Raw genomic sequence first — 72089 nt, forward strand, 5'->3', positions numbered from 1 at the left:
GCTAACTGTCTCCCCCACCCCCACTCCCAAGGATCAGATTCCTATCTGTAGCACTGCACCTGTAATAAAGATCTAAACAAACCACAATGAGCTCAAATGTTGTTCCCAGCTTTTCTGAAAACAGATCAGTTCCAACTTGAATATAAATTGCCCAATTTAGAAAAAAAAAATTGAAAAAGAACTCCTTTGTGAATTTGTAGTTATAGGATAGGAGTGAAGCTGCCCAATCCGTGGTTCGGAGTTGCTGGGAGCTATCACATGATGCCAGTAAAACTTTTCAACCAATACGAGAACTAACATAAGAATATTCACTTCCGTCATGGGGGGAAAACACGATTACTCTTCATTATCTTTTTTAAAAGTTTAGTCAGTGGGTGTTGGGAAGACCTGAGCCAGGAGTTTGTCTCCAGTGGAACATGCCATGGATACGATATGGCAGTACCAGTTTCGGATTATTTTGTTAGGTGATTCGACGGTGGGAAAATCATCTCTTCTGAAGCGTTTTACCGATGGCTCCTTCAGTGAGGTCCAGGATCCCACAGTGGGAGTGGATTTTTATGCTCGCGTGTTAGAAGTTGAGCCGGGCTGCAGGATCAAACTCCAGCTATGGGACACCGCTGGTCAGGAACGGTTCAGGTCAGTGTGATCAGATTGCTCTCTCTAACAGACAGGCAGACACAACCAGCCCTTTAAACTCGCGAGTTACCAAACGTTCGTGGTTTCAGGAATAGTTTCCTGAAACGCTTTCGGTCAAGTTACTGACCAATGAATGGTTAGTGGCAACTTGGAAGTTTGGGAATAACTGTGACATTTGTGTTCCTTCGCTACAAGTTAGTCGCCAAGGAATCCATTTATTTCGTCAGGGTCTTTTAGCCAGGGAGTGGGGAGAATGTGGAACTCGCTCCAACAGGGAATGGTCGAGACGAATAGGGTGGAAGCATCTAAGGGAAGCACACGAGCGAGAGAGAGATGAGCTTATTTATACTGTTACAGAGTTACTTGAAGACAGACAGGAGGAGGTTTGGGTGAACTGTCGCATCGGAAAGGATTTGTTGGGCGAATGACCTGGTTCTGTGTTTTTAAATCATATGTAAATCTCCAACACAAACTTTTTTTATTTCCTGAATCATTTCTATAACGTGGATTCATTTTTTAAAAACAACATTGGACTAATTGAGTATCAAGCTAGTCTTTTCTCTGGGGTTAGAACAATATAACTTAAAAGTAACAATTCCAGACATGTTGCTCTCGCTGCATTCGGCACCTCGGTGTGTTGGTTCATGTAAGGTGGGGCATTGCAACAGGAGGCAATAGTTTCAGAGTAACACTGCACGTGGTCAAAGCAGGAAATCAATTCGGGAGTTTTCAATACTAAAGATTCAGTCAATATTAAAGATTCAGTCATACTTATCAATAATTCTTTCATATCTGCAAAAGCCAAGCAGTTGTAAAAGGAGGGAAGAGGGAAGAGCTACAATAATAAATGTGTTCTAAAGAAGGTCAAATAATACAGTACCAATGATAAATTGTTTATTAAATATAGTGTAGAACCAAACGGAAAATTCAAAATGGTCTGATTTAAAACTGATCTGAATATTGGGGATATACAGTATGAATTGTAGGTTGAACAAAGAACATACAGTGCAGAACGAGGCCAATCGAGTCTGAACCGACCCACTTAAGCGCTTACTTCCACCCTGTCCCCGTAACCCAATAACCCCTCCTAAACTTTTTGGACACTAAGGGTAATTTATCATGGCCAATCCGCCTAAACCTGCACATCTTTGGACTGTGGGAGGAAACCGGAGCACCCGGAGGAAACCCACGCAGACACAGGGAGAATGAGCAGACTCCACACAGACAGTGACCCAGCAGGAAATCGAAACTGAGACCCTGGCGCTGTGAAGCTACAGTGTTAGCCACTTGTGCTACTGTGCTGCCCTGGATAATTGATTGATGATGAATTTATCCTATAAGGAACTGAACCTGTATGTGCTTTGATCTCCCAGAGTTTTGTTTTCCCTGTACTCATGAAGTTAGCAAAGCCATTGTTCCATTCTCCATTTCCTGGTGTGTCGCCTGCAATCGTATGAATACCAGATGGAATGCATCTATACCAGATACTTGGTTCTTTGTGGGAAAACATCTTTTTAACCTTGAGCTTCACACTAAATAATAACAGATTTTATAATCTTGGAGAACAAAGAAACAAAAATGCGGAAGAGTTTTTTGTAAGAGGAACTGGAAAATATAGATGCAATCTGGTCACTTCTTTTGTATAGTGTCTTTCACAACCACTAGCCCTTCCAAGGCATTTCACAACCAATGAAGCATAAACAGAAAATGCTGGATAACCTCAGCAGATCAGATCTGTGGAGAGAGAACAGAGCTAACATTTCTAGTCTGGATGATTCTGGATGAAAGCTTTTGGGGGGGGGGGGGGGGGGGGGGGGGGGGGTGATTTTTGTTGGGGGGACATCAGGTGAACCTCCCTGCTCTTTGAATAACGAAGGCAGGTAGGCCTTAGGTTGACATGTGATCTGAAAGATGTCATCCCCAACCGTGCAGCGCGCTCTCAGTACTGCACTGACGTGTTCAAGATTCTGTGCTTGAGTCGATGGATGGAATGTTTGAATCTACAATCTTCTGCCCCTGAGGCAAGAATGCAATCAATGAGCCAAGATTGACACCTTGTCCTCTCACTCACACCTGAGTAATTATGTCCAAAACTGGAATGCCCAAGGTCAAACCAGAGGTTAGAAAAGTCCCTGTTCCTGCTTGTTATTTGCAGATTTGCATCAGTAGTTTGGCTGAAAGGCTCAAATTACTGTCTCCTTTTGAGAAAATGTGGATCAAATGTCAATTTCTGTTAAGGTTATGGTAGAATCCACTAAAGCAGCACACATTGACCAGGCAGGTAGAAAATAAAGATTTATATTTAGTTACGATATTACACGCACCAAACCCCGAAGGGTCTCCTTCCTCGACCTACTCCCAGGTCGGGGTTTTTATTCTAGATTTTCCCCAGTTAAGGGGGAAACCCTGCCCCCTCACTACCCCAAAACTCGTATTCGGAGGCGATCACCTGGAATCTGATTGTACTGATATCGTGATCTCTTTGAGGGTTATAACAGTTGTCAAATTTTTATTTGGTTTTCTGTATATAGGCTCACAAAGTGGGGCATGCAAAATTGCCCCAAAGTGGTGCACAATGAATTGTATCTGTGCTGGTTCTTTGCAAGAGATTAATTTTCCTACTTAATGAAAGTATTGAAATCTGTCAATCTCCTGAATGAGATTAACAATTGAATTTGTCCAGCACCTTTCGTGCATTAAAACATCCCAAGGGACTACAACGGAGCATTTTAAAACAAAATATCACCGAAGGAGATATTTGGGTGGGTAAGAAATCAGCTTTAAAGGAGTTTCTTAAAGAAAGAGATTTGAGCTGTAGGGAAGGAATTCTGGAGTTTATGACCCAGGCAGTTAAAGACACAGTCACCAACTGGTGGAGAAAAAAATGAGGGTTGCTTAAGAGGCCAGAATTACTTGAGCTCGGATATCTTGTAGGGTTGAAGGAAATTACAGAGATAGGAGGAGTGTGGGGGGTGAAGCCAGAGAAAGATTTTTTTAAAAGGATGGGAATTTAAAAACCAAAATGTTTCTTGATCAGGAGCCAATGTAGGTCAGATAACACAGGAGTGAAAGGGTAAGGGCAGCACGGTGGCGCAGTGGGTTAGCCCTGCTGCCTCACGGCGCCGAGGTCCCAGGTTCGATCCCGGCTCTGGGTCATTGTCCGTGTGGAGTTTGCACATTCTCCCTGTGTTTGTGTGGGTTTCGCCCCCACAACCCAAAGATGTTCCGGATAGGTGGATTGGCCACGCTAAATTGCCCCTTTAATTGGAAAAAATGAATTGGGTACTCTTTTTAAAAAAAAAAAAATTTTTTTAAAGGAGTGATAGGGTAAAGGGACTCAACTGTGATTAAGACATGCGTTACTGAATTTTGGATGACTTTAACAGTGACTCGTCACTTCTCGAGCAGAAGACAATTGATGTACCTCATGCTAAGTAACAATTTATATTACTTGTATTAATGAGAAATTTAAATTATGGCAGCAAATCTCAAGTGTCAGTACCTTCCAGCTATTTACAGGGAATTGAATAAAATTTACAGTTACTGTTCCTTATTTCAAGAATGACAGTCCTTTTAGCAGGACACATGCAAGCCAGCCATTGAACAGATTCTGCTGTAGGTGGTCCACAAGGTCTTTAAGACTACTAATGCTACGGACTTGTGTAGCTTTTGCATGAAGGTAGCTGTGGCTGGCTTGACTCCCACAAACAAGTAGAACCAATAAAAATGATCAGATTTCCAATTCTCTGACTATCCACTAGTCCATGAATGGAAATGGCTGAACCAGAGGCTCTGGGTAAGAGAGATCTGTGATTATCCCCATACTAAAGTGTGGTCAGCCAAGGTCCGATCACTTTCCGATTCTCACACTCAATAGCTATTTGGTAGCATCATCAACAAGATCTGAATGTAATATTTTTAATACAGAAGGAATTGTAAAGTGTTTTACAGAGGGCCAATCAAAAATGAGCGCTGTGCCAAAGAAGTGGCTACTAGATTGGGGGGGGAATGGTAAATGAGAAAAAGTTTAATCGGTGATCGGTTTTAAGGAAGGTCTTAAGAGGAAAAGGAGGTGGAGAAATAATGGTTGAGGGAGAGAATTTAAGAATGTGGGATTTGTGGGAGCTGAGGACACCTGTCAGCGCTTTCAGAAGAAGAAGGAGGATGAAGAGGGGTAGGTGAAAGGGAGGACGGGGACAATTATTTGTTTGGCAACACTCTTCCTTATTGTTGGCATTAGAAATACTTGTCTCTCTGTCCCAGATAGGTACATATTTCCAAGTTATTAAATTAATGTTTGAAAGACATCAGAAACCCTCTTTACCTCTGATCTTGGTTAGGGCAGCACGGTGCTGTGGCGAGCACTGCTGCTTCACAGCGCCGAGGACCCGGGTTTGATCCCGGCCCCCGATCACTGTCTGTGTGGAGTTTGCACATTCTCCCCATGTCTGCGTGGGTCTCGCCCCCATAATCAAAAGATGTGCAAGGTAGGTGGATTGGCCACACTATATTACCCCTTAATTGGTAAAAAAAAAGAATTGGGTACTCTAAATTTTTTTTAAAAACCTCTGACCTTGGTTAGCACTGCTGCCTCACAATGCCAGAGACCCGGTTCAATTCCGGCCTTGGGTAACCGTCTGTGTGGAGCAGGGTTTTTCAGAGTCAGGGTCGCGACCCGCAGTTGGGTCGCGGGCGGGTGACAGCAGGGTTGTGGAACGATCGGGCGCGCCATTCCTGCAATGGTCCCGATCGCGGGAGGAGAGCCCATCTTACTTTGAGAATGACGGCGAAGTTGGAAAATCCGGCAGAGAGTCCAGTACAGCTAATGTGAATGCTAAAATATTTTTCCCTTAGCCAGAGATTAGACAATTATAGGACTCCCCATCTAGCCTGTAATTAGTTTACTCAGTACATTGTGGGATCTTTTTCAGTTCTGTATTGTTTAAACGACTCACTGGCTAAACGGCTGATCCATTTTAAAAGCTCTCTGTGAAACTCAGAGCGAAAAGTAGTAATTTTGAAATAGGCTGAAAAAGAGTGGCGAACATTCCATTCCTAGAAGCAGCAGTCCAACAATGGTTGTTACTATTTTCCAAGTTAAAATCTCTCGCTGAATAACCTTTGAACATGGTAGCCTGTGTGGTAAAGGTTACTGATATGTTGTTCCATCTTATTTTGGCGCAGACCTTAATTTTCTATCCACATTTGGATTATTGAATATTCAAAGATAAAATTAATTTCTATTTTAACGACTGATAGAAATGTCTGATGGGTCCGTGATAAATTCTTTGTGTAATATGACACTTGAGTCATACAGTCTGAAGGCTGATCTCATCTGAGGTTGTTTGGAGAACATGGTTCAGTGAGCAAACAAAAATAATGATGATCCACTGTTCTCAATCCTGATCATGATTTAGTTTTATTATGATAAAGACCCTAGGTAAGTGCAAGCTATTGCTTTTTTTGTAAACCAGTATGATTTTAAAAACATTTTTTTAAAATTAAAGTATCCAATTCTTTAGTTTCCAATTAAGGGGCACCTACCCTGCACACCTTTTGGGTTGTGGGGGTGAGACCCATGCAGGGGAGGATATGCAAACTCCATACGGACAGTGATCTGAGAAACGGATACAATATTAATGAAAATGTTACACGTAATTGTTTGTTTAAATGTGTAATGCAATTCAACATAAAAACAAGTCACTGCCTTAAACTGAAATAGGTTCTATTTATAATTTAATTTGCTCATCAAAACACTTATAAGACGTATTCTGGCCTTTGCGTCCCTGGTAGCCCGACGGAGGATTTTGCTACTGTGGAAGGATGCGAAGCCCCCTAGCCTGGAACCTTGGATTAATGACATGGCTGGGTTCATCAAGTTAGAGAGGATAAAGTTTGCCTTGCGAGGGTCTGTGCAGGGATTCTTCAGGCGGTGGCAACCATTCCTAGACTTTCTCGCGGAGCGTTAGGAGGAGGTCAGCAGGGATTTGTTGAAAATCAACTGAAAACTTGAATAAATATATATATATATTTTAAAACACTTAAGACATGAGTTATGAAGTACATTTTATGGCACGGATGCTGCATATCAGGAGGTAAAGTCCCGTCTTTTTCCGCTTCCTGAATACTCCATCCACCCATTGCTCCTCTTTCCCCGGGAAGATGGAGCAGGGACCGCACCCCGTTTAAACAAGGAGATGGCGTCATGGTCTCTGGAAGCAGATTCCATTCATTGGTACAAAAGCAAATTACTGCGAATGCTGGAATCTGAAAGAAAAACAGAAAATTCTGGACAATTTCAGCAGGTCTGACAGCATCTGTGGAGAGAGAAGGAAGCTAACGTTTTGAGTCTGGATGACTCTTTGTCAAATCTCAATGAGAGTTGTGGTTGATCCCTGCTGGAGGTTCATGAATGTGTTTCAGGTGAAAGAAAGACTTGCATTTGCATTTTTTGAAGTGGAGTCATTGTTGTCATGTAGGAAAATTGGCAGCCAATTTGTGCACAACAAGTTCCAACTGATGTGTTGGGCAAGCTGGGTCTATCTGGACTGCGTTTGATACAGTGTAGAGAGAGACAGGTTTCCAACACTTGATGAAATGCAACACGATTTTATTTAACATTTAACTATATTACATGCTTAACTGTGGGTTGACACTATGCTGACTTGACTAGAGACCTGAGGCTAGCCTGACCAGACTAACTGACTACCACATGGTGTTTGTACTCGCTGCTGCTCACGAGCTCTGACTGTCTCAGAGGCTGGATCCCAAGAGAGCGGGAAAACTGGCGTCCTCTGGCTTTATAGTGGTCGTGTCCTGTCTGGTGATTGGCTGCCGTGTTCTGTGTGCTCACTGGTCATCCTGTGTGTCAATCACTGCCTGTCTACACTTCATAAAATACATGGATGTATATTATGACACCAACAAACAGGAATGTGATGATTAGACCAGATAATTTGTTCTGGTGATGTCGATTGAGGAAGAAATATTAGCCAGAACACTGGGGATAACTCTCCTAGCCCTTCTTCAAAAATAGTGTCTTCCAAATCTTTTACACATACCTTTTTAAAAAAATTTAGAGTGTCCAATTATTTTCTCCAATTAAGGGGCAATTTTAGCATGGCCAATCTACCTAACCTGCACATCTTTTGGGTTGTGGGGGTGAAACCCACGCAGACACAGGGAGAATGTGCAAACTCAACAAGGACAGTGACCCAGGGCCAGGATTCAGACCTGGGTCCTCAGCGCCGTAGACAGCAATGCTAACCACTGCTGCCCTTCTTTTACACATACCTGAGGGGGCAGATGGCTTTCAGTTTAATGCCTCCTTTAAAATACAACACCTCCAACACTATCGCACTCCCTCAGTCCTCAAGTGTTAACCTTGATTTTTGTGCTCAAATCCAGGAATGGGAATTAAACCCACAACGTTCTGACTTGGGTTTGCTACTAACTGAGCCACAGCTGATACTTAAGTGGGAATTTGGCCTCATGGTTGAATAACCTACCAATTGAGTAACCATCGCTCAGCTTTTCAAAAACCTGATTAATTAAATATTGCAGGATGACTGTCTGTGAAATATACCTGACTTGAACCCCTACCTTCAGGTGATCTAGGACAAGGAGGAAGTGTATGTATTATATTCAACATTGGCCATACTTCAATAAATCTCTTCCTTTATGGCCTGTCCTTCACATTTTTACTTTTTCCCCTAATTTTCTTCACTCACATTTTTTTTTTAAAAAAGAAACTATTTGATTACAAACGTGTATCAAAACAGGTTACAGTGAACAAACACCCCGGGAAACATGCTCCCCCCCCCCCCCCCCCTTCCCGGGCGACAAACAGCCCCTCAAACACTGACACAAACATCCCCCATCTTTCCTCAAACCCCTCTGAAGAGCCCCTTGACTCATACTTTATCTTCTCTAATCGCAGGAAGTCGTACAGGTCACCCAACCAAGCCGCTACCCCTGGTGGCGATTATCAGTTTCCAAGGATACTGATTGACTCTGACTCTGGGATGTATTTTGAAGGCACAGCACCCTCTGCTGCATCTAATGGCCTTTCTTTGTGAAGCCATCCAGAGAGATAGCAAGCCTGATCTTGGTCTCTTCCCAAATGTGTTCTCTTCGAGAGTGATCATAACATAGTGGATAGCACATTTAGTGAGTTGGTCACACTGTAGGCGTGAATTGCACAGGCAGAAAGGGAATGGGTGACAATCAGGAACAGTAAAATACTCAAGGCAGTGCAGGAGTCCCCTGTGGTCATTCCCCCCCCCCCCCCCTCCCCGCTCTCAAACGGATATGCCGCTTTGGATACGGTTGGGTGTTGGAGGGTGGCGGGGAGCAACAGAAACTAAATCCACAGTACCGTGGGTAGTTCTGCTGCTCAGATGGGTGGAAGAAAAACAAGTGGCAGGGCTATAGTGATAGAGGATTCAATAGTCAGGGGTACAGACATGCGCTTCTGTGGCCGCAAACGTGAATCAAGAATGGTATGTTGCCTCCCAGATGTCAGGGTCCGGGATGTCACAGAGCGGCTGCAGAACATTCTGGGGAGGGCAGGTGAACAGCCAGTGGTCGTGGTACATATTGGTACCAATGACATAAGTAAACTAAAGGTTGAGGACCTGCAAGCTGAATACAGGAAGATAGGAGGTAAACTAAAATGCAGGGCCTCAAATATAGTAATCTCAGGATTACTCAAAGTTCCATGCACAAAAGAGAGCATGATTTGGAGGATAGATCAGATGATTGCGTGGCTAGAGAGATGATGTAGTCGGGAGGGATTCAGATTCTTGAGGCACTGGGACCGATTCTGGGGCAGATGGGATCTGTACAAACCAGGCGGGTTGTACCCAGGCAGAGCTGGCACCAATATCCTAGAGGGCTTTCACTAGTTCTGTTAGGGAGTATTTAAACTAGTGGGGCAGGGGGATGGGATCTCAGGAGTAGGATCAGATAGGTCAAACTCTGATCAGAAAAATGGAAGTAGAACTTTAGCTAGTGATACAGAAGATGTAGTGATAGACTTGGAATTATAGAAGAAACAAAGTTTTTAAAAAGTGTCCAGCTAGGGAAAATAGTGGGTTAAACTGTTTGTACTTCAATGCAACGAGTATTACAAACCAGATAGACACATGGCAGCAGGGTGTCATTGCTGTAATGGAAACCTGGCTAAAGGAGGGACAAAGTTGGCAGCTGGATACAGAGTCTTCAGGCAGGACAGAGAGGGCGATTTTAAAAAAAAAAAAAAAAAAAAATAGGAGGTGGAGTATCACTAATGGTTAAGGAAGCAGTTCCAGTTGTGAGAAGAGATGATATACTAAACGGGTCAACAAACAAAACTTTATGGATTGAACTTAGAAATAAAAAAGGGCAGTCACACTACTGGGAATATACTATAGACTCCCAAATTGTGAAAGGCAGATAGAAGAGCAAATATGTAGGCAAATTTCTGCCTATAAGAACAAGAGGGCAATAATATTAAGAGACTTTAACTATCCGAATATCAACTGGGAATCAATCAAAATAAGGGGGACTGAAGCAGACAAATTCATGCAGTATGTCCGGGAAAATCTTTTCACCCAATTAGTGACAAACCCAATGAGAGTAGATGCAATTCTGGACCTAATCTTGGGGAACAAAGAAGGGCAAGTGGATGAAGTAACAGTTGGTGACCATATCAGGGATAGGGATCACAATTCAGTTAGATTCCGTATTACCATGGAAAAGGACAGATAAAGCAGGAGTAAAAATTTTGAATTGAGGGAAGGCAAATTTTGTGGAAATGTGAAGAGACTTTGCTGACGTGGACTGGCCAGCATTGTTGGCGGATAAATCTGTGAGAAGCACTAAAAGGAGAGATTCTAAATGTACAAAGTAGACATGTTCCCTCCAAAAATAAGAGTGGTACTGCCAAATCTAGACCCACTGGTTGTCTAGAAGAATACAGAGGATAATCAAACAGAAAGTGAAAGCGTACCATAGGCATAAAGAACTAAGCACTGCAGATAGCCTAGGCAAGTATAGAAAGTGCAGGGCCGAAGGCAAAAAGTAAATAAGAAAATCAAAGAGAGGGCATGAAAAAGATTAGCAAGTAAAGTTAAAGAAAACGCAAAGACGTTTTACCAATGTATTAATGGTAAAAGGTTAGTTAAGGAAGTGAGACCTATCCAAGATGCAGAGGGGAACTTGTGTGTAGATGTAGAGGCTGTGGGAAGGGTTTTAAATGAATATTTTGTCTCCTTGCTTACAAAGGAAATGGATCATGCAGATTTACTATTCGAGGTGGAACACTGAGATACTGAATGGGATAATCATAAAGAGAGAGGAAGTACTCGAAGGATTGAAATCCTTGCAAGTTAAGTCGTCAGGGCCAGATAGATTGTTTCCGAGGCTACTGAAGGAGATCAGGAAGGAGATAGCAGATGCTCTGAGGATGACTTTCCAATCTTCACTGGAGAGCGGGGAGGTACCCGAGGATTGGAGAAATGCAAACGTGGTACCATTGTTTAAAAAGAATTCGAAGGAAATGGCGAACAATTATACGCCAGTTAGTCTAGCGTCAGTGGTCAGCAAATTAGTAGAATCCATTCTGAGAGGTGGGATTAACTGCCACGTAGAAAGGCATGGACTAATCGGGGCTAGTCAGCATGGATTTGTTAAAGGAAGGTCTAGCTTTACGAGATTCCTCTGATGCCCAGCATCGTATTGACAGCTTCCAGTTTGCGGGCCCTAACCGCTTCCTATTCACCATGGATGTGCAACCTCTATACGTCCATCCCACGCCAGGATGGCCTGAGAGTTCTTCGCTTCTTTCTCGAAAAGAGGCCTGGACAATTCCCATCCACCACCACTCCTCTGCCAACCTGAACTCATTCTATCTCTCAACAACTTCTCCTTTAACTCATCCCATTTTCTCCAAATCGAAGGTGTAGCAATGGGCACCAGCACGGGTCTGAGCTACGCTTGCCTTTTTATGGAGTATGTGGAACATTCCTTGTTTTGCCCTACCCACGTCCCCTCCCATAACTCCTTTACCGGTACATTGATCTCTCTTTTTAAAAAAAATAAATTTAGAGTACCCAATTATTTTTTCCAATTACGGGGCAATTCAGCATGGCCAAGTTGATGGTGGAGGCAGAGATCCTAAACTCTTTTAAAAGGAACCTGGATCAGCACCTTAAGTGCACTAAGCTACAGGGCTATGGATCGAATGCAGGAAGGTGGGGTTAGAAAGGGCACCTGGGTGTCCTCAGGCTAACATGGACAAGATGGACCGAGTGGCCTCCTTCTGTGCTGTAACTTTCCTATGATAATGATCAGGGCCAGAAACATTTTTGTTTTTGTTTTCCTAGCCTGGCAGTGTTTTTTTTGTATAAATTTAGAGTGCCCAAATATTTTTTCCCAATTAAGGGGCAATTCAGCGTGACCAATCCACTGAGCCTGCACATCTTTGGGTTGTGGGGGTGAAACCCACGCAGCCACAGGGAGAATGTACAAACTCCACACAGACAGTGACCCAGAGCCGGGATCGAACCTGGCACCTCGGCGCAGTGAGACAGCAGTGCTAACCACTGCACCACCGTGCTGCCACTAGCCTGCGAATGTTGATGATAGTTGCTGGACTCCAACTCCAGCTGGGGATTCATTCACATATCTTGACTAGGGTCAGTAATTCCTGATCTGTGTGGTATGGCCTTGAACGAATGTTCATGCCTTTACCAATGACATGGGTTAGTTCAGTTAATTTAGCAGGAATCAGAATTTAAATTAGTGTCTTTCTGATCTGTATGACTAAATTGAGTTTTTTGAGAAGGTGACCAAACAGGTGGATCAGGGTAAAGCTGTTGATGTGGTGTATATGGATTTCAGTAAGGCGTTTGATAAGGTTCCCCACGGTAGGCTATTGCAGAAAATAAGGAAGTATGGAATTGAAGGTGATTTAGCGGTTTGGATCAGTAATTGGCTAGCTGAAAGAAGACAGAGGGTGGTGGTTGATGGCAAATGTTCATCCTGGAGTTCAGTTACTAGTGGCGTACCGCAAGGATCTGTTTTGGGGCCACTGCTGTTTGTCATTTTTATAAATGACCTGGAAGAGGGTGTAGAAGGATGGGTTAGTAAATCTGCAGATGACACGAAGGTCGGTGGAGTTGTGGATAGTGCTGAAGGATGTTATAGGATACAGAGGGACATAGATAAGCTGCAGAGCTGGGCTGAGAGGTGGCAGATGGAGTTTAATGCGGAAAAGTGTGAGGTGGTTCACTTTGGAAGGAGTAACAGGAATGCAGAGTACTGGGCTAATGGCAAGATTCTTGGTAGTGTAGATGAACAGAGAGATCTTGGCATCCAGGTACATAAATCCCTGAAAGTTGCCACCCAGGTTAATAGGGCTGTTAAGAAGGCATATGGTGTGCTAGCCTTTATAAGCAGGGGGATTGAGTTTCAGAACCACAAGGTCATGCTGCAGCTGTACATAACTCTGGTGCGGCCACACCTGGAGTACTGCGTGCAGTTCTGGTCACCACATTATAGGAAGGATGTGGAAGCTTTGGAAAGGGTTCAGAGGAGATTTACTAGGATGTTGCCTGGAATGGAGGGAAGGTCTTATGAGGAAAGGCTCAGGGAATTGAGGTTGTTTTCGTTATAGAGGAGAAGGCTGAGAGGTGACTTAATAGAGACATATAAGATAGTCAGAGGGTTAGATAGGGTGGACAGTGAGAGTCTTTTTCCTCGGATGGTGATGACCAACACGAGGGGACATAGCTTTAAATTGAGGGGTGATAGATATAGGACAGATGTCAGAGGCAGTTTCTTTACTCCGAGAGTAGTAGGGGTGTGGAACGCCCTGCCTGCAATAGTAGTAGACTCGCCAACTTTAAGGGCATTTAAGTGGTCACTGGATAGACATATGGATGAAAATGGAATAGTGTAGGTCAGATAGGCTTCAGATGGTTTCACAGGTCGACGCAACATCGAGGGCCGAAGGGTCCGTACTGCGCTGTAGTGTTCTATGTTCTAAATAGCTCTCAGTGCACTGGCCTATTGGCTGTTAAGGTGGGGTTAGAAGTAGTCAATGTTTTGTTTCATAAAATAATTTGTAGATGGATGTTGTTCAAATTTTTACTTTAACCAAGCAAACTAAAAGAGAGCGCATATCTCTTCAGAGGCTCAATATTTTGTGATGTAGAAATGAGTCAAAATTTGGGAAGGTCCAAAGTTTTATCCCTGGATGAACTGGTTGCTGTGAGTCAAGCACATATTAATAATCTTATTAGTGTCACAAGTAGGCTTACATTAACACTGCAACGATGTTACTGCAAAAATTCCCGAGTCGCCACACTATGGCACCTGTTCGGGTACACTGAGGGAGAATTCGGAATGTCCAATTTACCTTACAAGCTCGTCTTTTGGATTTAGTAGGAGGAAACACACGCAGACACGGGGAGACTCCGCACAGACAGTGACCCCAGCTGGGAATCGAACCTGGGTCCCTGGTGCTGTGAAGCAATAGTGCTAACCACTGTGCTACCATGCCGACATCATAAACTAGATGAGGGGGACCAGTGTTACACCAGTGATCCTCATAAAGAACTATGGAGTTTACGCACAGCAAGACTCCATGTGCTAAAAATCAAAGAAACTCTTTTTTTGTTTACTTTGCAGTGATTTTTGTTGACGGTTAAATATTGGCTAGGGTACCAGAGGGAATTCTCCCTCTGCTTCAACAAAGTCAGATATTTTACCTTCATCAAGGGTGGGCAGGATTTACCTTTATCCGAAAAGCAGCATTTCCAAAATTGCATCACCCAATTGCATCACTTCTTCGTCAGTACTGCATGAAGGTGACAGACAGTCTGACTTTGTGCTCAAATCTCTGGAGTGGGACTCAAACCCTTCTGGTTCAAAGGTGATACTGAGCCATGATTTGCATCTATTATTTGTATAACGATTCAGGGTAGAAATGAGTGATTTCTGTAATTGCCTAACAGTTTAGTATTCCATCAAATACTTCATTTTGTTTCCTGGTGCCGATGGGGTTCCTGTAAAGGTTACCATCATTCCACTTTGCAGGCCAGTGTTACGTTAGTTTTCAAGATAATTGTTTTGATGATTTATTGAATTGGAAAAATGTTCTATAAGGGAAGGTTCATAAATCTGGTCAGTGTGAAATGCCTTTCTTGAGACCATATTTCTTCTTTTAGACGGAAGATATTTTTAATCCTAGCCTTTCTATTCAGCTGTTCTTGTTGGTGTACTGTGGTCAGTGAGGGGCAGGCAAGATGAAAAGTTTTCTTAGTGTCAGAAATTGGGTTCTAGCTGATACGGTTTTTACAAGATCAAGTGAGTAATGTAGTCAAGGGCTTTTCCAGATAGCTTTACCATTTCCAGCCAAACAGTAAGTCTGCCTATAACCAGTCAACAATTATATCAGGCTGATTGGCTAAGGACACAATAGGGTTGTCACCTCGACCACATTGGACTGCATTATTTGGGAAAACAGAGGCTTTAAAATGACTGGAAACTGATGAAAATGAATTTTAAAAACCTGACTGCAGCAGCAAGTGGAGTAAATTAATTCAATTTTGGGGAAAAAACAAGACTCTTACCGTTTGCTAAATCTCTTTATGGTCCTGTGACGCAGCGGGTAATGCCCCTCCCTCTAAACCAGAAGCTCCAGGTTTGAGTCCCACTCCATGATTTGATGACCAGGGAAGTTGCATTCACAACATGACCAGGTTGTGTATCCGCCTGTGAATCCTTCCAACACCCACTTCTGGCTAGCAGTAAGTTCCTGGTCAGCCATATGGTGAAATTAATATTGGCGCCTCTAGCATCTCAATCCATAGCTCCAGATTACAACATGTATGTAAAAGCACAAGTTGCCACAACAAAGGGCAGCACGGTGGCCTAGTGTTTAGCACAGCTGCCTCACGGCGCTGAGGTCCCAGGTTCGATCCCGGCTCTGGGTCACTGTCCGTGTGGAGTTTGCACATTCTCCCCGTGTCTGAGTGGGTTTCACCCCCACAACCCAAAAATGTGCAGAGTAGGTGGATTGGCCACGCTAAATTGCCCCTTAATTGGAAAAAATAATTGGGTAATCTAAATTTTTAAAAAAAGTTGCCACAACAACTCTAATCCCCTGAGTGAATTGTAACACACTGCCATACCTCTTCATGACAGATCTGGCATAACGCAAACAGCTGTACGTTTTATTCCACTAATCAATCTGCCCAAATTGTCTGTAAAACAGTAACCTACCTAATTTGGGAAGTCTCACTATTTTTTTTTTCCTTAAATTTAGAGTGCCCAATTCTTTTTCTCCCCAATTAAGGGGCAATTTTAGCGCGGCCAGTCCACCTAGCCTGCACATCTTTGGGTTGTGGGTGCGAGACCCACGCAGACACGGGAAAATGTGCAAACACCACATGGACAGTGACCCGGGGCCGGGACTGAACCTGGGTCCTCGGTGCCATGAGGCAGCAGTGCTTTTTTAAAAATAAATTTAGAGTACCCAATTATTTTTTCCAATTAAGGGGCAATTTAGAGTGGCCAATCCGCCTACCCTGCACATCTTTGGGTTGTGGGGGTGAAACCCACGCAGACACGGGGAGAATGTGCAAACTCCACACGGGCAGTGACCCAGGGCCGGGATTTGAACCCAGGTCCTCAGTGCCGTAGGCATTAATGCTAACCACTGTGCCACCGTGCTGCCCTGAGGCAGCAGTGCTAACCACCGCGCCGCCCCCAAGTCTCACTTTTCTTTCCTCTGGTCTAATGCTGGACGGGCATGTCATTTGCATACCTAACATTAGGTTCCCAAAGCAACTGTTCGACTCTAAACTTGGTCGCAACAGGAGACTCCCAGGGGGACACTGGAAATGCTTTAGGAATGTCCTCAATGCATCCCCGAATTGGTTAAACTTTCCTACCAGCTTTAGGGAGAGCCTGGCTTGTGACTGCAACTTTAGCATTGGTGCTCAGTAAACTCCCTCAGACTGATGCCACAGTTCAAGAATGCAAACCACCCTTCACATGGGTGCTATAGTTCTAGAACGTGACACCTTTCATACTGACACCACAGTTCTAGACCGTGCAAGCCCCCCCTTCCTGCTGATATATATTTTCAAATTGAGGCTTGGGAATTTCTAAACCAGCTTTGTCTCACACCAGGCTCTCTCATACAAATGCTGATGGTGTCAACCCTGAAGAAGGCAACAATGTATACGAAGCAAACTTTCCTGCAAGTCCATACTCATTGAATGTTTGTGTTAATGTGGAGCATTGACCAAATTAAACCTTATTGAGATTATAGAGAGCTTTTAAATACTGTGCTCACAGAGAAAATGTAGTTTTAAAGAAAATGTAAAGGGGTTTGTGTTGCTCAAAGGTGTTTAATTAGTATCTTGTGAATTTAACATGTTTCCCGCAACTCCCTTTTAAGAGGCAGAGGAATTGAATCAATAATGTAAATGTGTAATCTCTATATTTTAGGAAATGTTGTTCCTATTTCTTGAATACTAGGCCATAATTGAGGAATATTTGATCTTTGAACTAATCATGATGCACACTGCACAAATAATTAACTGCAGTTGTCTCCTTTTGAGAGTTTTAATATATTTTCCATGATTTACATTTGCTGGTTCACTCCTCCATAAACAGCCAGAATTTTCTATTTTTATGTTACCTGGATTTTGTTCATATTTGTTATTTTTAGTTTTATCTGAAATAAATTGGATAAGTTATTCTGGCCCGTTTATTTGAATGCATTCCTTATTAATATTCTACTGTAGGATTTCAAATTCACAGTCAAAACTGTTTGTAGCTTATTCGGGAAATGGTGTAATATGTTGGGAGTGTTAATCTTCAGCCCTGAGACTGTACCCCTCTAATTCTGGCCTCTTAGTCATGTTTGATTTAAATTACTCTACCATTGGTGGCCATGCCTTCAGCTGCCTTGTCCCTAAGTTCTGGAATTCCCCCATGACCCCTCTGCCTTCTGTACCTTTCTCTCCGCTTCTCCTCCTCTAAGATACCCATTTAAAAACCTTTGACCCAGGCTTATGACCATCTTGTCTTAATATCACCACCTCTGCTTCAGTGACAAATTTTGCTTGCTAATATTCTTGTGAAGCACCTTGGGATGTTTCATCACACAACAATACTATATAAATGTGAGGCATTGCTGTGAGTTATAGATTAGATTTGAATATTCTGTGATTTTTGGGATGCTTCGGGGCATAGGTTTAAGGTTTGTGGGGCAAAGTTTAGAGGATATGTGCGAGGCATTTTTTTTTTACACAGAGGGTGGTGAGTGCCTGGATAGCGTTGCCAGGGGATGTTGTGGAAGCCGATAAATTAATGGCGTTCAAAAGGCATCTTGACAAACACATGGATAGGATTGAAGTAGAGGGATACGGCTGTGATGAACGGTATTTACCTTTAATACCTTGCCCCTTTAAGAGGCTTGGAACCCTGGGGGACTCTGCCTCTGGCTACGCCCTCAGGAAACAGTATATAGGATAAGGCTCCATGTGGCGAGCATACTTCTCTCGAATGCTGTCCTGTTCTCTGTATATTAAAGCCTTTGATTACCGACCTCGCTCTCGCGTCGTAATTGAGAGTGCCTCAACGGCACAAGGAAGAGCTGAGGCCTTTGGTCAAGGTTAGTGATGCACAATCAATGGACACGAAACGTAGATGTGATCCAAACGATAGGCTTTATTGCACAAGATGTGTGCCGGCAGCAGACGTACAGAAGAAAGGCCGACTGCCGGGACGCACGGGTTCTTATATCCCGCCTCGTAGGCGGAGCTACCTACCTCTCAGCCAATCGGCTGAGAGGCACATGACTTACCCGGGCCAATGGGCAGCGAGTGCTCTGCACCAATAGCAGCTCACTTCCAGGTACCGTGATACCCCTAGTCATACTACCACAGTTAGTATCTTGACTGATACAGGCTTGAAGGGCCTGTTCCTGTGCTCTATTGTTCTTTGTTCTTTGACACTGAATTTCTGATCATGTTTATGTTAAGTGGACCAACTATTAGGTCGAACACTCTGAAAGCAAGGATTAATTCAATTGTCACACGTAGTTTTATAAATCCTATTACTGGATTGTTTTACACATCCAGATATATTATTTACTTTATTTCAGTTGTTTAAATGTTACAAGGACAAAACCTTTCTGTAAAATGCAGGAATTTGAATTTAAAAGACGTACAGTTGTGCGACTTTGATAATGACTTTGAACAACCTGACCCCTAAAGTGTTCCCAGTTGAGACTGAAGAGTTTCTTAAGTCATTCTCTCAAAAGTGCTTTTTGCAAATGTAATGGGCTTGATTTTAACCCTCGCACAGCAGTGTTTAAAATCAGGCCATAGTCACACAACAGTTACTGTAGTGTACATTTATTAATGATTAAATTGTTATTTAAAAACCAAGTTATTTAAAAAAAAATGTTTTAAATTTAGAGTACACAATTATTTTTTTTCTAATTAAGGTGCAATTTAGTGTGACCAATCCATCTAACCTGCACATCTTTGTGCTGTGAGGAGTAAAACTCATGCAGACACGGGGAAAATGTGCAAACTGCACACGCACAGTGACCCGGGGCCGAGATCGTAACTGGGACCTCGGTGCTATGAGGCAGCAGTGCTAAGCACTGTGCCAAATGCAGTGAGTTATAAGTAGTTATGTAGCTTTGTAGGGATGAGGAATACTTGATGGGAACAATTGCTTGCCCTGGTCAGGTTATTGGGGGGGTAGGAATAATTCATAGAATCATAGAATTTACAGTACATAGAGTGCAGGAGGCCATTTGGCCCATCGAGTCTGCACCAGCTCTTGGAAAGAGCACCTTACTTAAGCCTACACCTCCACACCTCCACCCTATCCTGTAATCCAGCAGCCCCACCTAACCTAAGGGTAATTTAGCATGACTAATCCACCTAACCTGCACACCTTTGGATTTGTGGAAGTAAACCGGAGCACCCGGAGGAAACCCACGCAGACACTGGGAGAACGTGCAGACTTCGCACAGACAGTGACCCAAGATGGGAACCGAACCTGGGACCCTGGAGCTGTGAAGCAACTCTGCTAACAGCTGTGCTACCGTGCCACCCTACCCTAGAAAGCCAAGGTGTTTGGTGGATCGCCTTGCAAGACAAAGAAGACCAAACACAACAAAGGTGTTGGGGGATCTGAATAATTGCTTTCGCCAGTCACGGTGTTGGGCGATTGTGGTGGGCTGAGGATAAGCTACTTCAAACAGCAATAGGTTCTCGTGTATTGTAAAAAAAATAGGTCATGACAGTTAGTCCACAAGCTGGTCTGGTTGTAGGCGTTGAAGTTGGGGTGGATGGCCTGTAGGAGGAGGCTCAGACCACATGCTGCACCTCCAACATCTTGTGTGTCCTGTTTATTATTCGTTCTCACTTGCAGATGCCCTACATGTGGTTAGAGTGATCGTGGGAGTTTTTGAACAGTATCACAAAAGCGGGTTGCATTTCCTGGTTTCCTAATACAAGTGTTTTTTTTAATATAAGGAGTTCCAGCAGTCTTGGGTTTCACCCAGAACTCCTCCTGTTTTCTGCACTCTGACCCTGCTGGAAAGTATGTGTGTGGCTATTCAGATAAACACTGGTTAAGGACAAAATTTGACTTGACTGATGCCAACCATTGCTGAAGTCCTGTTGTCACACTGCTGTCTATACATTAGCATTTGAGGAACGCGTATTGGAGAATGGATCAGCACCTTTTTCAAGAGGAGCAACTAAAGAATTCACTAAATTGCTGAAATCTTCAGGTAAAATTCAACCCATGAGGATTTTTAATGGAGATGAATGTTAATGCCATAAAGGAAATTTGTGCCCTACAACTTTAATTCCTGATGACAGTGGACCTTAAACGGTGGTAACAACATTTTGGCACACACACTATGATTTGTTTGGCCAAGTTATAAAGTGCAGATGCTACATTTAGCGAAGAATGCAAGATGATGCAATTCACGAGAATAAATCAGAACTGCCACAGGGAAGCTATTGGACAGCAACATTTGCTTATGGAATGTGTGCCAGCAAAACCTGGTTGAAAAGGGTTTGTATAAAGTAAAAGCTTATGGTTTATGTTGTACACTACATAGCAAGTCATATTTAAAAGATCCTGTTCATGCAGTAAGGAATTGATTTCTGCATTGTCAGTTTCTGTCAGCACAAAGATAATTGGCGTTGTCTTTTATAGTGAAACAGAAGCACACCCAGCCTCAATGGCAATGCTGAGCACAATTCACACATCACGAGTAATGTACTGAGCCTATGGGCTACACTATGGGATAGCTGGCCTCACTGAACTCTGACATTAGCTCCAGAAAGATTACAGAAGGAAGAGTGTTCAAAGTGATTGTGAATGAGTTTGGAGTCTCCTGCCCAATAGGCTGTTTGATGTGTCACTGAATTCCGCTGACCAGAAAAATTTCAAACCTGTTCTCTGCTAAGTTGACTCCTCTTAGTGAAGCAAGTGATGGGGCTACCAGTTGGTCTCAGAAACCCAAAGCTGGGACAAGTGTGGGGGACAATGGATACTTCAGGGCTGCCTCTACTAATGTTGCAAAGTGCATGTCTGACTGTCGGGCAATGACTTGGATCAGGCCTGACTGATGTTCTCCAGAACAAATGGCGTGCTGACCATTGAGCCATCCTGCATAGACTGTATGGAGCAGGAATGAATGGAATTAGTTTTTTTTAAAATACATTTAGAGGACCCAACTTTTTTTTTTCCCCAAGGGGCAATTTAGCGTGGCCAATCCACTTGACCTGCACATCTTTGGGTTGTGGGGGTGAAACCCACGTAGACACGGGGAGAGAATAGGGGAGTGAATGGAATTAGACTTGATGACAAGTCAGTACCCTTGGGAGAGGAGTAGAAAAATTACTCTATTGTAGTTATTGTTCCTGATTGCTGGTGCCAGTTGGATTGGATTTGTTTATTGTCACGTGTACCGAGGTACAATGAAAAGTATTTTTCTGCAAGCAGCTCAACAGATCATTTAGTACATGGGAAGAAAAGGGAATTAAACAAAATTCAAGAAAATACATAATAGGGCATCACAAGATATACAATGTAACTACATAAGCCTTGGCATCGGATGAAGCATACAGAGTGTAGTGTTAATGAGGTTAGCCCATAAGAGGGTCATTTAGGAATCTGGTGACAGTGGGGAAGAAGCTGTTTTTGAGTCTGTTCGTGCGTGTTCTCAGACTTCTGTATCTCCTGCCCGATGGAAGAAGTTGGAAAAGTGAGTAAGCCGGGTGGGAGGGATCCTTGATTATGCTCCCCGCTTTCCCCAGGCAGCTGGAGGTGTAGATGAAGTCCATGGATGGGAGGCAGGTTCATGTGATGGACTGGGCGGTATTCACGACTCTCTGAAGTTCCTTGCGGTCCTGGGTCGAGCAGTTGCCATACCAGGCTGTGATGCAGCCCGATAGAATGTTTTCTATAGTGCATCTGTAAAAGTTGGTAAGGGTTAATGTGGACATGCCGAATTTCCTTAGTTTCCTGAGGAAGTATAGGCACTGTTGTGCTTTCTTGGTGATAGCTTCGACGTGAGTGGACCAGGACAGATTTTTGGAGATGTGCACCCCTAGGAATTTGAAACTGCTAACCATCTCCACCTCGGCCCCGTTGATGCTGACAGGGGTGTGTACAGTACTTTGCTTCCTGAAGTCAATGACCAGCTCTTTAGTTTTGCTGCCATTGAGGGAGAGATTGTTGTTACACCACTCCACCAGGTTCTCTATCTCCCTCCTGTATTCTGACTCGTCGTTATTCGAGATCTGGCCCATTATGGTTGTATCGTCGGCAAACTTTAAAAGTCCAGTTAGCACGAGAAACGTTGCCAATACAGAGTGGTTCCAGCAAACACTTCACTCTCAAGTTTAATAATGTAACCCTTTATTTTTTTGTAACCATTTTATTAATGGTTTTATAACAATAAATGATACAAATGTAAACATAGTTCAGTGCATAACCCATCCCTCCATCCTCCACTGTTCCTGCCTAATCTAGACACAAAATAGCCTAACTCCCCCTTACACTACCTCCTTATTGAATCTGCTGACAGTGAACGAACCCTAACATTGATCCTCTCAGGGCGAACTTAATTTTCTCATGTCTAAGAAACCCAGCCATGTCGTGAACCCAAACCCCTGATTTCAGGGGCTTCAAGTCCCTTCGCACTGGCAATATCCATCTCCGGGCTACCAAGGAGGCAAAGGCCAAAACGTCAGCCTCTCTCACCCCCTGGACTCCCAAATCTTCTAAAACTCCAAAAATTGCAGCCTCTGGACTCGGCGGCACCTTCGTTTTTAGCACTGTGGACATGACATCTGCAAATCCCTGCCAGTATCCCCTAAGCTTTGGGCATAGCCAAAACATGTTGACATGGTTTGCGGCCCCTCCTGCACATCTCCCCACCTGTCCTCCATCCCAATAAACTTGCTCATCTGGGCCACCGTCATGTGTGCCCGGTGAACCACCTTGAATTGTATCAGGCTGAGCCTGGCACATAATAGGGACGTGTTGTCTCTGCTCAGTGCACCTTCCCACAGACCCGCATCTATTTCCCATCAGCTCGTATTTAGCTCACCTATCTGGGTTTCCTCCCACTCCATAAGTTCTTTATAAATTTCCGAAACCTTCCCCTCCCCCACCCCCATTGTAGAAACTACCTTGTCCTCTATCCCCTGTGTCGGTAGAAGCGGAAAGGTCGAAACCTGCCTTCGTGCAAAATCCCTTATCTGCAGATATCGAAACCCATTACCTCCCGGCAATTCAAACTCCTCCTCCAAACCCTCTAAACATGGAAAGCTCCCATCAATAAATAGATCAGTTAGCCTCTCAATCCCTGCTCTCTGCCATCTCCGAAACCCCCCTCCATCCAGCCTCCCTGGGACAAACCTGTGGTTGCCACAAATTGGAGCCCACACTGATGCTCCCTCCACTCCCATATGCTTCTGTCTCTGCCCCCAAACTCTCAAGAGCTGCCACTACCACTGGGCGTGTGGAGTACCAGGCCAGCAAGACCAATGCTAATGTAACCCTTTTATACCGATTGCAGGAATCCTGATCGTTGAGGCCTGGCCTTTCAAATTGGCAGTGTGTTTAAAAAAAAATCCTTCATTTATATAGCAGCTTTCATGACCGCCTGATGTCTCGAAACACTTTAGGGTTATGAAGTACTTTTGAAGTGTAGTCACTATTGTAGTGTAGAAAACGTAGCAGTCAATTTACTCATGGTAAACTCTACAAACAGCAGTGTGACGATGATTGGATCATATGATGTTGATTGAGGAATAAATATTGGCCAAGACACTGGGGACAGCTTGCCTGCATTTCTTTGAAATAGTGTAATCCACCTGAGAGGGAAGATGGCGCCTCCAAAAATGCAGCACCCCCTCTGTACGACACTGAAGAATGTTTTGATCTTGTTTGTGTGACTCCGGGTTCCTTGGAGTGCCTCTTTTGCATCACACCTGTAATGGGGTTTGAAAAGCTCACAGTAATTTTTATAAGCTGTGAATCCTGAATTGAGTTACATTTAGCACTTGATGCTACTGTTTTGCCAAGCACTCCATTATTGATCTCCACTAGACTTCCTAGGAAGTCACTGAGAATAATGAGGACAAATACCAGGTGTGTTTAAATGAAATGAAAATCGTTTATTATCACGAGTAGGCTTCAAATGAAGTTACTGTGAAAAGCCCCCAGTCGCCACATTCCGGCACCTGTTCGGGGAGGCCGTTACGGGAATCGAACCGTGCTGCTGGCCTGCTTGGTCTGCTTTCAAAGCCAGCGATTTAGCCTGTGCTAAACAGTCAAGGAAAGGTCAAAGTTTTGTTGTTCTTGCCGTAGATGATACCTGACCTACTGAGAATGATGCTCATTTTCAATCAGACTCGCTCTAACGTGGCTTCTAAACGAGGCGATTAACAACCGGGTGAGAAGCAAAACCAGGATGAGAAGAAAATCCTATCAGTGACAGCTGAGTTGGCCAACTTCCGTTTTCTAGACATGGGTAACTTGGAACACCTAAAGTTGTGAAAGTGTCTACAGTCACTGTGTTCATGATGAATTGTTGATTTATTTCTAAACTGTTATTCAGCTAAAACAATGTTGTTGTATTTTCAGATCAATTACTCGCTCCTACTACAGGAATTCTGTTGGGGGTCTGCTAATGTTTGATGTGACCAATCGGAAGTCATTTGAGAATGTCAGGGAGTGGCTGACAGAAGTCAATAACCATGTCTATCCAAGCAAGACGATCTTCGTTCTGGTTGGGCATAAAAGTGACTTAACGGACGACCGTGATGTTTCCCGTGAAGAAGCAGAGAAGTTGGCAGAGACGCTGGATCTGAATTACATTGAGACTTCAGCCAAAAATAACACTAATGTCGACCTGGCATTTATGAAATTAACAGAATGTATTTATGATTCTATGAAAGTGGGAGAGATTTCACTGGAGGATGGTTGGGATGGAGTCAAACGAGGATTTAATCCGCAAGTACTAGAAAGGCCAAAGGAGGAAAAGCAAAGTGATTGTAATTGTTAACTTGGCCTTGGGTGTAATTCATGACTCACTATATTAATAGGAGGCTAGCCACTTGCAACATATATTTGCATCTTGCGATTGTATCTTATTAATTCTCCCACCCAGTTAGAAGAAGTGGAATTAACACTGCAAGAGATTTAGAAACCCAGCAATCATTAACCACAAAACTTGCTCATAATAAGGGTGGAGTGGAGGTGCAAATTCCAGGAACAGGAGTAATATTTTAAAAGAGAGAATTTGCTTGTGCACTCGTGTGCTTTTACATCCAACAGTATGTGAAAGAAATTGAATACCGTAGTTTCTGGCCATTGTAGGATCTTTTCATTAAGCAGCAAGTTTAATGGGAGCAGATAGAGACTTGGTCAGTGAAGAGCAGCTCAAAATTGGATTTAAAAAATCTAATATCTTTGGCTGGTCCAACTTAATGGTGATATACAGGAATCGGGACCGGGTGTGTGCCAGATTTGGGAGTTTTGTGGATTTTGGGTCCTAGGCCAAGCTTGAACTTGTAATACATAAGGATAAAAGGGTTTGTCCAAATTGCTACCTGGGGCGCCAGTTTCAAACGTAGCCGGTTTTCAGGTCCATCTGGATTTTGGGGCACCGGATACGGGATCCAGAACCTGTATTTCCAGGTTAATCTGTTGTATAGTTGTCAGGAGTTTCATGTACGTGTGATTCACACAGCTTCATTATTATTTCTGCTCATTGGGTTTTGTTGTCTGTATACTTTTGGACTTTGGTAACTGATCTCGTAGCAGTTTTTTTGTGACTGCAGAGATTTCACCTTCGTAAATGGAAGGGAAAACAATAGCACAATGCAGCAAATAATTACATTTGTTCAATGAGGCAATACCTGTTGATTTGAAGGAAATAAAAAATATTTTCAAAACCTGTATTCAATAATGTTAAAGAGATGGCATCTCGTTCGTGGTCAAGTGCTTCTGTACAAGGGAAGAGTAAAATCAGGGATTGCCCCTGATTGTTGGCTGTGCTTGCTAGTGGACCTATTGGGTAAGAAGAGGATGAGGCTTCACAGTCAAACAGCTAGAATGAAGAACTTGGTCTCCGTGGACAAGTTATAGAGACATTTAGACATGGAAGGAGGCCATTCAGCCCACCGAGTCCATGCCGGCTCTCTGTGGATCAATCAAGCCAATCCCAACACCCAGTCGATCCCTGTGGCCCCACAGTTACTGGAGGACTTTCTCATTTTTTTTAACCAAACAATTTTATTGAGGTATTTTTCAGCATTGTAAACAGTTACACATAACAATAAAAAAAAGGCAAAAATGTGCAAACATCAACGTAAAATCAATACTTCAAGCGAACCATACTGCACAAGCCCGCTCCTCTTCCATCGACAATACCCGCCTATTTATCCCTCCTACTCTACTCTAATCTCCCCCTCCCTCCCCTGCTGATGTTCACTCTCCCGTGAAGAAGTCAATGAATGGTTGCCACCTTTGGGCGAACCCCAGTACAGATCCCCTCAAGGCGAATTAAATTTTTTCCATACCCAGAAAACTTGACATGTCCGAAAGCCATAGCTCAGTCTTCGGAGGTTTTATGTCCCTCCATGCCAGCAGTATTCGTCGCCGGGCTATCAGGGAAGCAAAGGCCAGAACATCGGCCTCTTTCTCGCCCTGGACTCCTGGGGTCTTCCGAAACCCCAAAAATTGCCACCCCTGGGCTCATCACCACCCTTGTTTTTAGCACCCGGGACATGATCCCTGCAAATCCCTCCCAGTACCCCCTAAGCTTAGGACATGCCCAAAACATGTGAACGTGGTTTGCTGGTCCTCATCTGCATCTAGCGCACTTATCCTCTACCCCAAAGAACTTGCTCATCTGAGCTACCATCATGTGGGCCCGGTGAACGGCCTTAAATTGAATCAGGCCGAGCCTGGTACATGTTGCGGTTGAGTTTACCCTACTCGGGGCTTCTGCCCACAGCCTGTCCTCCATCTCCCCGTCAAGCTCCTCCTCCCATTTGAGTTTCAGTTCCTCCGTCTGGGACTCTTTCCCCCTTCATGAGCACCTTATAAATATCTGAGACTCTACCCTTCCCTCCTTTCCCCCCTAGAGACTATTCTGTCTTGGATCCCCAATGGTGGGAGGCGTGGGAAGGATGGGACCTGTCTGCGGACAAAGTCCCGCATCTGTAAGTACCTGAAATCATTTCCCCTTACCAGACCAAATTTCTCCTCCAAGCCCCTCAAACTCGCAAAGCTCTCCTCCAGGAACATATCGCTCACCCCCGCCCGCCGCCATGTTCGAAACCCCCCATCCATGTTGCCGGGGGCAAATCGATGGTTATCACATATTGGAGCCCAGACAGACGCACCCACCTCCCCTACAAGCCTCCTCCATTGGCCCCATATCCGCAGGGCTGCCCCCACTACCGGGCTGGTGGAGTACCTGGCTGGCGACAGCGGTAGGGGAGCCGTGACCAAGGCTGCCAAACTGGTGCCCCTGCATGAAGCTGCCTCCACCCGCTCCCAGATAGACCCCGTAACCACCATCCACTTCCTTATCATGGCTATGTTAGCTGCCCAGTAGTAGTTGATCAGACTCCGCAATGCCAGCCCTCCCTCGCTGCGGCTCCTCTCAAGCATCGCCTTCTTCACCCATGGGGATTTTCCCGCCCAGACAAAGCTCATGATGATTTTGCCAGTCCTTTTGAAGAAGGACTGTGGGATAAAGATTGGGAGGCACTGGAAGATGAACAGGAATCTAGGGAGGATTATCATCTTTACAGTCTGCACCCTCCCTGCCAACGACAGCGGGAGTGCATCCCATCTCCGAAACTCTCCCTTCATTTGTTCCACGACCCTGGTCAAATTTAACTTGTGCAACCTGCCCCAGTCTCGTGCCACCTGGATTCCCAAGTACCGGAAACTTTCCTCAACCAGCCTAAATGGCAGCTCCTTCAGTCTATTCTCCTGGCCCCTTGCCTGCACCACAAACATCTCATTCTTGGCCATATTTCATTTGTACCCTGAAAACCGGCCGAACTTCCTCAGTGTTTCCAGTATACTTTCCATCCCGCCCAATGGGTCCGACACGTACAGGAGCAGGTCGTCTGCATAGAGAGAGACCCTATGTTCCACCCCGCCCCTGGTAATTCCCTTCCATCCCTTTGCAGCTCTCAACGCAATCGGCAAAGGCTCTATGGCCAACGCAAACAGCAACGGGGAGAGTGAGCATCCCTGTCTGGTCCCGCGATGTAGTCTGAAATAATCTGACACTACCCTGTTCATCCTAATGCTAGCTTTTGGGGCCTGGAACAGTAGTCTGACCCAATTCACCAGTCCCTCCCTGAACCCAAACCACCCCCCAGCACCTCCCACAGATAGCCCCACTCCACCCAATCAAAGGCCTTCTGAGCGTCCATTGCCACCACTACCTCCACCTTCTTGCCCGTCGGGGGCATCATGATCATATTAAGCAATCTTCTCAAGTTAGCTGTCAGCTGCCTGCCTTTCACGAAACCTGTCTGATCGTCCCCAATCACCTCCGGTCCGCAGTCCTCAATTCTAATCGCCAGGACCTTTGCCAGGGACTTGGCATCCATATTGATCAGGGAGATTGACCTGTATGACCCGCAGGATTCCGGGTCCTTGTCCCTCTTCAGTATCAGCGAGATGGTGGCTTGCGACATGGTCGGTGGCAGAGTCCCTCTGTCCCTTGCCTCATTAAAAACCCTTGTCAAGACCGGTCCCACTAACTCAGAGAACTTCTTGTAAAACTCTACTGGGTATCCATCCGGCCCTGGGGCTTTCCCTGACTGCATGGCCTTCAGGCCCCCCAATACCTCCTCCACTCTAATCGGGGCCCCCAGCCCGTCTACTAGTCCCCCGCCTACTTTGGGAATGTTAGCCTGTCCAGGAACCTTTTCGGCTCCTCCGCGGGCTCCGAAGTATACAGCTTACTATAAAAGTCCCGGAATACCTTATTCAGTCCTGCCAGGTCCTCCACTCTGCTCCCCTCCCCATCAATCACTCTACTTATTTCCCTGGCCGCCTCCCTCTTCCTGAGTTGCTGCGCTAGCAATCTGCTGGCCTTCTCCCCATGCTCATGCACCACTCCCCTCGCCTTCCTAAGTTGTTCCACGGCCCTACTTGTGGATAGCGCCCCCAGTTCCGCCTGTAATCTCCGCCTCTCCCTGAGTAGTTCCTCCCCTGGGGACCCCACATGCTCCTCGTCTATCTGATACATTTCCCACAGGGTCGCTGCTGAAACCTCCCCCGTATCGTTCACCTGCATGTAGTTTTGCATACACTTCCGAAGTCTCTCACTTATCCCCATCTCGCCCACTGAACTCCCGGGTCTTTGACACACCAAAAATCGCCACCTCTGAACTCGGCACCACTCTTGTCTTTCGTACCTTGGACATGGCGTCGGCAAATCCTTGCCAGAATCCCCTAAGCTTCGGACATGCCCAAAACATTAGACATGATTTGCGGCCTTCCTGCACACCGTCCATAGCTGTCCTCCACCCCTTCGAAAGACCTGCTCATCCGGACCACAGTCATGTGTACCATTATCGGTGGACCATTATCAGGCTGAGCCTGGCACATGATGAGGATGTGTTGAGCACCCTCTTCCAGACCTGCCTCTAGTTCCTTGCCCAACTCATCCTCCCATTTAAGCTTTACCTCCCCTATCTGGGTTCCCTCCCACTCCATGAGTTCTTTATACCTTTCTGAGACCTTCCCCTCCCCCACTCCCACTTTCAAAACTACCTTGTCCTGTATCCCCTGAGGTGGTAGAAGTGGAAAGGTTGAGACTTGCCTCCGTGCAAAGTCCATCACCTGCAGATAACGGAACCCATTCTCTCCTGACAGTTCAAACTCCTCCAAGCACGGAAAGCTGCCATCAACTAACAATCCCTAACCACTCGATCCCAGCTCGCTGCCAACTCCGAAACCCCACATCCAGCCTCCCTGGCACAAACTGGTGGTTACCACAAATTGGAGTCCACACTGACGCTTCCCCCCACTCCCATATGTTTCTGCCACTGTCCCCACACCCTCATAGCCACCACCACGTCCGGGCTTATGAGTAACGGGCCGGCAAGAACAGCAAAGGTGCCGTTACCAGTGCCCCCATGTTTGTGCCCTTACATGATGCTGCCTCCACCCACTCCCTCACTGACCCCCTGCCCCACTACCCACTTCCTAATCTATATTTGCTGGCCAATAATAGTTCCTAAAGTTCAGTGGGGCAAACCCAACTCCAACCCCCACCCCTCTCTCAGCTCCGCTCCAACAGCACCTTCTCTGCACGTGGGGCTTTACCCGCCCATACGAACCCAGAGATCACTGCATTGACCCTCTTTAAAAAAGGCTTTTGGAATAAAAAGAGGGAGACACTGGAATATGAATAAAAATCTCGGGAGAACTGTCGTCTTTATGGTCTGTACCCTCCCCGCCAGTGACAACGGGAACATGCCCCACCTCAGAAAGTCGCCCTTCATCTGCTCCACTAACCGGGCCAAATTTAATTCATGTAACTGCTCCCACTCCTGCGCCACCTGGATTCCCAAGTATTGAAAACTCTCTCCCAGCACTTTGAACGGCATCCTCCCTAATCTCCTCTCCTGCCCCCTTGCTTGAATCACAAAGATCTCATTCTTGCCCATATTCAATTTATAACCCGAAAACCAGCAAACTCCCCTAGCATCTGCATAATCTCCAATCTCCCACCCCCCAAACGGGTCATAAATATACAGGAGTAGGTCTTCAGCATATAACGAGACTCTGCTCCCCCACACCCTACCCCCTGGACTAACACCTGCCAGTCCTTTGACGCTTTCAGCGCCATCGCCAATGGCTCTATAGCCAAGGCAAACAACAGAGGGGAGAGTGGACAACCCTGCCTCGTCCCCCGGTGCAACCTAAAATATTCTGAGCTCACTCGGTTCGTCCGCACGCTCGCCACCGGTGCCTGGTACAGCATCCCCTCCCAGTCGCCCAAACCCGAACCGTCCCAGGACCTCCCACAGGCATTCCTACTCCACCCGGTCAAAGCACTTCTGCGCATCCATAGTGATCACTACCTCCACCTCTCTACTCTTGGAGGGCATCATGATCACATTTAAGAGCCTCCTGACGTTGGCAGTAACTGCCTCCCTTTTACAAATCCCGTCTTGTCTGCCCCTATCATAAGAACATAAGAACTAGGAGCAGGAGTAGGCCATCTGGCCCCTCGAGCCTGCTCCGCCATTCAATTAGATCATGGCTAGTCTTTTGTGGACTCAGCTCCACTTTCCGGCCCGAACACCATAACCCTTAATCCCTTTATTCTTCAAAAAACTATCTATCTTTACCTTAAAAACATGTAATGAAGGAGCCTCAACTGCTTCACTGGGCAAGGAATTCCATAGATTCACAACCCTTTGGGTGAAGAAGTTCCTCCTAAACTCAGTCCTAAATCTACTTCCCCTTATTTTGAGGCTATGTCCCCTAGTTCTGCTGTCACCCGCCAGTGGAAACAACCTGCCCGCATCTATCCTATCTATTCCCTTCATAATTTTAAATGTTTCTATAAGATCCCCCCTCATCCTTCTAAATTCCAACGAGTACAGTCCCAGTCTACTCAACCTCTCCTCATAATCCAACCCCTTCAGCTCTGGGATTAACCTAGTGAATCTCCTCTGCACACCCTCCAGCGCCAGTACGTGCTTTCTCAAGTAAGGAGACCAAAACTGAACACAATACTCCAGGTGTGGCCGTACTAACACCTTATACAATTGCAACATAACCTCCCTAGTCTTAAACTCCATCCCTCTAGCAATGAAGGACAAAATTCCATTTGCCTTCTTAATCACCTGTTGCACTTGTAAACCAACCTTCTGTGACTCATGCACTAGCACACCCAAGTCTCTCTGAACAGCGGCATGCTTTAATATTTTATCGTTTAAATAATAATCCCGTTTGCTGTTATTCCTACCAAAATGGATAACCTCACATTTGTCAACATTGTATTCCATCTGCCAGACCCTAGCCCATTCACTTAACCTATTCAAATCCCTCTGCACACTTCCAGTATTCTCTGCACTTTTCGCTTTACCACTCATCTTAGTGTCATCTGCAAACTTGGACACATTGCCCTTGGTCCCCAACTCCAAATCATCTATGTAAATTGTGAACAATTGTGGGCCCAACACGGATCCCTGAGGGACACCACTAGCTACTGATTGCCAACCAGAGAAACACCCATTTATCCCAACTCTTTGCTTTCTATTAATTAACCAATCCTCTATCCATGCTACTGCTTTACCCTTAATGCCATGCATCTTTATCTTATGCAGCAACCTTTTGTGTGGCACCTTGTCAAAGGCTTTCTGGAAATCCAGATATACCACATCCATCGGCTCCCCGTTATCTACTGCACTGGTAATGTCCTCAAAAAATTCCACTAAATTAGTTAGGCATGACCTGCCCTTTACGAACCCATGGCATGCATTCCACTATTCCTGTGACCAAAATTGTGGCCAGCAATTTGGTGTGCACATTCAAAAGGGAGATTCGTCTGTATGACCTGCATTGTTCTGGGTCCTTCTGCTTCAGAATCAGGGAAATCGAAGCCTGTGACGTTGTTGGGCGAAGAACACTTCACTCCCTTGCCTCATTAAACGTCCTTACCATCAAAGGCCCCAGCACTCCAGAAAACTTCTTGTAAAATTCCACTGGGTACCCGGCCGGCCCTCGGCCTTGCCTGACTGCATAGCCTCTAATTCTTCCACTTCTTCAAAGAGCCAAATTGGGGCTCCTAGGCCCTCCACCAGCTCTTCCTCAAACAATGGAAACACCAATCTTTCCAAAAACTGCCTCATCCCCTCCACCCCAGCTGGGGATTCCGACTCGTACAGCCTACTGAAAAATTCCCTGAACACCCTGTTCACTCCCGCTGGGTCCAAGATCGTGTTCCCCCCTCTATCCTTCACTCTCCCTATCTCCTGATCCACCTCCCGTTTCCTAAGCTGGTGTGCTAACATCCTGCTGGCCTTCTCCCCATATTCATACACCGCCCCTCTCACTTTTCTCAACTGGCCCACCGCCTTCCCTGTAGATGGCAGACCAAACTCCATCTGCAGCTTCTGCCACTCCTTCAACAGCCCCGCCTCCGGGGTCTACGAGTACCTCTTGTCTACCTGAAGAATCTCCCGAACCAATCTGTCCATCTCTGCCCACTCTACCTTCTCCCTATGTGCCCGTATCAAAATAAACTCCCCCCTAACTACTGCCTTCAATGCCTCCCAAACCGTTGCTGCTGAAACCTCCCCTGTGTCATTTATCTCCACATATCTCCGAATGTCCTCCCTCACCCGCTCTCCTTATCTGCTAACAGTCCTACATCTAATCACCAGTGCGGGCATTGGCCCCCCTCCTTGCTCACCCATAAATCCACTCTGTGTGGGGCATGGCCTGACACTACAATCGTCAAGTATTTGGCGTTTACCACTCCTGCCACCAAAGCCCTATCCAAAACGTAAAAATTGATCAGGGAGTACACTTTGTGCACATGGGAGAAAAAAGAAAACTCCTTCGATCTCGGCCGCCCAGACCTCCACGGACCCACCCCTCCCATCTGCTTCATAAACTCTATACGTTCCTTCGCAGCCGCTGACGCCCTCCCTGTCCTCGAGCTCGACCGATTCAGCCTCGGATCCAAAACAGTGTTAAGTCCCCACCCCATGATAAGCCGATGCGAGTCCAGATCAGGAATCTTTACCAACACAGTGCGATATAACACTGTAATATATATTGCAATGTCATTTCATGGGTGTTCAGTATTTGAAAGTGGCAGATTGTATAAATGAAGATTGCAAGATAATATCACATTAAGTATTGTGGGGAACCTTAGTTCTAGAGGCAGCATGGTGGCCAGGGGTTAGCACTGCTGCCTCAGGGCGCCGCGGACTAGGGTTCGATCCCAGCCCTGGGTCACTGTCCCTGTGGGATTTGCACATTCTCCCCGTGTCTGACCCCCACAACCTCAAGATGTATCTGGTAGGTGAATTGGCCACGCTAAATTACCCCTTAATTGGAAAAAATAATTGGGTACTCTAAGTTTATCAAAAAAACTTCAGTATGATTTCTGTAAGAATTTATCCACACGTGTATCAGCATCAGTGAGTCATCATCGAACTGAAAAGTTAACTCTCTCTCTCTCCACAAATACTGTCTGACCCGCTGAGCTTTCCCAGCATCATGTTTTAATTTCCGTTTTCTAACATCTGTAGTGTTTTACTTTTTATTAGTGGCTGACCTCAACACAATTGGATGATAGTTACACGCAACAAAAATGATAGTGTGCAGATATCCGCTGACATTGATGAGTGAATCATGAAGAAACACTCTGCACTGGCAGCGTCTGTGGAACAGCAATGGAGTAGGAACAGCACATCAGTACCGATTCTGGGCCATTTGTCCTGTGCCAGTTGCGTTGTTTGTTATTTTGGAATAAATTTGAGGCCGCACCTGGAGCAGAGGTCCCAGGTCTATCAGGATAGAACGTAATGTGCATTCTGTACCCACAACTGTTCGCCTATTGCTCGTGGCTAATGCTGCTCTCACCTGGGGGGCATGCTGTACCAAGTATAACATCAGCCAAAAAGGAAAAGTGGAGAAGAAATCAGGGATAAATGTTTAAGAAAAATGCATTACATACATAAAAATAATTACATTTTAATAAATCTGACAACCTGTTGTTATTCATCATGTAGAAAGTGATGGGTCGGTATTCCTGAGCTGTACCTGCTGATATTGGAGATCCTTCTGGCATAGAGGTTGGCGAGAGTGGTGATTGGCATTGCCCTCAGACAGCTGACCTGTGCTGCGAATCTTTGTGGATATTAACAGTTTCCTTGTTATTATTCCAAAATGCATAATTCTGTTCATTTCTCTTAATTAGCCTTTAACAAAGCTTTAACATGCAATATTGTGCTGGGGTCAAACATTATAGCATGGCAGAATTAATCAGAGCAGATGCGGTAAAGGTCTATTATTGAGCTTTCTATCAGCGTACCTCCAGAGGAAGCAGGAAGCTTTTAACTGAAGGGAGTTCTTGTTGTTGCACTCAAAACTGAGTATATTTCTTCTGCATTTAATAGCCACGGCTCAGCACTGGTTTTGCAAATAAACTCATCTCAGTATTGTGAATTCGTTGGTGGAAATAGGAGATTGATTTATTGTAAATCTGCAGCGAGTGTAAGTGTTATCAGGTACCATCAAGAGAAAACATTGAAAGATATTAATAATGGTTAATGGAGTATTTAAAGATGAAAACAAGTGAGTGACTGTAATCAACAAGCAGTTATGATGTTCAAATCTCACTGATTATTCGGGTAAATAAAGAAAATACACAGGTTTGTGCTAATTAGCACAATGATAGATTGAGATCATATTATAAACAAAAGTAATTAGGCCATCATACTGCAAAGCCTATTTTAAAAAAAAATTGTATCAAAGAATCATAGAATCACTACAGTGCAGAAGGAGGCCATTCGGTCCATCGAGTCTGCATGACCCTTCAAATGAGCACTGCACCGATGTCCACTTGCCCCATTCCTCCCTATGCCTGCAACCCCATCACACTAAGGGGCAATTTAGCAGGATCAATCCATCTACCCTGTACATCTTGGACATTGGGAGGAAACTGGAGCACCCGGATGAAACCCATTCAGACACGGGGAGAATGTACAAACTCTACACAGACAGTGACCCAAGGCTGGAATTGAACCCGGGTCCCTGGCGCTGTGAGGCAGGAGTGCTAACCACTGTGCCGCCGTGCCACTCATTCATGAGATGTGGGTGTTGCTGGCTACACCTAATTGCTCTTGAGAATGTGGCGGTGAGGTGCCTTCTCGAACCACTATAATCCATGTGGTGTCGGTACACACATGGAGCTGGTAGGGAGGGAATTCCAGGATATTCACCCAGCGCCCGTAAAGGAACAGTGATATATTTCCAAGCCAAGATGGTGGGTGGCTTGGAGAAGAACTTCCAGGTGATGGTGTTCCCAAGTGTCTGCTGCCCCGTCCTTCTTTATGACAGTGATCGTGGGTTTGGAAGGTGCTGTCCAAGGAGTTCCCACTGCACTGTGGATGGTACACATGACTGCCACTGTGAATCAGTGGTGGAGGGAGTGAATCGTTGAACAGGCTGTTTTGACCTTGATGGTATCAAGCTTCATGAATGTTGTTGGAGCTGCACACATCTATGCAAATGGAGAGAACTTCTTCACACACTTGACTAGTGTCTTGGTGGGTAGGCTTTGGGGAGTCACGAGGTAAGTTACTTGCAGCAGGATTCCTAGCCTCTGCTCTGCCCTTGTGGCCAAAGTACTTATATGGTTGGTCCAGTTCAGTTTCTGGTCAATGGTAACACCCTTGATGTTAATAGTGGAGTTTACAGTGATGGCAATGCCATTGAACGTTGAGGGGTGATGGTTAGATTCTCTCTTTTTGGACATTGCCTGACACGGAATAATAATCACTTATTATCACAAGTAGGCTTCAATGAAGTTACTGTGAAAAGCCCCTTGTGGCACAAATTTTAATTGCCACTTGTCAGCCCAAGCCTGGATATTGTCCAGTCTTGCTCAATTTGGACAAGAACTGCTTCAGTATCTAAGAAGTCACAAATGGTGCTGAACATTGTGCAGTCATCAGCGAACATCCCCACTTCTGACCTTATGATGGAAGGAAGGTCATTGATGAAGGAGCTGAATATAGTTCAGCCTATGACCTACCCTGAGAAACTCCTGCAAGGATGTTCTGGGACTGAGATGATTGACCTCCAACCACCACAATCATCTTCCTCCAACCGGTGGAAAGTTTCCTCTGATTCCCATTGACTCATGTTTTGCGAGGGCTCCTGTTGCCATTTGGTCAAATGCGGCCTTGATGTCAAGGGCAGTCACTCTCACCTCACCCCTGGAGTTCAGCTCTGTTGTCCATACTTGGACTAAGGCTAATGAGGTCAGGAGCTGGGTGACCCTGGCAGAACCCAAACTGAGCGTCAATGAGCAGGTTATTGCTAGGCAAGTGCCACTTGAGCGCACTGTTGATGACTTGACCCTTTCCACGGCACAGAGAACAGAATGAGACCAATGTGACAGAATGCTATCGGCATGGTGGCACAAAGGTTTGCACTACTGCCTCATAGCGCCAGCGACCTGTGTTCAATTCCAGCTTTGGATGACTGTCTGTGTGGAGTTTACATTTTCTCCCCGTGTCTGCATGGGTTTCCTCCGGGTACTCCGATTTCCTCCCTCAGTCCAAAGATGTGCAGGTTAGGTGAGGTAATGGGGTTATGGGGATAGGGTGTAAGTAGGATGCTCTTTCAGAGGGTCTGTGCAGACTCAATGGGCCAAATGGCCGCCTTCTGCACTGTAGGAATTCTATGATTCAAGTGAACATTGAGCCAAAGACATAGAAATTAGGATAGGTGACTAAAGCTTGTCGAAAGAGGAAACTTTAAGGAGGATCTTTGTGGTGGCTTGAAACATTTGCTTCCAGTAGGTAAACAAAAGTTTTTTTTGATGAAAGGCAAAGGCAGTTCGATAACAGGCACAGAACACTTTACAACAGGTCTTTACTGTGAATGGTGGCACAGTGGTTAGCACTGTTGCCTCAGTGCCAGGACGTGGGGTCAATTATCGCCTCAGTTTCCTCCCACAGTCCAAAGATGTGCAGGTTAGGTGGATTGGCCATGCTAAAATTGCTACTTAGTGTCCAAAGATGTGCAGGTTAAGTGGATTGGCCATGCTAAAATTGCCACTTTGTGTCCAAAGATATGCAGGTTAGGTGGGCTTACAGGAAAGGGTGGGGGAGTGGGCTCAGGTAGGGTGCTCTTTCAGAGAGCAAATAACCTCCTTCTGTACTGTAGGAATTCTGTGGTTCTATGGTTCTTCAGCTCCCTGGTCCACAATGCTCAGGGTCCTGCTCCCAGGGCCCAACACAGACTCCCCATTAGCCGGGGTTCACACGTCCCCACGTGATTGGCCCAAGCCGCTCACATGGCTAGTGGAGTTTTCCCCCTTAAAGGGATCATGCTACCACAGTCTTAAATCTCAATTCTCTTGGGCAGTCCCTCAATATCGAGGATTACTTTCTTCCACTCCGGGGAGGTGGGTTCTACAGTGCCTGAATAGTCAGATCCTGGATCTGCAAACTTTGCCACAGGTTTGGCAGGTTGTATTTGATGAGGTGGGTGGGTCAGATGTTCTGGATTCTGCCCTCTCTTTCTGCTGTTTATGCTTGGCTTCCGCGTGCTCCACCCTGCAATGTTGAAGGTGATTGGTACCTTTGCAGATGCTTTTTCTCCAGTTTGTGTGTTCTAGGGCAAGTGATTCCCACGTGTCAATGGGGATGTTGCATTTATTTAGACAGGTTTTCAAAGTGTCCTTGTAGCATTTCCTCTGCCCGTCTTATGATCACTTGCCATTGTGGAACTCGGAGTAGAGAGCTTGTTTTGGGAATCTTGTGTTGGGCGTGCGGACAATGTGGACGAAAGTGACCAGTGCCTTGACACTAGGGATATTGGCCTGGGAGAGGACCCTCATGTTGGTATGTCTATCCTGCCAGTGGATTTGCAGGATTTTGCGGAGGCAGCATTGGTGATATCTCTCCAAGGATTTGAGGTGTCTGCTGTCCATGTTTTTGATGCATATAGCAGGGCGGGGACCATGGCAGCTCTCTAGGCCATGAGTTTGGTGCTGGATTTGAGGTCTCGGTCTTTGAACACTCTGTTTCTCAGGCATCTGAAGACTGCACTGGCGCATTGGAGTCGATGCTGGAATTCATCGTCAATGTCTGCTCAAACCGAGAGAAAGGTCACAAGGTGTGGGAAATGATCCCCATTGTCCAGAGGGTCAACGTGGATCTTGATGGTTAGGGGGCAGTTTTGTTTGGCAGGAGTGGGTGGGTAGAGAACCTTTGTTTTCTAGATGTTTAGTTTGAGGCCCATTATCTCATTGCCTTGGTGAATGTGTCGACGATGTTTTGTAGCTCGACCTCTGAGTGTTCGCACACACAGGCAACCTCTGCGTACAGCAGCTCGATGACAGAGCTTAGGGTGGCCTTAGTTCTAGCCTTGAAGCATTGTAGGTTAAACAGTTTCCCACTTATCTGGTAGGTTAGCTCCACTCCAATGGGGAGTTTCAAGGTGATTGGGTGGAATGTGGAGAAGACTTTTGGTGCGATAATGCAGCCCTGTTTAACCCAATTTGCACACATATTGGGTCTGTGGTGGATTCATTGGTGAAGATCATGGCTTGCATGTCATCGTGGAGCAGCTGGAGAATGGTGATATGAGGGGGTGGAATTTGTTGTCAGGATATGGAGTTTGTGGCACATCCCAAAGAGAATCAGAATGACCAACTCCTGAAATAGACTTTTGAATAGAATAATAGAAGCAAACAAACATGGATTCACTCATCCGATGAAGACTATCCTGAGTTTGACTAGCCAGTCAATAACCCACAGTCTTGGAATACTGTCAACCAGCCTGGTGCACTTACTGGATCACTGAGTCTGCAACAGAGGGTTAGCACATGATTCTGAAATTCAATAACCAGGTCTACCATCTTGGAGTCCATAGACCTTACTAGACTAAGCATAATTAGTAACCATGCTAAACACAAAATGGAGGCAATGACCCTTGGAGGCGTTAATTACCTTAATTTACAAACTGCATTGTGACAAAAATGTGCTATTAGAACACATTTTAAATGGGGGATAGCTATACAACATAGACACACAATGCCATAGAATCCCTACAGTACAGAAGGCGGTCATTCGGCCCATCGGGTCTGCACCAACCATGTGAAAGAGCACATCCCGTCGCTGCCCTATCCCTGTAACCCCACCTAACCTACACATCTTTGGATATTAAGGGTTAATTTTTTAACATGACCAATTTACCTAATCTACACATCTTTGGACTGGAGAAAACATACGCAGACACGGGGAAAACATGCAAACTCCACACAGACATTCACCAAGGCCGGAATTGAACTCGGGTTCCTGGCGCTGTGATGCAATAGTACTAACCACTGTGCCGCCCTGCCACCCATAGCATCCCATTGGCATGCCGCCAATGCATACCTTTGAACAGTAGTTCTGTCAATTAAGGTCCAGAGTTTTAGCTACATTGATTTATATTGCTTTATAATAGGAAAGGAATGATATATTGACCTTGGACGGAATGCCAGAATATCTGGGCTCCTAGCGTTAAGCTACAAGGAGAGATTAAATAAACCCACATTCCTAAAACAGGGTTTTATTCCCTAGATTCAGAAGGTTGAAGGGTGATTTACGTTTTCAAGATATTAAGGTAGAGATATGGTAGAGAGAGAGAATGTATTTCTACCCGGTTGGGGAGTCTGACCCAGGAATTTCCATCCCTCGTACCAGGTCTTCCCATGGCAGATGTAGCAAGCCATTCGACGCCAGTGAGATCTTCTGGTCCCACGAAGCCAACGGAATTTTGCATGGCTCATCCACCCCCGCCAACAGGGAACCTGCCGCAAGGGCTCGACTTTGGCAGGGCTGGAAGGTTCTGCCGGTGGGCAGAGTGGAAAAATCCCACGCTTGGACCAGTGGCCACAGTCTAAATATCAGAGCCAAATGTTTCAGGAAGTGAAATTAGGAAACATTTCTTCACACATAGCATGGTAGAAATTTGAATTTCTCTTCTGCAAATGGCATTTGATGCTCGATCATTTTTTTTTAATTAAGGGGCAATTTAGTGTGGCCAATTCACCTAACCTGCACATCTTTTGGGTTGTGGGGGTGAAACCCACGCAGACACGGGGAGAATGTATCCCTAATATTGTCTGCTCTTTATCTTGCTTCCCTCCTTTACATCACTTTTTACGCCGACCTTTTTGACAACGTTTTTCATTATCTAACCTAAAATCTCCTTCCGCATCAAATTTTCTTTTATAGAGTTCCTATGAAGCACCTTGGCATGTTTTATTGCAGTAAAGGTACTATGTAAATAAAGTTGATACCACTTATAAGAGAGTCTTCTGCAGACGAAGCCTGATTTATTCATTAACTGTAAAAGTGAACTGCTTTGGAAATTTGACCGTATTGATATGTATTCGCTGCTCACAACACGGTCTCCTCTACACTGGGGAGACTAAGTGCAGACTGGGTGACCACTTTGCAAAACACCTTCACTCAGCCCCCAAGCATGTCCTGAACCTTCCTGTCTCTTGCCATTTTAAATCAGTACCTTGCTCTCATGCCCACATCTCCATCATTGGCCTGCTGCAATGCTCCAGTGAATCCCGGCATACGCTGGAGGAACAGCATCTCATCTTCCATTTGGACACATTGCAGCCATCGGGACTCGACGTTGAGTTCGGCAATTTTAGATTGTGACCTTTGCCTTGAACTGAACTCCCTTTTTTTATTTTCCATATCTTTCTTTGTCTCAATGCAAAAACCCTGCTTCCTCCTTCCACCACACCTCCCCCTACAACAGTCCATCTGTCTCTTGTTCTTAAGTTCACTACATCGCTGTTACAATCTCTTGTAACTACAGTATAATATCCAACACATTTTCCCTCTGTTTCTCTCCTTCCAGGTGCTGCCAGACCTGCTGAGTTTTTCCAGCATCCGCTCTCTGTTTTTGTTTCAGATTCCAGCATCCACAGTATTTTGCTTATTTTAATATATATATATTTTAAATTTAGAGTACCAATTCATTTTTTCCAATTAAGGGGCAATTTACTGTGGCCAATCCACCTAGACTGCACATCTTTGGGTTGTGGGGGCGAAACCCACGCAAACACGGGGAGAATGTGCAAACTCCACACGGACAGTGACCCAGAGCCGGGATCGAACCTGGGACCTCGGTGCCATGAGGCTGCAGGCTAACCCACTGCGCCACCATGCTGCCCTTTATTTTAATATTTATATGATGTTGTTATTGGCACATATAGTTTGTGATCTGCTAATATTTGAAACAAAACAATACATGACCAATGAACAGTATTAGAGAGGAACATCCTTGGATCTAAAGAAATCAGATTGAAAGACTAAAGCAGAAATTGTTGATCTTTAACACTGCATCGATCCAGGTCACTAGTCACTGGTTTGATAAGATCCAAGTTAGCTTTCTTTGTTCATGTTATAGACCTGGAGAAGATATATGTTGAAGTCTCTTTGAGGAGGACAAGCCAGGTAGAGCAGGCAACAGATAAAGGGTGGCATTTTCATTATCGCGTTACCGTGGTAATGGCTCACTTCACACTATTTGTTTACTGTAGTGACCCTGGATGGCAGCAACAGGAGAGGAGGGGTTCAAATTAAATAATGATCAAATTGGCCATTCTATCTGCAATATATCCTGTATACATTGCTATAAGATTGCAGAACACTGGGTGACCAGAACATCTTTTGGCTAAGATCAAGCGTCAGGTCAAGCCAAAGATGAGGAGCAAGGCATTTTCTTGTCAGCTTGGATCTAGTATGTCTCTCTTGCGGAGACTGTGAATTGAATTCAATTTGAATTTGGGGTGGCACAGTGGTTAGCACTGCTGCCTCACAGACAGGGACCTGGGTTCAATTCCGGCCTGGAGGAACAACATCTCATCTTCCGGTTAGGCACGCTACAGCCTTCCGGCCTGAACATCGAATTCAACAACTTCAGATGATCAGCCCCACCTCAACCCATTTGTTTTCATCTCATTTTAACTGTCTTTTACCATTTCTTTCTTTCCTGCACCTTTCTCCTCTTTGCTTCCCTCTTCCCCTCCCTCCACACCTACAGTTCATCCTCTGATGTTAGTTTCCCTGCTGTTTGACCTTTCACATCTTTTGTCCTCTCTGGGACTGCCATTAACACTCTTTCCCCTTGGTTTCTGTGGCCATTAGCACCCGATTTCCCTGGGTTTCTGTGGCTATTACTCATCTTTCATTCTCACTCCACAGTCTAAATATTTCCCACTCTCTTTGTCTGTTAGCTTTGACAAAGAGTCATCGGACTCGAAACGTTAGCTCTTTTCTCTCCCTACAGATGCTGCCAGACTTGCTAAGATTTTCCAGCATTTTCCCTTTCATTTCAGATTCCAGCATCCGCAGTAATTTGCTTTTATCAACTATGACTCGGTTGGTAAGCAATATCGACTCTCAGTCACAATATCTCGAGACCAGAGGCTTGAGCACCAATATCAAGGCTAACATTCCAGTGCAGAGTGCTGCTCTGCTGGAGATGTCATCTTGAGATCAGATGTTAAATGGCATGCATGCTGGGTGGATGTAAAAGATTCCTGAGCACTACTTCAAAGAGGAGCAGGGGAGTTATCCCTGGTGTCCTGACCAATATTTATCCCTCAATCAACATCACAACTCAACAGATTTTTCGCTCATTATCACATTGCTGATTGCAGGAGGTGCCTGCGCATGAACCTGGCAGCCACCTTTACAACAACGAATACACTTCAGAAATACTCAGTTGGGTCTAACGGATGCCTGGTCACTCTGAATAGCGTTATATACGCGTCTTTCTTCAGGAGCACATTAGGAAAAGGTGAACAGATGGGACCATAATAGTGGATGAAATGGCAGTAACTTCAGACTGTTGCTAAATCTCCATTTCAATCACAATGTGACAGCAGTGAAATGTGTTGATGTTTGGATAACGAACAGGTCAGAACAGCAACCGAGAGTGGGTATCTTTGCTGTTTCCTCCACCATGAAAAATGTGAGCCCGGATGTGGTCCCCAAATTTGTTGCCCTCCACTCCCTCTGTGGGAGTTATCTTGGCATGATCTCCAATTGGCTAAATTCTGGGCCATGTGCCTCTATATTTTTCTGCCCCCCCGGTGAAGAGGGATGAACTGGCAGATTACTCTCAACAAGATTACTTTAAAAGGGTCCTTTTCCTAGCGGGACGCAGATTACTCACAATAAGATTACTTTAAAAGGGTCCTTTTCCTTGCGGAACGTTTCTCCCAGTCCGAATGTATTTATGTTTTAAATGGAACCAATTTAACCAGGCTTTCTTCAGTTAAAGAAAGAGTGAACTTATTAGCTCCTAAATGAAAAGAAATAATAAAAACCACAGGCACACACATTCACACAGATTAGAAATGAGAGGCGAGTTCAACAATAAAAAAGATATACAAATCAGTCTTTGCCTTGTCTGTGAGCAGTAGATGGTGATACGTCATGGTTGTTTGAGATTTGTGATTCCAGTAGCGCTGACTTCAGCAGTCGAATAGTTGGTTTTGAATTTCCAGGTTTAGCTGAGAAATAATCCTGCTACCTTTAACCTGTGGATTTGCTGACTTGTCTTGCTTCAGCAGAGAGTGCAAGACTTTTGTTTTAATCTGGCAGAGCAGCGGTCACTGCCACTGTCTTTCTTTGTTTCTGTGTCACGCACTCTGACATACCCAACACTGGTCTCCACTGACCACGTTTGCAGCTGGCTTTTTATCCCAGTCTCTTGTCTATTCCCAGGAGGAAAAACCAACAAAGTAGGCCTGGAACATAATTTGCAGCAGTGTTCTCCAAACTTTTTTTCCTAGGACTCACTTTTACCAATCGGCCGACTTTCGAGACACACACCGGCCGACCTTTGGGACCCACACTGGCCGATCTTCACGACACATGCCACGTTTGCATACCTTTAATGCGAAGGGGAGTCTGCTTCATCCTCACAATCTCACTTGAATCAGGTTCACAGGAGGAGAGGGCAATGACATATCAGGTGCAGACTTCCGACAGTTCCTTTGCGCTGTCTTCACCTTTATAAAAACAGAAAATTCATCCTTGCACATGCAGGGGATTGTGAAGGGCAAAAGCAACAGAATGCTTCTTTTACTCAGCACTGGATACTCCTGAGAGATGCTACTCCAGAATGCTGACAGCCTCATGGGCTTTTGCAATTTTAAAATGAGGTAGCAGGGTAGTCTTTTCATTTGGAGTCAGCTCTAAGTTAATAACTGACTCTGGGGTCTCAACCTCAAAAGGAATTTTCACAGTAGCACGGTGGTTAGCACTGCTGCCTATGGCACTGAGGACCCAGGTTCGAATCCCGGCCCTGGGTTAATGTCTGTGTGGAGTTTGCAGATTCTCCCCGTGTCTGTGTGGGTTTCACCCCCACAACCCAAAGATGTAGGTGGATTGGCCATGCTAAATTGCCCCTTTAATTGGAAAAAAAATAATTAGATACTCCAAATTTATTTTAAAAAAGGAATTTTCGACCCACCATATCTCTTCCAAAACCTGAAACTTCTCTTCTCGTTTGCCAGTACTTTCCTGCATATAATACACACATGAGCTTTGCATCCTTATTTGCGTTGACACAGTTGACAAAATCATACCTCAAGAAATAATCTTCATACTGCTTATTCCCGAGTTAAGTGTCTTCTTTGTAGGTTGTTAACCAGAGGCCCTGAATTCTCCTGTGCAGCTCCTTCCAACAGATTCCGTTCTGAGATGCTGTCCAGTAGGTACACTGCCTATTTGAGTCTCTGGTCATCTCTTACCTTTAAGAAAATGATCCATCTTCACATTTGGAAAATTGAAGCAACACTGCTCTGTGATTTGACACCAAAAGCACGTATCTGGAGGGTGCTTGACATCGAGTTTACATGCTTGGTGACTTGTTCTCTGCTGTTGCTTCAGGCCGGAATACTCCACACAGTCTAATTTATTTCCATTTAAATGATGGCAGCGGCCGCCATTCTCTTTTTTAAAAAATAATTTTTATTGGAATTTTTTTACAGAAAATATAAAACATAACGACAAACAATGAAATGCAACAAAATAACCCATAATAACTGGAACACCCCCCAGACCGTATCGACACAATTATCACATCCCCCCACCCCCCCCAACCCCAATGAACAACAAAAGAACTTAAAAATAAATTAAAATTAAATAAACAAACATAGTCATCGTCCCCCCCCTCCCCTCCCCTTTTCCCTCCCCCTTCCCCCCCTTTCCCTCCCCTTCCCCCCCTTTCCCTCCCCTTCCCCCCCTTTCCCTCCCCTTCCCCTCCCCCTTCCCCCCCTTTCCCTCCCCCCTTCCCCCCTTTCCCTCCCCCTTCCCCCCCTTTCCCTCCCCTTCCCCCCCTTTCCCTCCCCCTTCCCCCCCTTTCCCTCCCCCTTCCCCCCCCTTTCCCTCCCCCTTCCCCCCCTTTCCCTCCCCCCCCCCCCCCCCCCCCCCGAGTTGCTGCTGCTACTGTCCCCGTACCCTATCGTTGAGCCAGAAAGTCGAGGAAACGTTGCCACCCTCTAAAGAACCCTTGTACTGACCCTCTCAGGGCGAATTTGACCTTCTCTAGCTTAATGAAACCCGCCATGTCATTGATCCAGGTCTCCACGCTTGGGGGCCTCGCATCCTTCCATTGTAGCAAGATCCTTCGCCGGGCTACTAGGGACGCAAAGGCCAGCACACCGGCCTCTTTCGCCTCCTGCACTCCCGGCTCCACCCCAATCCCAAAAATCGCGAGTCCCCATCCTGGCTTGACCCTGGATCCCACCACTCTCGACACCGTCCTCGCCACCCCCTTCCAGAACTCCTCCAGTGCCGGGCATGCCCAGAACATATGGGCATGGTTCGCTGGACTCCCCGAGCACCTGACACACCTGTCTTCACCCCCAAAGAACCTACTCATCCTCGTCCCAGTCATGTGGGTCCGGTGCAGCACCTTGAATTGGATGAGGCTAAGCCGCGTACACGAGGAGGAAGAATTAACCCTCTCCAGGGCATCAGCCCATGTCCCGTCTTCGATCTGTTCCCCCAGTTCCCCCTCCCACTTAGCTTTCAGCTCCTCTACTGACGCCTCCTCCGCCTCCTGCATAACCTTGTAGATATCAGATATCTTCCCCTCTCCGACCCAGACCCCCGAAAGCACCCTGTCACTCACCCCCCTCGCGGGAAGCGAAGGGAATCCCTCCACCTGCCGTCTAGCAAATGCCTTTACCTGCAGATATCTGAACATGTTTCCCGGGGGGAGCCCAAATTTCTCCTCCAACTCCCCCAGGCTCGCAAACCTCCCATCAATAAACAGGTCCCTCAGCTGTCTGATGCCCGCTCTGTGCCAACCCTGAAATCCCCCATCAATGTTCCCCGGGACGAACCTATGGTTCCCCCTTAACGGAGCCTCCCATCGAGCTCCCCACTTCTCCCCTATGTCGACTCCACTGCTCCCATATCTTGAGGGTAGCCGCCACCACCGGACTCGTAGGAGGGAGCGGCCACGGCGCCGTTACTAGGGCCCCCAGGCTTGTATCTCCACAGGACGCCCTCTCCATCCGTTTCCATGCTGCCCCCTCCCCCTCCTTCACCCACTTGCGCACCATCGACACATTGGCCGCCCAATAATACCCCAAGAGATTGGGTAACGCCAGCCCCCCCCCCCCATCTCTACCCCGCTCCAAGAAGACCCTCTTCACCCTCGGGGTCCCATGCGCCCAAACAAAGCTCATGATGCTGCTAGTCACGCTTCTAAAAAAGGCCCTAGGGATAAAGATGGGCAAACACTGAAAAAGGAACAAGAACCTCGGGAGAACCGTCATTTTGACGGACTGCACTCTACCCGCCAACGATAGCGGCACCATGTCCCACCTTTTAAATTCCTCCTCCATCTGTTCCACCAGCCTGGTAAAATTAAGCTTATGGAGAGTCCCCCAACTCCTGGCCACCTGCACCCCCAGATATCTAAAACTCTTCACTGCCCTCTTAAATGGGAGTTTCCCAATTCCCTCCTCCTGATCACCCGGGTGTACTACAAATACCTCGCTCTTGCCTAAATTTAACTTATAGCCCGAGAAGCCCACAAATTCCGCTAACAGCTCCATCACCCCTGGCATTCCCCCTTCTGGATCCGCCACATACAACAGCAGGTCGTCCGCATACAGCGATACCCGATGTTCCTCCCCACCCCGCACCAGACCCCTCCATCTCCCTGACTCCCTCAACGCCATAGCCAAAGGTTCAATCGCCAGTGGAAAGAGCAAGGGGGACAGGGGGCACCCCTACCTGGTCCCACGGTAGAGCCTAAAGTACTCCGATCTCCTTCCATTGGTAACTACACTTGCCATCGGAGCCGCGTAGAGCAGCCTCACCCATTTGATGAATCCCTCCCCGAATCCGAACCGCTCCAGCACCTCCCACAGGTACCCCCACTCAACTCTCTCAAACGCTTTCTCCGCATCCAGCGCCACCACTATCTCCGCCTCCCCCTCCACTGCCGGCATCATAATAACATTTAGCAGTCCCCGCACATTCGTGTTGAGCTGCCGTCCCTTGACAAATCCTGTCTGATCCTCATGTATCACCCCTGGCACACAGTCCTCTATCCTGGTGGCCAGGATCTTCGCCAGCAACTTAGCGTCAACATTGAGGAGCAAGATAGGCCTGTATGATCCACACTGCAAGGGGTCCTTATCCCGCGTCAGGATCAGAGAGATCAGTGCCCGCGACATTGTCGGGGGCAAAGCCCCCCCCCCCTCCCATGCCTCATTGAAAGCTCGCACCAACATGGGGCCCACCAGATCCGCATACTTTTTATAAAATTCCACCGGGAACCCGTCCGTCCCCGGCGCCTTACCTGACTGCATTTGTCCAAATCCCCTGACTAGCTCCTCCAACTCTATTGGCGCCCCCAGCCCCTCTACCAGCTCCTCTTGAACCCTTGGGAAACATAGCCTGTTCATGAAGCTCTCCATCCCCCCTCTCCCCATCGGAGGTTCTGACCGGTACAGTTCCTCGTAGAAGTCCCTAAAGACCCCATTTACTTCTGTCCCCTTCTGCACTACATTCCCACCCCTATCCGTCACTCCACCAATTTCCCTAGCCGCATCTCGCCTGCGGAGCTGATGCGCCAACATCCTGCTCGCCTTCTCCCCACACTCATATACCGCGCCCTGCGCCCTCCTCCACTGTGTCTCCGCCTTTCTGGTGGTCAACAAGTCAAATTTGGCCTGCAAACTACGCCGTTCCCCCAGCAACCCCTCCTCCGGTGCCTCCGCGTATCTCCTGTCCACATCCAGGAGCTCCCCCACCAGTCTCTCCCTCTCCTTCCTCTCCCTCCTTTCCCTATGGGCCCGGATGGAGATCAGCTCCCCCCGGATCACTGCTTTCAGAGCCTCCCAGACCATCCCCACCCGGACCGCCCCCGTGTCGTTGGTATCAAGATACCCCTCAATACTTCCCCGGACCCCCCTACACACCTCCTCATCAGCCAGCATCCCCACATCCAGGCGCCAGAGCGGACGCTGGTCCCGCGCCTCCCCCATCTCCAGATCAACCCAGTGCGAAGCATGGTCTGAAATCGCTATGGCCGAATACTCGGCATCCTGCACCTTCAGGATCAATCCCCTGCTCAGGACGAAAAAATCTATTCGGGAATAGACCCTATGGACATGGGAGAAAAAGGAATACTCCCGCGCTCTCGGCCTCCCAAACCTCCAGGGATCCACCCCTCCCATCTGGTCCATGAATCCCCTCAGCACTTTGGCCACCGCCGGTCTCCTACCCGTCCTTGAACTGGACCGGTCCAGTGGGGGATCCAGCACTGTGTTAAAGTCTCCCCCCATGATCAGGCCTCCGCCTCCAGTCCGGAATGCGGCCCAACAAGCGCCTCATGAAGCCGGCATCATCCCAATTCGGGGCATATACATTAACCAGCACCACCTTCTCTCCCTGCAGCCTACCCTTCACCATAATATATCTGCCCTCCTTGTCCGACACCACCTTAGCCGCCTCGAATGCCACCCTCTTCCCCACCAGAATCGCCACCCCCCGGTTCTTCGCGTCCAATCCTGAGTGGAAAACCTGCCCCACCCACCCCTTCCTCAGACGAACCTGGTCCACCACCTTCAAGTGGGTCTCCTGGAGCATAGCCACGTCCGCCTTCAGCCCCTTCAGATGAGAAAATACCCTAGTTCTCTTAACCGGCCCATTCAGCCCCCTCACTTTCCAGGTAATCAGCCGGATCAGAGGGCAACCCGCCCCTCTCCCCCGCCGGCTAGCTATAGCTTATCGACTGCTCGCCCCAGGCCAGCTCGCCCCGCCTGACCCGTTCCCCATGGCGATAACGCCTCTCCTCTACCCCCCCGGCCCACACCAGCTCCTTCCTGGCCATTCCAGCAGCAACCCGGTATCCCCCCCCCCAGGCTAAGACCCCTCCTAGCCGCGACGCACCCTCCATGGTACCTCCGTGAGTCAGCTGACTTCTGCTGACCCGGCAGCTCCCACCAAAACCCATCCCCTCCCGGCATGGGGTCACACCTCCTTGGCACCGCTTCAGCGGGGGAAAGAAAACCAGTAGAGGCCACGCCCCCACCTCCAGCTCCGCCCCCCCCTGCCCCACAGCACGGGAAACCAGGGGAAAGCCCGCGCTTTCATACTGCCACACCCCACCCTTCTGACGCAGCTCCCCAAAATCCCGTTTCACCCCAACCCCCAGCCACGTACAGAAGAGAACATATAAAGCACATACCCCCAACGTTCCCCACATACCCCACACCCATACCCAACAGATAAACCCACCCGGAAACAGAGCAAAAAGTAAACCAGCATAAAAAAAACACGTGTCAAAATTGAAGAACAGCAACAGCGAAAACAGCAACGGCCATAGTGTGTCCCCAGACCCTAGTTCGAGTCCAGCTTCTCCGCCTGTACAAAGGCCCACGCCTCCTCCAGGGACTCGAAGTAGTGGTGCCGGTCCTTATATGTCACCCACAGACGCGCAGGCTGCAGCATTCCAAATCTGACCTGCTTGGCATGCAGCACCGCCTTCGTCCGGTTAAACCCGGCCCGCCACTTTGCCACCTCCACACTCCAGTCCTGGTAGATTCGCACTACCGAATTCTCCCACTTGCTGCTCCTCTCTTTCTTGGCCCAGCGCAGCACACACTCCCGGTCACTGAATCGGTGGAACCGCACCAGCACCGCCCACGGGGGTTCATTTGCCTTAGGCCTCCTGGCCAGCACTCTGTGAACTCCCTCAAGCTCCAGGGGCAAATGGAAGGACCGCGCTCCCATCAACGAGCTCAACATAGTGGTCACGTATGACGGGAGATCCGACCCCTCCAGCCCCTCCGCCAGGCCCAGGATCCTCAAATTATTTTGCTTCGTGCAAACGTCCAGCTCCTCCAAGCGGTCTTGCCACTTTTTGTGAAGTGCCTCGTGCAACTCCACTTTCCCCACGAGGACCACGGCCTCCTCCTCCCGCTCAGCGGCCTGCTGCTGCAACTCCCGAATGGACACCTCCTGGGCCGCCTGGGTCCCAAGCAGCTTGTTGGTAGTCACATTCAGGGAGTCCAGCAACTCAGCCTTCAGCTCCGCAAAACAGCGCAGAAGAGAGGCTTGCTGCTCCTGCGCCCACTTCCACCAGTCCTCGGGTATTCCGCCGGCCGCCATTTTGTCCTTATTCCCCCGCCTTTCTTGGGGAGCTGCTGCAGCTTTTTCCTTTGCCCCACTCCGGGTGAGCACCATAAATTATGGGGAATGCTCCTCTAGACACCTTCCCCCACCGGGATTCGTCGAGACAACGCCGTTTGGGGCCCTCAAATCGGCCCAAAAGTCCTTAAGTAGCGGGAGCTGTGGTGCAGCTTAGCTCCGCATAGCCTCAACCGGAAGTTTCCAAAGCCGGTTTTCTGACCGCTCCACTCCTAGTCCAGGCCATCCAACGGTGGAGAATCTGAGAAGGAGTGTTCCCACACAGGGAAAAGTCCAAACAGCACCACTACGAGCCCTTAAAAGAGCCCCAAAGTCCAAAAATAGCGGGAGCCCCTGAACGTGCGGCTTAGCTCCGCATCACCGCTACCGGAAGTCCATCCCCGCTTCTTCAATGGCCTTGGTGAGATCTTTTCACAGTTCTTCCCTCTGCTGCTAAAATTCAGCTTTCATAAAGGCCCTCAAGTCAGCTTGAGGTCTCTAAGCTGGCCCTTCCCCCGCCTGCATGCTTGCAGAGGCTTTTAGCTGCTGCTGCTTCAGCCCAATCTTGCACTGTTTCTGAGGGTCTGATAACCAAGAAACATACTATTCCTGGGGGAAAGTACTCCTCGAACATTCACCTACGCCTTTTCATCAAAATTCCAACCCGTCCAAAAAAGAGCTCTTTTCTGTAACCTTAGGCAGGAGCTGCCTCTGTGTGATCACTCACTCCATGGTGCACACCGGAAGTCCAGCGGCCGCCATTCTCGATGTAAAAGCCGTTAGAGGGGCGGCACGGCAGCTTAGTGGTTAGCTCTGGTGCCTCACGACGCCGAGGTCCTGGGTTTGATCCCGGCCCCGGGTTACTGTCTGTGTGGAGTTTGCACATTCCCTCGTGTCTGCGTGGGTCTCACCTCCACAATCCAGAGATGTGCAGGGTAGGTAGATTGGCCACGCTAAATTGCCCCTTAATTGGAAAAAAAATGAATTGGGCATTTTAAATTTATAAAAAAGAGTAAAAGCCAGTAGTGGCTGCTGAGTGCTTCTCCCAGGACCACCGTGGGAATGGCGCGACCATTCATTCTGTGACCCCCCCCCCCCCCCCCCCCCCAAGACCCGCACTTTGAAATTCCCTGATTTACAAGTTATAATTCCTGCTCAGATGATAATCAGCTTCCAATATCTCCACAGGAGAGGAGAGTTCATTTTTACATTGCTTCTTCCTTTGAAATATTTGTCTGAGAAAGGGTGCGACATTCCTTTGTATCTCTCTCTTAATATCATCCACACAGGAGCCTCTCAGTCACTGAATATTACATTCTCAGAATTTACATCCTCAGCAATCTTTGGCTTATATGTCCGTTTAAAAAAATGCATGTCTTATTTAAAAGTTCAGCATGTCTGTATGTAATTTGCATTTGCTCCATCACCTTGACAAACGTAGCGCCTTTAATTAAAACATCCCAAGGTTCCTTCAGAAAGGTTCAGCACCACACAAGGCTGAGCTGTTGGATATAACATTTTAGATAGACAACATGAGAACTATTTTTGTCAAAGGTCAAGTTCATTTTTGTTCTTTTAATGTTAATTTCCTGAAGCAGACACTCCTTCTTGAAGTTAATCCCACCATTTCTTCCTCCTTGACCTGTACCTGACCTGCATAGAACCTGGTTACCATGTGCTCAGATCAAACACACCCACGGAAGATTCCGAAGATCAAACCTCACTCCAGAAGTTTGAGCTCAATGTAGGTGGGCAGTTTAGTGAAATTGCTGAAGGATTGCTGCAATGAAAGAGGTGCTGTCTTTCAGATGACATGTCAAACTGATGCGCTGTCTGCTATCTTGGGTGGAAAGAAAAGATCCTCAGCACAATTTAAAGGAGAATCTTGATACAGGTCTCTATTTCCCCTTACTTACATTCAGGATTTTAGACCTTATCCTGTTTTGGCAGCTTCTCTTTTATCAAAGTCATTCATCAAGGTCCTTCTGACACTGCCTCAAATACTTGCCATAACCTTTCTTTCTCCAATTTCTCTGATGTTTCTTCCCAGCACCTGATGTGTCGTCTCTGCCATTTAACCTCCTCCCAACTTTTAAAAAAGTTTTTTTTTTCAATTTAGCGTACCCAATTAATTTTTTCCAATTAAGGGGCAATTTAGTGTGGCCAATCCACCTACCCTGCACATCTTTGGGTTGTGGGGGCGAATCCCACACAGACACGGGGAGAATGTGCAAACTCCACACGGACAGTGACCCAGAACCTGGGACCTCAGCACCGTGAGGCAGCAATGCTAACCACTGCGCCACCATGCTGCCCTTCCTCCTGACTTTTTAAGAAAACTATACTGATACTCTTTTGTGTTTTATTTTGCTATCCTCCTTCCTCTTTGTTTGGATGGCCCACTTCGATCAATTTAAAATTTTCCCAGGCCTAAAACGTTAACTTGTTCACTGACGCTGACTAAACACTTTTGGTGTTGCCAACATGTTTACTTCTCGTTTCAGATTTTTGTTGACCTGTCAATGTAACGTCGAGTCCCGTGTTCCACAAATTCAGAAAATTCGACATCAAATAAAATGTCCAAAAGGCAAAAAGCTTGTAAATCAGAAACAAACCTTTATACACGTTCCCTCCAATGACAATAGCTGAAGACAATGATCAAACTAATTATATATTTTCAGTGATTTACTATTCGCCCCTTGGCAGAATTTGGGCGGGCAACACATTTTTGACTTTTTAGAGGTTATCACCCATATCAAAGCCTGTGTTATGGTGAACAATCTCCACTTGTAACTCCCAAAATTCACTAGACATTCCTTATTCAGCCAATCACCTTGACTGTTTTGATGCAAACTGGTCAGCCCCTTCTGTGCAATGATTGGGGGGTTAAGACTTGACTGCTGCAAATCATTGGCTGATTACATCAGCAATCAATCTGTTGAATTTCTAAAGGAAACAGGACTAACGGGGGAAGGGTATTTGATTGAGTGAACAGTTTCACTCTTGTGACTGGTTTTACAGATTCCATCATTCTTGAACCAGCACAAGCCTTAGTTAACAGCCATGGGTCAGAGATGGTCAGTTCAGCCCAGAGTATCAAACCAGAAAGTCAGACGGCGAAATCTGAAGAATTTCTTTTGGCAATTTCGTGTTATTTTAGTGGGTGGTTCGGCTGTGGGCAAAACATCCATTGTGCTCCGTTTAACTGAAGGAACGTTCCGAGAAAACCTCCAGAAAACAATTGGTGTGGATTATTACATTCATATTCTGGAAACCACATCAACAGTAAGAGTGAAACTTCAAGTGTGGGATACAGCCGGGGGAAAAGAACATAGGTTTGTCCAGCAGTTTTATTAAAAGGTGTAATGTTAGCCTTAAATGTTTTTGGGAAAGACTTGTATCTTCCAATCTTATTGGGGATAAGATACCTGTGGATAAATTTAAACTGGTCAAACTGGTTATATTGCAGGCTAATCTAATGTTCCTGAATATCTTGATAAGAATGTAACTTAATTGTGCCCGTACACATTGAAATCGGTGTGTTGAGCGAAATCTGGATGAAGATTTTGTGTTTCCCAAATTGCTAACTTGACATTTAATCAATCTAGTAATGCTCGGCCTGTTGGAAAACTGATGCTTCACTAAGTTGACAAAATGCTGGCTCTGCACCAAACTGTTCAATGCTGTTTATTTTACATGAACTAACTCTTCGCGTAACTTTCCTGAGTGTTTTCCTTCAACCACCCGTTCCCAGCCGGTCAACTGTAAAACGCCTGATGCCGCATTTAAAAACAAAAAATGTTTTAAACAAGGCTCCGCAGGTCTGATTTTAACTGTGTGGATGGGTTTTGATGAGAATCTCACCCATGTGAAACAGATCTTTATGAAACCAAATCCTCCACGCCTATGTAAACAGTTCAGCAATTGTTTGCATCGACTTTTTTTTCAATTGTGAGAGAATCTCCAGTATTTAACTTGGGGACACTGTTAATATGCTTTGCACTCCCTGTTCATTTAATTACCGTGAATGGGGAAAGATAACAATATCACTGGACTCTCTGACTAAGATACTGGCATCTGTTTGTTGAGTTTGGAACTGGATGTGGGTCTTGGCCTTGGGGGTAGCAAAGGGGTGGGGTGGGTGAGGGGGGGGGGGGGGGGGGGGCGGTGGTAGTGATCCAGGTAGAATGAGCATTTTGTTTACTTTGGTCTGTGAAGAGAGAGACTCAAATTCGGTTGTTTCCAAGATTTTCAATCCGGACCCCTGCAAATCCTGGGATTCCATGATCTAACTTTTGAAATGTGTGGGGTAGGATTCTCCGTCAGCCAGCGCGGGAATTGGGGAACAGGATTGGGCGGCGAATTTGGCGTCAGCCGTAAATCGAGGAATGCAATGTTCCAGTGCCGTGAATGTATTCTACGCTGCACGTACAGTAAACGGCGTTGGCATATCCCTGTCCCAGTAAACTCTGGGGCTCCTGCGATCCTCCGCCAGAAGGAATGACTGATGGCTTTAAAAGTCGGGAAACAGGCACAGTGGCAGCTGAGGGAGAGAGGAAGAAGGATATCTTACCGAAGCACAACCGTGGGCTGCCAGTCCTGCCACTGGCACAGCTGGTTGGGTGGGTGGAGGGGTCTCTGCCAGGGCTGGTGGTGGGGTGGGTGGGTGGCTGATCAGTGGACCGACCGTGGCATCAGGGTGACCCCTGGGACTGGGGTTTCCAGGCATGGGCTGCCATTGCTGTGACCTGCAAGGTAGCACCTTGTTGCACACCCCACTGACCGCCCACCATGGCCCGTGGTTGTGTACAGAGACGCCGGCCGTATGGTGCAACTACCCAACCCCTCCCTTCACCTGACCAAAACCCCACCCGTGACCAGCAGCCATGCACTGATAGGGCATCATGTGGCTCACCAAAGGGCAACACCCATGGTAGCCCCTACAGGGGTGCGGGGGACGTGGGCTGCATAACATACCTCTGATGTGGAGATGCTGGCGTTGGACTGCGATTAAAGTCCAACAGGTTTGTTTGGAATCACTAGCTTTCGGAGCACAGCTTCTTCATCAGGTCACTTGAGGAAGGAGCTGCGCTCCGAATGCTATTGACTCCAAGCAAACCTGTTGGACTTGAACATAGTGTTGTAGGACTTCATACTAGCATACCTCTGGCATGGGTAGTGCCAGCTGCTGGCAGGGATGGGTGACTGAGCCAGAGGCCCCTACGGTGCCAGCCAGCGATGGGGCCAGGGGTACGGTGTGGTGGGCAGAATGCCAGGGATTGGTGTGGGGATGAGGGGGGACATGTGGTTGCAGGGACTGCAGTACAGGCCAGATCACTGGGAAGTGGTGTATGCACCATGCTAACATGTCTGCCTTTTACCCCCTGCAGACAACGGATGTTGGATTACAACCAGGAATGGTTGTTATCATCCTAGCTGCTGCCCCAGCCCTGAGGGGATGCACTGAGGCTGTATGAGCAGGAGCTGCTCGGGGAGCAGGGAGTGACAGAACCTGTCCCAGAGGAACAGAAGCCAGACGCTGAGGATGGAACGCCGCTGCCCTAAAGGCCGAGGAGGAGGAGGAGGTGGGAAGGAGGTGTTGGACCTAGTGTGTACCGGCAGCGCCTGTCCTTCCAGGACCTGCCGGGCTGGGCATGTCATCAAACACTCCCACTGAGCAGGGGGATCATGTGGCATATCTGCCGGATCATGGCGCACCTGGAACTGCGGGGTTATGGGGGAGGACACCTGCTCCCGTTGGCCGTCAAGGTGATGGTTGCCCTGAAATTATTCGCTCTTAACAGCACCTGTGTAGACTGAGCCCATCAGGATGCCTGGGCACCAGGGTTCGCCACCATCGCTGCGATGCCCAGGTCCAGGAGGTGATCGATGGGACACAGATCCCTCTACGAGCACCGGTGCATGAGGGGGTGCTCTTCACAAACCAAAAGGGATTCCATTCCATGAAGGTGCAGCTGGTCTGTGACCATGAAACTCCTATCATGCACGTCTGCACCTGATACCCGAGCAGTATGCATGACACCTCCATCCTGCCAAACTCGATGGTTCCTGACACTTTTGAAGCACACCCCTGGGCGAGGGGTTGGCTCCTGGCCGACAGGGGTCGTGGCTGATGATGCCTATCCGATGTGGAAATCTGCTACAATGGCTCCCATGCAGTGAACAGGGGCGTGATTGAGCAGTATTTTGGCGTCCTGAAGATGTGGTTCTAGTGCCTGGACCATTCTGGAGGGGCCCTCCAGTATAGCACCTGGAGAGTCTGCCACATTTGGTGGCCTGCTGCGTCCTCCACAACATCACGCAGCAGAGAGGTGACATGCTGGAGGAGGGGGATGAAAACCAGGCCTTGTCCAATACAGGGGAGGGTCAGGATGGACCGGGCATGGGGTCGGGCAGGCACAGGAGGCCGTATAACTTGTGTGTCAGGGCCGGCGCGCACAGAATGCTCTAACCGGCTCCTGGTGCATAGCCCTGGGGAGCCTGGTCGATGACAGTACCAACATCTTGTCTCTTTCCCCTTCTTCCCTGCACCTGCGAGCCCCTCCATGATTCCTACCTGCCCATGGAATCAGTGTGATATGGAGATGCCGGCGTTGGACTGGGGTGAGCACAGTTAGAAGTCTTACAACACCAGATTAAAGTCCAACATGTTTGTTTCAAACGCTAGCTTTCGGAGCACTGCTCCTTCCTCCGGTGAATGGTCCATCACGTGAGGAAGGAACAGTGCTACGAAATCTAGTGTTTTGAAACAAACATGTTGGACTTTAACCTGGTGTTGTAAGACTTCTTACCATGGAATCACTGTCCACGTCTACCTGGGTGATCTCTGCAAGCGAGCTGGCCATTCCATCACACGGTTCCACTCAACCCTTGGGGTGGTGGTGGGCGAGGTTGATGGGGACGACGACAGGGATGGGGGAGGGGCTGGGTACCAGAATGGTGAGTGGTGGCTAACCTGAGGGTCTTGGCCCATGCCCCCCTCCAACAGCCACCTGACACCCCGTCCCCCAGCGCCCCCTGTGCAGCCAGTCCATCCCTCACACCGTTCTGATAGAGCACCAAGGCAGGTTGAAACATTTGTGAACAGGTGAACACGTATTTACAGGTTTGTGTCCTGGCCCCTAACGCTAAACTGGTGTGCTGCACCCGTGCCAACTTTTTAAAAAACATTTTCTTTCCAATTCAGGGGCAATTTAATATGGGCAATCCACCTAGCCTGCACATCTTTGGGTTGTGGGGGTGAAACCCACACACAGACACGGGGAGAATTTCACAATGACCCAGGGCAGGGAGCAAACCCGGGTCCTCTGCGCCACGAGACAGTAGTACTAACCACTGCCCCTCCATGCCACTCTTTACCCATGCAAACTTAACCGGTGTCTAACCTTTTGGTTTTGGGGGCCCTAACGTTACGTCTAGGTGGATCCCCAGGTCTACATCAGGGGTGCAGGCAGCCTGCTATGATTCCCACCTTGTGACCTGGGTCCCCTTTGGCGGCCATCCTCTGCAGTGACTGGACATGGACGGGCCTGGTAGCCTCTTGGCCATCCCAGGTGGGTGTTGTGTCACACTTGTCATAATATACACCAGTATATCATGGTGCAGACACACACTGATGGACACACCGGGACCAATCAACATGTACAAACACCGCAGCCAATCACCAGTTAGAATACACACACTATAAAGGCAGAGGGCACCACGGTTCCCGCTCATTCTGGGTGCTGCCTCTGAGTGTAACAAGAACTCATCCAGCCCAGCACAGACTCACACCACGTGCTGAGAGAATCAACTGGTTCGGACAAGGGTTAGGTCCCTAGTTTTAAATTAGCATCAATTAGACCCACAGTCATCGTGAGTTAGTTAATTAGAAGTTAGTTAATAAAATTGAGTTGAACCTTCATCAGTGTTGGAAGTGTCTGTTCATCTCTCAGGTCTACACTAGCCAACACTTCAACCCTGTTCTGCCTGTTGTCCATCGGATGCACCAGGACCAGGAGAGGTGGTGGGGCGGGCGGGGGGGGGGGGGGGGGGGGGGGCTGGTGTGTGTGTGTGCTGGAGTCCAACGTGGTGTTCCAGCACTTCTTCTGCAGGGGTCACTGCACAACCCCATCACCTCCTCCTCCCTTGGGGGGTGTGGTCGATGGACCCTAGAATACTCCGAGAGATGGTTGTGTCTGGAGCGAGCTCCAGGAGCTCTCCTACTACCTGGTGCTGCCAGTACTGGAGACCCGCTCTCTTTTGTTTTTGTATTTCAAGATGCAAACACCTACAAAACTGAATCACCAACAAACAGACATTTCACAACCTCAAAGGCTCTGGGATTTCTTCCTGGAATTTGAAATAGACGTATAAACAAGGACGGGACCACTTATCGCTCCATCACTACCACCACCTCCATAATATCGTCTGCCTCCACATCTCCGCTTATCTGTTATTGAAACCGTTATCCATTCTTTTGTTATCTATGGATTTGACTAATCCAACATACTTCTGCTTGGCTTCTCTGTAGAATTGAAGTGATTGAAAGTTCTGTTTTGAATTCGGTGAAAAAGGAGTTGTCCTCTTTCCCTCGACTACCAGATAACAACCTCCTTGATAAATTGCTCTCGCCAGATGAGTTGGGAGGTTGGAAAATTATTAACATTTATAGATGGCTGGATGGACTCAAAGAAAACACTGAAGAAATAAAACAAGTGGGAGGAAGAGTTTGATATGGAATTGGAATGGAGACTATGAAGTGAAATTATTCACAGGGTCAATACTACATCATCTTGTGCTGGGGTGAGCGTAATACAATTCAAGATATTACATGGGGCCCATATGACACAGGAAAGTGCGAGCAGATTCTTCACCGAGGTAGAAGGTAAATGTGAGAGATGGTGAAGGAGGACCAGCTAACCATGTTCTGGTCATGTCCACAATTAGTGGGGTTTTGGATCTCCTGTATTTAAAATGTTTAATTGTGGAGGTGGAAATATTACTGGAACCACTTGAGACAATTTCTGGAGTGTCGGAAATCCCAGGGCTAATAGAAGAGAAAAGAGCTGATGGTGGTGGCCTTTGCCACATTAATCGCCTGGAGGTGAATTTTATAACAATGGGAGTCAGAAGATTTACCAAAAATATCAACATGGTTTAGTTATGTTTTTGCAAATGCCTAGTTCATAATTCAGATGTTTTAGAATATAACTTTTAGTTTTAGGAATTAAAGTTTAACAGTAGAAAATGAAAGAAACAAGATAATCCTAAAGGTGAATGCAATTCAAACAAGTTTGGAGTTCATTACACTTGAATAGTTGGGACCATGTTGACTTGAAAGCTAAGGTGGGCTCATAAAAGAGCAAGTGGGCTTACTTAGCCAAATAATTAGAGACATGACATCTGCAGTTATTCCAGTAAATGAATAAGTTATTCATGTGGTTTCCCAGAATTAAGAAAATCTTTGGAATTAAAAGGTAGTTAATTTGCAGTTCTACCTGGGAGTAGACTGTGTGTGCCATCTTACCATGGAGGTGGGTGGAGCTTTATGAGACTCCTTTGTTTTGAGTTATCTCTGTGAATTCAGTGAGGGAATACTATGGGGATCTAATAGCGATCGTTGAATGTGTCAAAACATTCTACATTTGCCCTTCAGAATGTTCCTGATTCCTCAGCAGACTTCGCCCAGTGGTCGCAAACTCTCCAAGAAGCATGGTGACCAACTGTTCCTTATTTTACTGGATTGTCGTGTATCTGACACCTGTATTCCAGGCTGCATGCTGCCCATGTTTGTTATGTAATTCTGATCTTTACATTTTGCACACATGCAGTGCCCATAATCTCATAAACCCATGATCACTTTCAGCTCTGACAATCTCCCTGACTGTTGCCCTCGTAATGGGGAAGAGAGACTTGTGTGTTTTGCACCCAAGGTTCTTTCCAACCCACAAAAATGATGTAGGGTCGAGAAGGCAGAGGTAAATTGATACAGTTTAAAAACAATTTTAAAAAATTTCAATGTTTCCTGACTTGGTTCACAGTTTCATTGGGAGAAGAAAATCTGACCCCTAAACAGGAGGTGCTCTATGGTGGACAGGTACACAGTTAATGGGTACAAATAAAATTGTGTGGCATGGGATTCGTTTTGTTTCTTTTGTTTACTAAATCTCGCTTCAAATGTGATTTTGATGCTGAGGTGCTTTTAGCACATTCTGCAACTGTGGAAGTGAAATATAAATATGTGAGATTCTGAGCACGACCCTGACAATTAGTTAATTGCAACTCCAGAAATGCAAATCCTGCAACACCAATGTACTTTAGAGTGTGACGATAAAGTTGTGCTGAAATCTGGACAGGTTATTTTGGAAGTGAGCAGAGATTGGTCAAGTAAGAGCATGGGGAAATCTTAATTTAGAGTTGCAATGTTTTTTCTGCCTGGGTATTATCTTCTTTGGCAATCACTCACTAATGTATATGATTGTGCACCTAAGAAACTGTGTTTCTGGTCATGCGTTCTGTGTGTCCTTGCATGGCTGATGGGGCCCGATCCTAGAGCAGCATCATGTGTTTCCGGGAGATGGGATTGGTCCTTGGACTCCTCTAGGTCGCTGATATTCCTTTCTAAGGCTCCTTTTCCAGGTTTCCTCTTGCTGTCGAGTGTCCTCGAAGAATTTCATCCCTTCAATCAGGAGGTTCCTCCAAGTAGGTCTATTCTGAGCAAGGATCTCCCAGGCATTGATGTCGATGTTGCATTTCCTGAAGGCAACCTTCATGGTGTCTTTGAAGCTTTTCCTTTGTCCTCCTCCTTGTTCGGAAGCCTTCCTTGAGCTGGGCAAAGAAAATTTGCTTTGGAAGTCGGGGCTCTGACATCCTAAGCATGTGGCCTGCCCAGCGGAGTTGGTTTTGGATGATAATGGTCTCCATTCTGGTGCTCTTGGCTCCTTCAAGGACGCTGATATTAGTATGCCTGACCTCGCCAACTGATGTGGAGAATCCATCTCCGGCAGCATTGATAACTTTCCAGAGCCTTTAGGTCAGGGGTGGGCAAACTACGGCCCGCGGGCCGCATGCGGCCCGCCAAAGGTATTTCTGCGGCCCACCAAGTCATTAAAAAAAAAAAAAAAAATTTTTTTTTAAATTTTTTTTTTTTTTTTAAATTTTTTTTAAGGTTAATGGGGGGGAGGCTGTTGGGTTACTTACTGGTATAGGGTGGATACGTTGACTTGAGTAGGGTGATCATTGCTCGGCACAACGTCGAGGGCCGAAGGGCCTGTTCTGTGCTGTACTGTTCTATGTTCTATATGAGGCGCCCAGAATCATAACCGGGTGAAGTAATTATTTTACTTAATATACTATGCGGCCCTTTGTGAATTGTGAATTTCTGAATGTGGCCCTTGCACGGAAAAGTTTGCCCACCCCTCCTTTAGGTGGTGTCTATACATAGTTTAAATTTCTGAGCCATATAGAAGAGTTGGGAGGGTGACCGCCTTGTGCACCAGAATCATGGTATCAATAGCTGTGATGGCGGATGAAGGTTGCAGCAATAGGGAGATCCCCAGACGTGAAGGTTCTCTTGCCGCTGGAACTGGATCTACCCTCTGTCAAGGAACCTGTGTCTGCTGATGTGCAGCGGCATACCCGTGTTAAAAAATGTCTCGCACTAAGCGTCTACCTGGAGGAAACCAGCATTGGGAATATCTTAATCTGTGGGGAAAAAAGTTCATGTTACGTAGCAATCAGAACTTTTTGACTTCTTAAACCATTATCTGCTTCTGTTTTGTTCCTTGGTCTGGGATTAGAAGCCATGCCCTATGGCTGAGGCAGCAGTTCTATAATATACTGTGCTCCTTATGGAAGTGTTGCTTTTATTGCACATTCCAAAATTGCCTCTTGAGAAGATGGTGGTGAAATGTTGCAGTGGGTGTGGTGAAGGTAATTAGACATTTTGCAGCTGTTTGATACAACTTGAGCAGTTTGCTAGGCCTAATCAGGAAAAGTTAGTCAAATATGTCTAGAATTGCATGTAGGCCAGACCGGAGTCAGACGGCAGATTTCCATCCTAAAGGGCATTAGTAAATCAGTTTGAGTTTTATGCATTCCACTTGAGCCTGTGCTGTTGTAGTGTTTGAAAAATTAGTACTTCAAATCTTAAAATACAAGATTTTCAATTTCCACAAATGTGGTTGCTTCACATAATGTTACAGGTGACTGGATACTTGTCTAAAATATATTTTTTAAATCCTAGGAAGAATGGAATAGATTTTCCTGCTTCTGCATGTATTGGATTGTTTGGGGGTAGGGTTGGTGGAAGAGAGGAGTACATGTACATGTACTTCATTCTATCTGCTGCATCCATATATTAGCTTGTGAGTAACGCCAGGAAAATCCACTAAATACTGCTTGACCAGAGGGCTAGCAGACTTAATTTTTATAATGTTATTTGTGATTCTCTTTCAGAACCATCACACAGTCGCATCTCCAAACTATACTTGGTGGACTGCTGGTATTTGATTTAACAAATCGCCAGACTCTTGACTACCTCAGAAACTGGCTGGATGAAACTGGTCCTGTTCTTGACCAAGACGAGTGTATCTTTATTCTTGTTGGCCACAAGAGTGATCTGTCAGCTGAACGGCAAATCTCACAAGAGGAGGCTGAACAGATTGCAGCAGATTTGGGGCTGAGATACATCGAGACGTCTGCCAAAGATGGCACTAACATTCATGAGGCTTTTCTCACCCTAGCATCGACGATTGCCCAAGCAGTGAAAACCGAGGTGACAGAAGTGAAAGGGGGGTTTCATGGCGTAACTGAAATCAATGGCCCTGTTTTTTTGAAACATTGACCATTCAGCTGATAATGTCGATTGGGTTGGATGTATTACTTGAGTGTAAATTGGTTTGAAAAGTACTTCCATGAGTGGGAAATAATATCCTTGGTCTACACCAGGCGATCTCTTTCTAGCAATCTGTGAAATAAGCACATGTGCTGGGGATAGGTTGACATCGACCTTTTTATAAATAGTGGATAACTGCTGAGTGATGATGGTGTTCCTATTGAGTAATTGTCATTGCTACATTTGTAGTTATATATTTTTCTTGTCCGTGTATATATGAAAATGTACTTTACAAAAAGGAACCATGGTACCAAAATATTACTGATGTACTAGCAAGTGTTGTGATGATAATAGCAGAATAGTGGTAAGATAGTTATGGCTGGCTACCATCATGTGTCTCAGTCCCAGGACAGAGAACACAAATTCACAACAGTTCCAAATTTGTACAGGAAGATGGAAGAGGGTAAACTAGTTTTAAATCTAAAACTTTTATGTATGTTCAGTTGTAACACAAGTGATAGTCAAGATTCTTTTAAGATGTGAAAATCAGTGGGGTTTCCATGCAGTTGCAAATTTCATACTTATAAATATCTTATACAAATATTCATATTTATTAGTTAATGAAGTAATGAACAAAAATTTTAAATGGTGTCTGTAAACATAAAAACTATATGGTGTTTAAAGCATCGGAACTGAAATCAAATCCTTGTATTTAATTACTTGAATGCCTGCTAAAATTAATAAAAAATAAAATTCACCAATTTTATGTTATTATGGTTCTGTTTGAGAATCTATTCGGGAGTCTGAATGTGTCTTGGGAAGGCTGGCCAGAATGAATTTTGTTGTGATTAAACAGTAAGCGACTACAGGAATTTAAGAGATAGATTTGGATGGAACTTGTACACTTCTACCCTCAAAAAATATTACAGCACAGAAGGTGGCCATTCGACCCATCTTGCCAATGTTGCTCTTTGAAAAAGCTATATAGTCTTTCTCGCCTTTTCCCCAATGCCCTGCAAATATTTCCTTTTTTAAGTATTTATTCAATTCTCTTTTGAAAGTTACTATTGAATCTGTTTTCACAACCTTTTCGAATGGCATATCCAGATCACCATAACTTAGTCCATATTAAAAGCAAACACTCTCATCCCCCCCCTTTCTTTTTTACTGACCCAACCCCAAATAGAATGAACCAGGAAAAATGTGTTTCTATCATTTTGAATGGCTTTACTAAATTGGTTTTTAAACTTTCTGGAGGTCATCAACCTGAAACCTTAACTCTATTTCTCTGGCACTGCCTGACCTGTTTGTGTTTTCAGCAATTTCTGTATTTATTTCAGATTTCCAGCATCAACAGTTCGCCTTTGCCTTGGACGTCTCTTCTAAGAGGAACAATCTGTATTTTCTAGCTTCCCCACATAATGGAAATCCCTCAACCCTGGTTTCGTTTTGACATGCTGCCTGAAATGTGATGCCCAGTGTGGTATAATTCACTTAAAAAGGTTTAGCTAAATGTCATTGCTTATGTATTGCACATGTCTATTTATGAAGACAACAATCTTGTGATTTTTTTTTTGATTTTTTAAAAAACTGCTTTATCAACCTGTTCTTCAAAGGTTTGTGCATCTGAACTCCGAGATCTTTTTCCTGCCCCACCTTCAAAAATGTACCACTTGTTTATATTGCCTCTTCTCAAAACACAACTTAATAATTCTCTGCATTTTCCTGGCTCAAGGATAGGTAACTTGGTCAATAGCAGCAGCAACCCGGGGGGGGGGGGGGGGGGGGGTGTTTATTATTGTAGTGTCTATTCTGTAACTTTATATTGTGTTAATTTGCGTTGTTAAAATGCTGTGTTGTTCATGGAGGTGGGGCGAATGTTTGATAATATTATTGTTATTTTTGATATTTTACTATGGTGCGTTATTGTTGTATAAATTCAATTTTTCAATAAAAATTATTTCAAAAAAAATAATTCTCTGCATTATATTTTATTTTCTCATTTCACCAATCTGTCTATTCTGTTGAAGTCTGTTACTCTCCTCCCTACTTATGATAGTTCTAATATGTCATCTGCAATCAGAACTCTTAAGACTGATCTCATATGCTTGATACTAAATGTGTATGGTTCAGCCTCGTCAAACCCAAAGAGTGACAATTTTTATTTACTATTGAAATGGTGTGAGAGATGGACTGCTTATTCTCTATTTTACTCTTCATATTTGTTTTATATGCAGTTATTTTATGGGTCAGTATCCAACAATGGTGCTTCAAGTCCAGCAATTAATTACACTGGGAAAAACTGGATACTGTGTTGGTTAGTACAGTGGGCAGAATTCTCTCAAGCCTCCGTCGGCATGTTTGGTGGCAGGCATGAGGGAAGAATATGGCAGGAGGCCCAGCCAGTTTCAGGCCGGTGTGAATTTACAGTGGGACCTTCTACTGATGCCTGCTATGGCAGATTTCAGGGTGGAGGCCACCTGCAATCCCGGAACACCGATAGCAGTGGGTCGGTGGTGCATCTGCAAGTGGACCATCCAGATTCGATTTCCTGGAGGGAGTCCATCTTCCAGCCCCAGAATGTTCCTGAGATCCACCTTTCATTCTCAGGAGGTCTATCTTCAGGCCTCAGCGTGCTCCTGGTGATCTATTTTTTAAAAATTAATTTCCAGGATGTGGGCGTCATTAGTTAGGCCAGCATTTATTACCCATTCATAGTTGCCTTTCATTTTCAGGAAGTCCACCTTCTTCAATAGTGGCTCAGCGGCATTGGACACCTTTTTTCAATATGGCACTTGGACATGACGGCAGCCTGTGTGCCATCCAGGCTTGCAGAGCCACAGAATGCAGTGTGAAACACCTGGGTCCATAAATAATGACAGGGCTGGAAGATTTGGCCTGTTTTCCCTCCAGCCTCTGTACTTGGAAAAACTCCACATCCCACCCGAGGGACTTTGTGGGAAGATTCCGCCCAGTGTTTTTGGTGATCTGCTCCGAGTGAGAAATTAGAATTCGACCATCACCTAACAGTTGTTTGAATTTGCGCAATCTTGGTCAAGTTCCCAGTGGCTAGAGCATGGTGGAAGCCCAATGTGGGAGCACAGCAGGATTGGTGGGGATAAAAGGATCTGCAATAGAGATCAGAGTGGTATCATGGGGCAGGAATGGGTAATTGTCTACTGAATATTAGTGGTTAAACAGAGAGCTGGGAAATAAACTGTTACTTGCATAAATAATAGAGACTAGATAAACCTACAGGTTCAATGTCCAAATTCTGACTCCCTCCGGAATGTGACCATGCTGGATTTTGGACAACTTACCTGTATAGTGGCGGAAACTAAACAGATCCTGAAACTAAATTTTGGGTATTCTACCTGTAATTATTAAGAAACTGTTGGGGGCTGGTTTAGCTCAGTGCAAACTCCAAACAGTGTCCCAGAACCGGGATCGAACCTGGGACCTCGGTGCCATGAGGCAGCAGTGCTGACCACTGCACCACCGTGCTGTCCTGAGATAGAACAGAATGAGCCTATAATGATCTCTTTGAAATATGTTAGATTCCGAGAGGGCCTGCCAACATAGATGTGGAGAGACTGTTATCTTTGGCTGGAATTGAGAACTAGTCTCCGGTTGAGTGGTTGGCTATTTGGACTGGCCAAGGAGAAATTTCTTCACTCAGAAGGTTGCAAATACTCACAAATACATTCAACGCTGATAGTTTTGGACTTTGGACTATAAGAATTAAGGGATATAACGATCTGGCAGGAAAGTGAGGAGGTTGAAGATTAGCCATGACCTGATAAAATGACATCACAGGCCCAAGGGACTGTATGGCCTACGCCTACTATTTATGTTCTAATATAGTTATGTACCAGCTTGTACCTCAAAATGCTTCAAGCCTTAAATTTATTTTGCAAATGACTGCTATAGCCAAAGGTTGGATCGCAGGCCAGCAGCACAGTTCGATTCCTGTACCAGCCTCCCTGGACAGGTGCCGGAATATGGCGACTAGGGGCTTTTCACTAACTTCATTGAAGCCTACTCGTGACAAGCGATTTGCATTGCATTTGTATTGTATGGGTCACAGAGATAATCCATTCTTTGCTTTTGGAAAGCTGTAGTATCCTATTCACAAGTGGTTTTTGGCTGTGCATGTACAAGCCCTATTGTTTCAAGTACACAGAATAAGTTGGGTTCCACAACCAAAATTACATTATTCAGGTATATTCTCCTCTCTGCAACCAGGTTGACTACATCGAATGAGCTTTCAAGATCACGTAACAAAGCACATAGAAATTTTTTCTTTCATTATTCTCGTACTTCTATCGACTTTCTTCCTGGATGAAGTTAGCAAATGCACACACTGAGTATTGGACTTTCTATCATACAAATAAGAGGAAATTATAATCTTAATTAGCTTTCAATACAAAATTTTCATTTTCAGTTTCTATGAACCTGTTTTCATAGGAATACAGCACTTGTGTTATTTGTCTTCCAAACCATATTCTTGCAGCACAATTCCGTATCAATGCAAAATGATCACTAGCGATAATTTAGGAGTTACAGAGGTAGATTTTTGACTGCTGGAGCATAATCCCTCATCACAAAACAGGGTGTACGATGCTTAACATTTTGTGTAAATTAACATTGTCACGAACACTGAAGTTTACAAGACGATTATGTTTTAGGTAAGGCTTTGTGGCACAGTGGTCAGTGACCCTTCCTCTGAGCTATAAGCTTCAGGTTCAAGTCCTACAGGACTTGGATGGCCAAGGAAGTGAGTTTATAACATGGCCAAATAGGGGGCAGCACGGTGGCCTAGTGGTTAGCACAACCGCCTCACGGCGCTGAGGTCCTAGGTTCGATCCCGGCTCTGGGTCACTGTCCGTGTGGAGTTTGCACATTCTCCCCGTGTCTGCGTGGGTTTCACCCCCACAACCCAAAAATGTGCAGAGTAGGTGGATTGGCCATGCTAAATTGCCCCTTAAAAAAGAAAAAATAATTGGGTAATCTAAATTTATAAAAAAAAAAAAAAATAACATGGCCAAATATGTTCAGTGTCTGGACAGCTGGTGTGGATCAGATTGATGCCACCAGCTCAAAGTTCAAACCCTGTTCCAGATGGGGTGGATTCAAGACCTGGCCGCGTGCACTACCGATGTGGAGGTTGTGGCAGTGGGTTGGACCTGCCTTTGGACAGAGAACAGACTAACTCAAGGTAAACAGAATGTTCTGAAAGGTGAATTCTTGATTAACACCTCAATTCTTCGGAGAAATGCCTATCTGATCTCGTTGCCACTTGGAGCAAAATACAAACAAACTCATGGAGGTGTCAAGTGGCAAGTTTTAGCATCTTTCATAGCATCTCACAGAACAAAGTGCTGTTGGAGATAAAATCAAAATACTGGGAAAGTTCTGGAAATACTCAGTGGATTTGGCAGCACCTGTGGAGAAAGAAACAGTTAATGTTGAGTCAGATAGGACTCTTCAGAGTTGCAGGAGAAGAATTAGAACTCCTCCCAGAAACAGGTCTGTGCTGTTCTGTAAGAAACAGTGGGGAGATGTGAAGTTCTATTTAGGGAAACCAGTTTTACCAGAGCAAACTAAACGGTTTAAAGTTGTTGGATGCAGGAATCTCCAATTCTGAATTGTTGGGACTATAGTGACCAGGATTTATCAAGTGTACCTTGCTGATAATAGTTTCTGGGAAAACCTGGGGAGAGTGGAATAATTACCAAAAGGACACTGGAAGTTTTGACCGGACATATGAGAAGTGACTTTGTGACTTCATTTTATGCTACAGTTGTAAGAAGTGTATTCCTCAGGTACACAAATGTTTCATAAAACATTTCAATTGTGTTACTTAATACAAAAGTTTCCTTCCTTCTTTAGTTTGATGTATCAGTTGGCAGTTAATGGGCTATGATGATTTTTAGTTTGTTACAGTAAAAGTCTTAAATTAAATCTTGTCCATTGGTTTCTGTTGGTAGTTTTGAGAAATGTATCTTTTTTAATGTTATCGGCCTCCACAGGGATCATAACAAAATGAATAAATGGGAAATTGCAATTGTTTGAGCCTGATCTTGCATTAAATGTTTCAAACCTCCCATTTTCTTATATCGTTGTGTTTAGGAGGACTATCTACTTTTTTATTATGCTGATGTGTTCATCAATTCCTGCCAATATACCCCTGGAAATCTTAAAGTATGGACAATGCACATTTACTGGAGATTTGGAATTGTGCTGTGGGGAATAAAGTATGGAAGTCATTTGCCATACTCCTGTCAATAATAGAATGCAAAAATGGATGAGGGGATTTTGTATTGAAAGCCAATCAATAGGCTAGAAGTTCAAAAATAAGGGCTACTAATTGTTGTGATAATAGGAAACTGGTCTTAGCAGCATTACAGTAATGAAGGTCCAGATCATTTGGAGGAGAACATTGCAGGGCCATGAAGAAGAAAAAGTGGGAGTATTTGAATAGCTATAGCAAGCACAGACACAATGGTGCAATTGCCACCTGTGCAGCATTGATTATATAATTGTTGTTGCCTAGGCTATTCGGCCCTGAGCAAAATATTTTAATGAATATATCTCTCAATCTCTTTGTATAGCAGCATATTGTTTAAGTTTAAGTTAATTTAGCACAGTGAAAAATCCATAAGACTTTAACTGTTGTAAATTAATGTTTTTTAAAAGCTCCCCAAACCTTGGTGAAGAAGTTGCCAATACAGTAAAAGCACTTTAGATCAAGACTAGATTTTAAATCTGCAGCTCAAATCATTCCGATTATTTCCAAACGCAAGTTTGAATTTCTTTTAGCTTAATAAATGGTGTGTGTGCCATGTCAAGAATCGTCAAACATTAACTCTTGCATCAAAGCCAACTTGTGATGGGGAATGATTTCACAAAGGTCAATGTCCTCCATTAGTATACCATGCAACTCTAATAGAGGAAATCAGTCAAGCCTGATCGTCACTTAACCTACATAGTTAACTGTGGTCAATGAAAGTGCCTATAGCACTGCATGATCAACTGAACCAGGAATTAAGCCTTGTATCATCGAACTCTGTACATGGATGGTACATTTAGTCAATAGGGAGACATATTTTCAAATTTACAAAGAAAGAAATGGCAGATGTTCACCATAGTAGATGAACTTAATATTACAAGCAGCAAAGGCAATTCAGGGAACTACTCTGTATGCATACATTTTGAATTCAACTCCAGTCGTGTTAATTACAAATAAGTACATTTACATTTTAAGTTGAGTAATATTTTATTGGCAAAAATGGTCAACATTACCTCTATACAAAGATATGAAAACCAACTACTTAACACTCCATATATCACACTAACCATTGATCAACAAAGAAACGTCACCTTTCCATACACACACCATCCACTTTGTACAAGTCCTTGTATTTTGTATTCAGGAAGGAGCATCAAGTACCCTTTTGCTACAGTATGTTGGTACCAATACAAAGCTATATCAGTTCATTTTCACAAAAAAAACCAAACACACTGTATCACCCCTCGCAGGTTCCTCAACAGAAATGGAGGATAAGCCTGAG

At 45.8% G+C, this 72089-nt stretch overlaps 3 protein-coding genes across 5 annotated transcripts in view; 2 read left to right on the forward strand and 1 right to left on the reverse strand.

Moving 5' to 3' along the window:
• Positions 1–287: 287 nt before the first annotated feature.
• On the forward strand, positions 288–26144 carry LOC119965222 (ras-related protein Rab-39B-like). Its single transcript, XM_038795674.1, has 2 exons — positions 288–636; positions 24832–26144. Exons 1-2 carry the CDS (start codon positions 422–424, stop codon positions 25250–25252), a joined length of 636 nt encoding a protein of 211 aa, XP_038651602.1. The 5' UTR covers positions 288–421; the 3' UTR covers positions 25253–26144.
• A 28511-nt stretch (positions 26145–54655) lies between these two features.
• LOC119965198 (ras-related protein Rab-39B-like) lies at positions 54656–66045 on the forward strand. The gene is made up of 3 exons (XM_038795624.1): positions 54656–55012; positions 64137–64455; positions 65856–66045. Exons 1-3 carry the CDS (start codon positions 54741–54743, stop codon positions 65922–65924), a joined length of 660 nt encoding a protein of 219 aa, XP_038651552.1. The 5' UTR covers positions 54656–54740; the 3' UTR covers positions 65925–66045.
• A 5730-nt stretch (positions 66046–71775) lies between these two features.
• taf12 (TAF12 RNA polymerase II, TATA box binding protein (TBP)-associated factor) overlaps positions 71776–72089 on the reverse strand; it is a 34233-nt gene continuing 33919 nt past the window's right edge. For all 3 annotated transcript variants that reach the window (XM_038795662.1, XM_038795655.1, XM_038795647.1), the window contains one exon: positions 71776–72089. This exon is cut by the window's right edge and continues 90 nt beyond it. The gene's annotated coding sequence lies outside the window, so the exon portion shown is untranslated.

The sequence above is a fragment of the Scyliorhinus canicula genome, chromosome 1 (assembly GCF_902713615.1).
Source record: "Scyliorhinus canicula chromosome 1, sScyCan1.1, whole genome shotgun sequence".
Taxonomy (NCBI): Eukaryota; Metazoa; Chordata; class Chondrichthyes; order Carcharhiniformes; family Scyliorhinidae; genus Scyliorhinus; species Scyliorhinus canicula.

Coding starts and splice junctions, on each gene's coding strand:
- LOC119965222 (XM_038795674.1), top strand. CDS start 422: ATGGATACGATATGGCAGTACCAGTTTCGGATTATTTTGTTAGGTGAT. Junction 637..24,831: donor GCTGGTCAGGAACGGTTCAG/GTCAGTGTGATC, acceptor TTGTATTTTCAG/ATCAATTACTCGCTCCTACT.
- LOC119965198 (XM_038795624.1), top strand. CDS start 54,741: ATGGGTCAGAGATGGTCAGTTCAGCCCAGAGTATCAAACCAGAAAGTC. Junction 55,013..64,136: donor GCCGGGGGAAAAGAACATAG/GTTTGTCCAGCA, acceptor ATTCTCTTTCAG/AACCATCACACAGTCGCATC. Junction 64,456..65,855: donor CCCAAGCAGTGAAAACCGAG/GTGACAGAAGTG, acceptor TATTTATTTCAG/ATTTCCAGCATCAACAGTTC.